General features: G+C 54.6%; 7 protein-coding genes and 1 non-coding gene across 8 annotated transcripts in view; 3 read left to right on the top strand and 5 right to left on the bottom strand.

Moving 5' to 3' along the window:
* The window catches only part of NCLIV_010780 (hypothetical protein), a gene marked incomplete at both ends in the record, with an annotated part of 6,680 nt that extends 5,643 nt beyond the window's left edge, over positions 1–1,037 (bottom strand). The window contains one exon of the mRNA XM_003880594.1: positions 1–1,037. This exon is cut by the window's left edge and continues 2,825 nt beyond it. Within this exon, the coding sequence (XP_003880643.1) occupies positions 1–1,037 (1,037 nt within the window).
* A 3,176-nt stretch (positions 1,038–4,213) lies between these two features.
* On the top strand, positions 4,214–11,662 carry NCLIV_010770 (putative glycosylphosphatidylinositol anchor attachment 1 protein; the record flags this gene model as incomplete). Its single annotated transcript, XM_003880593.1, has 9 exons — positions 4,214–4,289; positions 5,297–6,861; positions 7,515–7,681; positions 8,410–8,563; positions 8,804–8,911; positions 9,212–9,304; positions 9,946–10,392; positions 10,711–11,034; positions 11,225–11,662. 9 exons carry the CDS (start codon positions 4,214–4,216, stop codon positions 11,660–11,662), a joined length of 3,372 nt encoding a protein of 1,123 aa, XP_003880642.1.
* A 7,212-nt stretch (positions 11,663–18,874) lies between these two features.
* NCLIV_010760 (hypothetical protein) lies at positions 18,875–41,227 on the bottom strand (the record flags this gene model as incomplete). The annotated part of the gene is made up of 27 exons (XM_003880592.1): positions 18,875–19,005; positions 19,599–20,956; positions 21,227–21,408; positions 22,214–22,297; positions 22,615–23,004; positions 23,286–23,400; positions 23,725–23,863; positions 24,240–24,823; positions 25,239–25,533; positions 25,893–26,007; positions 26,723–26,844; positions 27,239–27,751; positions 28,070–28,331; positions 28,746–28,876; positions 29,490–30,185; positions 30,598–30,972; positions 31,122–31,332; positions 31,549–31,634; positions 32,099–32,190; positions 32,321–33,873; positions 34,122–34,254; positions 34,785–34,824; positions 35,205–35,405; positions 36,971–38,066; positions 38,642–38,944; positions 39,074–39,219; positions 40,054–41,227. The coding sequence occupies 27 exons, from the start codon at positions 41,225–41,227 to the stop codon at positions 18,875–18,877; spliced, it is 10,527 nt and encodes a 3,508-aa protein (XP_003880641.1).
* Positions 41,228–48,519: 7,292 nt separating this feature from the next.
* On the top strand, positions 48,520–52,728 carry NCLIV_010750 (conserved hypothetical protein; the record flags this gene model as incomplete). Its single annotated transcript, XM_003880591.1, has 1 exon — positions 48,520–52,728. The coding sequence occupies one exon, from the start codon at positions 48,520–48,522 to the stop codon at positions 52,726–52,728; it is 4,209 nt and encodes a 1,402-aa protein (XP_003880640.1).
* Positions 52,729–55,624: 2,896 nt separating this feature from the next.
* NCLIV_t050001 lies at positions 55,625–55,706 on the top strand. The gene has a single exon. It is a non-coding gene; the product is annotated as a tRNA-Ser (tRNA).
* Positions 55,707–56,915: 1,209 nt separating this feature from the next.
* Positions 56,916–58,790, bottom strand: NCLIV_010741 (hypothetical protein; the record flags this gene model as incomplete). The annotated part of the gene is made up of 3 exons (XM_003880590.1): positions 56,916–56,957; positions 57,017–57,265; positions 58,131–58,790. The coding sequence occupies 3 exons, from the start codon at positions 58,788–58,790 to the stop codon at positions 56,916–56,918; spliced, it is 951 nt and encodes a 316-aa protein (XP_003880639.1).
* A 2,839-nt stretch (positions 58,791–61,629) lies between these two features.
* NCLIV_010740 (putative kelch motif domain-containing protein) lies at positions 61,630–63,324 on the bottom strand (the record flags this gene model as incomplete). Its single annotated transcript, XM_003880589.1, has 2 exons — positions 61,630–62,518; positions 63,017–63,324. The coding sequence occupies 2 exons, from the start codon at positions 63,322–63,324 to the stop codon at positions 61,630–61,632; spliced, it is 1,197 nt and encodes a 398-aa protein (XP_003880638.1).
* A 3,701-nt stretch (positions 63,325–67,025) lies between these two features.
* Positions 67,026–68,604, bottom strand: part of NCLIV_010730 (srs domain-containing protein) — a gene marked incomplete at both ends in the record, with an annotated part of 1,684 nt that continues 105 nt past the window's right edge. Inside the window, 2 exons of the mRNA XM_003880588.1 lie at positions 67,026–67,564; positions 68,085–68,604. The exon at positions 68,085–68,604 is cut by the window's right edge and continues 105 nt beyond it. Coding sequence (XP_003880637.1) covers positions 67,026–67,564; positions 68,085–68,604 — 1,059 coding nt within the window. The remainder of the gene's footprint in view (positions 67,565–68,084) is intronic.

Here is a 68,604-nt window from a genome sequence, read left to right as displayed (position 1 = left end):
GGTTCGGCCTGCACGGCCTGTGTCGCCTGTTCTCCTTGCTCTTGGGCCGGACGCGGCATCGGCCGGCGAAGCTGTGCCCGCGAGCGGAATGACTTGCGCGGTTGCGGATTCTCTGGAGCCGTTGTGGAGTCCTGTGCGGGCGTGCTACGACTCCTGTCCGTGGGAACAGAAGTAAAGACAGAAGCGTGCGTCGCCGCCCTCACTCGCTGGAACCTCCCTTGGACCGTCTGCTGAGAAAAGGTGGAAGGAACTTGATCCACACGAGCAACCTTATTTGCTCCCTTGCGGAGCGGCACTGCTTGTGAGCTGACCTTCGCGCTTTTGTTTTGGCGTTTGTTCGACACGCTCCTTCCAAGTTCCTGACCCAAGACGCGCGAACCGCGTACCGACAAACTCCTCCCCTCTCCCTCGCCTCCCGCGCGGCTCATCGCGTTGGTATGCATCTGAATGAAACTGCCGGCCTGAGCCATCGGCGCAGCAGCTCCTCCCGCCGCGGACACCGCAGCTGCCATGTCAGCGGCAGCCATCGCTACGGCTTCTCCTGCGTTCGCAACAGGCTCCACCACGTGGTTAAATGCGTTCGCGAGAGAAACGACGTCTTTTCCAGAGCTGTTCGGAGGCTGGGCATTCAGGTCTTCGGCACGGCTGGGCTCGTCGTTGTGCGGGGAGATGGACTGGAGGAAAGTGCCTTTCGACACAGACCCCGGCAACTCTCCTGTTCCGGAAGAGGCGACAGCCTCAGACGCCGTAGTGAACCCTGCTGCGGACAGGACAGAGCCCTCGGAGGACCCAGCGAATGCTGGAAGTGAAACGAGAGAGGCAACGACGAACGCGAGCGCAAGGCAGGCAGCTCCGAAAAAGGAAGGAGCGCCAAGGGAGGAGAGAGCCTGGACTCGAAGTCTACCTAGAACACGAGACGATGACGCTCCAGAGAGGGTGCTTGCCGGCTGCGGCAGGCCTCCTGCCTCGCGACCGGCAGCTTCAGCCCCATGAGGGATGGAACAGCCGTCAGGCCGACTGGGCTGGAGCAGCGGCATGGTGGGCGAACTGAGAGAAGGGGAGAACCAACGGGAAGAAAGTAGGATGCAAGTGGGGAGAGGAAAGGGAATCAAGGGAAATGCAGCGCGACTCGCTGCTCGAAAAAGCTGGAACGCTGAAAAGACGGGGACCACAGAGAAGGGGGAAAACTGGTACCGGCTGATGGGGAGGAAAACGACGTGCTTTAAAAATGCTCTCTCCTACACCTTCAAGGGAAAATACTGGGGTCGTTTGGCCGCCCAACGACGTAAAGAAAGGCGTATACCTGTGGCATTCGCCTCACTGTGGCCGTGGCCGTTTCCAGTGGGCTGACAATCGATATCTAGGCGCCACAACCTCGAGTTCGGCGCACGGAAGGTACATGTAGGCAATGTTTCCAGAGGCAAAACCAGAGCGGAGACGGCTCAAAACCCAGCGTCAGGAGGTCCCAGCATGTCCCTCGGTTCGCAAGGAGACAGTCAGCTGGAAAGAGGCGTTTCGATGATCCCTGCCGCGGCGGCCTGAATGGGGGTTCGGCTCGCTGTGATTAGCCACGCTGTCCATTTGGGCAGGCCACGCAGCTTGCCGCGCTGCTCCGCCTCCCGGGCGTTCCACGGCGAGTCTGCGCGCCGGCGGGTTCACTCGCGTGGCTCGGAGACCGCTGGGGAACTCGAACAGTGCACAGTGTGTCATGTACTGAGCTTCGCTGAGGCGACACGGCGTCGTGTGAGAGAACGCGCGGGAAAAGGCTTGCGAGAATGGCCTGGCAAACTCTGGATAGAGTGTGTGTTCCGAAAGTCGTGCGTGCGCGGAGAGACGGGAACGGCGTGACAGGTGGTAAGGAATCCGTCGGGCAGAGCGCGGCAGTGTGAATGAGGGGGGGGAGCCGGTGTTGTTCAGCGTCGTCCCTGTGATGTAGACCGAAGGCACAGAACCGTTTTCAATCGAACCATTTTTCACTCTGTACCCGCCCCTGGGCGTTTTTGACGCTTTCTTGGGGGTGAGGCAGTGGAGAACGTCACAGGTCTCTCTGTTAGCAACGCGGGGTCTCGCCCCGACGGTGGTGCAGAGTTTCGGGCTATTTTTTTGGTAATCAGCATTTGGGTATTCAAGACGTCTCAGATAGGAATTCGAGAAAAGGGATGACATAAAGGCAAGCACACCTCTGAACTTGATTTAGGGTCTGAAATGGACGTATCTCACGTGGTGCAAAACGGTTTACGCTGGAATCGAAACACGGAACCGGCAGGTTGAGGTTCGAGGGCGTTTCATGGGGCTGCGGTTTTTCCCCTCTGAGCTAGAAGCGGATGTACGCAGTGGATGACTGGAAACGAAGACGCAAGCAATGTGAATATCACCGTGCGTTTCGGGCTGTCCTCGAATGCGGGCCAGGAAAAAGACTGTTTCTTCCTGCGTACCGCGAGAAGCGCCGGCCAGCTCACTTTTTGCCAAGCAGCAGCGACGTGAGAGAAGCGCAATAGCAAAGTGTCTCGCTTTTGGAACGCGTGAAATGGAGCCAGCTTACAGAGGGGAGGAATGCCAGAAAACGCGACAGAGGGGTACTGTAGCCGAACACCCCGGTAGAGTGTCGTCGGCATGGTGGTGGCGCCTCAAGCAGTTTCCCTCGCACCAAGTGGCCATTTAAGAATCCTACGATGGCAACGCAGGGATGTCGCTGCGCACGGATCTGGCTTTAGGGCAAGGTACCTGTCGTTTCGACTGCCGTTTCTCATTCCTCTAAATACAGAGCCTTTTTTCTCGTTCCGTGTCTCCGTAAGAACGGGAGTAATCTGACGCCAGATTCATGCGGCATCATCAGTGTCGTATGAGGCTTGGAAAGCCATTGCTAACGGTTCGGAAGATTGTATTCGCAGCCCCAACGCGACGCTGCCACTGCATACGTCCTCGCCGCGCATATTTGTGCCTGTCCGCGAAACGCAGAAAAAAAAACCCATATCACTGAACAAGTTAGGCGTTTCCTGTCACAAACAGTCGAGTTTTTCCTTGTTCGGCATGGTTCTTGTGAACAGCCATTGCTGGCTTAGGCCTTGGTTGCTGAGAGGGTAAAGTACGCGGAACGCTCATGTGAGTCTCCTAAAAACTGCTAGCAGACAGATAGAAAGAAAACTCGCGTGCGCCCTTCGTTTCATAAGGACAATCACTGAAAACTCTGGTGTGCGAGGACGTTGCCTACCCCTCACCTCTGCTCCAAACGCTATGGACCCTCTTGGATCGTACACCAAGAGAGCGTACAAGCAGAACCCTGGCTACTCAGATTGATTCTTCTTTTTTGCGTCGTTAGCTTGGCAGCCTGAGCCCCCCTCGGCTGTTTTTCTTATAGCCGCCATGGCTACAGCGGGAATCCCCGACATCTGGAGGGTCGGGCAGCACGCCAAGTCAACACAACTGCAGTTTCTGGCATTCTTTCACTGGCAGATTTTTCTTCGCGCAAAAAGAAGAGGGTGTACAACCTGGTGAACGAATTCAAGTGAGCTTCACGATAAAAACCCGTACGGCAACTGCCCCGTAGAAATGGAGTCACGTACGATTTCTGCAAAGAATGACAGGTCTCTGTAATCCTAGGTCATGTAGCCATACCGTCTATGGAGACCAGGAGGGAAAAGAGGCTGGGGGTGTACAGCATCCGGAGAGTGAGCGTTAGATTTCGGACCGGAACGTTAATTCCCAGGAAAATAAATGCAGCCATGGCGCTAACGGCCGAACATTCACAACAAGGCTTGCTTCACCTATGACCATCAGAAGCCCTCTGACCCTCAAAATCGTACCTGTGTGTGTGATGCGGCTGTTACATAATTGCTTCCGCTCGCATTTACCTACGTCTTCAAAGAAACGCAGTACCATATCTATATATATATATATATATATATATGGCAACCACACACCTACGTACCTGCGCGCAGTAATTGAAGATTTCTCTAACAAGAATTGCTCACTCTTGGCCTTTGCCTGATCCTCTCAGTCATACAGGAGCCTTTGCAAGTTAGACGCAGACACACGTACGTACCTGCGCGCACTTATTGAAATCTCTGTAACCAGAACTGCTCACTCTTGGCCTTTGCCTGAGCCTCTCAGTCATACAGGAGCCTTCGCAAGTTAGCGGTGCTCGACAGAGGCATCGCGTTTCACCTGCGGCGACTTTTCTCGTGAATTGTCGTCCGCGAGAGCGGCTTTCAGAATGGCCGGGTGGGGCCGGATGAGTGCTCAGGGCTCTGACAGAATCGTAGAGCCTACTCTTGGCATCAGGCGGCAAAGTAAGACATGGAAAGAGCCACAAATGTACTAGAATGTGGGGGTTCGTGGAAAGCGAATAAATATGGTACTATGAGGTCAGCCTGTCCGGGTGTCGGACCCGCTCTCTACAAGGAAGGCTTGAAAGAGAGAGTCGCCGTCGGCACAGCGAACGCTATCGGCAAACCCCGTGGATACCCCGGCGGACGCCCCGAGTACTGGGAAGCAATCCACAGGAAGGCGATAGCATTTCTTCGGAGAAGTCGCGGGTGTGTATTCTTGAGGAAACCAAAGGGGAGGCTGCAATTCTCCCTTCAAGATATCGATATGTGCAGGTGTATCTGCTGATCCCGCGGTCGTGGCAAAAGGGGGCGCGTGAGTGACCATGGACGTTCCGACCCTTTGCACTTTCTTTTCTCTTCCCTTCTCTCCTTCCGTCTAAATTTCGTCCACTTCTCAGTTTTCTCTCTTTCCTTCGTTTTTCTCTTCTGTGTGTGGCTGCCCTCATTGTAGTCTGCTTCCCCTGATTCAACCGCTGCGTCGATGCAGCTCCATGCAGACACCGGCTGTGGTCCTTCCGCGGGTTTATTGTCTTTTTTTTTCCGAGTCCCCCCCCCCCCCCCCTTCGAGCGCAAATCCGCTGTGTTCTCTCTCTCTGTCGCAAGATTCCAGTGGGAAGCGCTCTTGTCTCTTAGTTACCCTGGTTTCTTTCCCGGCCACAGAATCCGGCCCCATTCGGTTCGAGTCGCGCACACCTGCATGGGAGGATCTCCAAGCAAAAAAGGGGGCCGGGGAAGAAGGACTTTCGATGCCGAAAGGCCCTTACCCTTTTCTTTTTTACAGTCGACGTGAAATTCGTGGACCTCGCCTCCGTTGATCTGACGGAAGCGTCTGCGGTCTGCTGTCCGTGGTCCCAGCGCGGGTCTCCTTGTAAACGCCTCCGCTTCTCTGTGGCCTTCGTTTTCTTTCTTCTCTACTGCTGTCTGTCCCTTTTCGTTCTTTCCCTCTCTCCGTTCCCATCCCCTCTCAGCCGTTGTCCCGTTCTCCTCGCCTCTTTCGCTGGGACTGCTTTTCTGTTCTCTTCTTGCCTCGGCTTCACCTCGTTTCCGCGTCCTTTCTGCTCTCGCCGCTTCTCGCTTGGTTCCTCCGACCTCTAATCCTGCTTTGGGCCCCGCCTTTTCTTCTCGGTCGGGGTCGACTTTCTCGGAGGGTGTCTCGCCGCTCCGTTTGCTGACTCACCTGCGCTTCCGCCTCCGTGCGGCGTCGCCTTCTCGGCTCTGTCTCCGGCGCGTGCGCTCCACAATGCCGACTTCCTCTGACCGCAGCTCGCGGCTCTCCCGGATCTTGGCCTCCCCGAAACGCCAGTTTCTGCTGCTCCTCAAGAAGCGCCGGAAAGCGAGAAGTCAACCGTTTGGACAAGACGTGCGTGTGCGGGCCTCTGCGCGAGACAGGCTCGTGGGCGCTGTCCTGTGGAAGCTGCGGGCGATTGCTGCGCTCGCCTTCGGCGTCGGCCTCTACCTGCTTCTCTGCTTTGACCAGTTCAGTCGAAACCTCGTCGTTGACGAACACGGTTTCTCTCACGGCGTTCACCACTCCACATTTGTCGACGATGCTCGGATCTTCCGGATTCGAAACGCCATCCAGGAGGCGGCTCACGAAGAGGCGCAAGAGGTCGAGGCGCACGTGAAGGCTGAACTTGCGAAGCTGAGCGAGGAAGCCGAGGCTGCGGCGCCGACACAGCGGATTCTCCAGAAGCACTGTCTCGCCGCGAGAGAGGTTCAGCCGACGGCGTACCCGTTCCTTTATCTCCCAGAGACTCTCTTTGTGACTTCGTGCGAGAGAGACGAGCTCCCGATTTCGAGCGACAAAGGCGCCGAGTTACTCAACCTCCCCCCGCGCTTCCTGTGTCGACTTCTCCAGCTGCTCGCGGACGCGGGGCAGGAGGTTTACCTGCAGCCTTTTCTCCTCGAAGACGAAGAGGGCACGCAGGCCAGAGACCGTGCAGAGGCGCAGCACGAAAAGCACACGGCGAGACGCCCGCCTGCCGGCGACGCAGACTCGCAGCCGGAAGAGAAAGTCGTGTGTGGAACCTGGCACTACAACCTGATTGCGATATCCAAGAGCGACCGCGGAGACAGCCGGGACGCCCTCGGGGTCTTCACGGCGTTCGACTTCTCGCTCCTCCACCTTCCCTCCTTCCTCGCTTCTTCGTCGCAGTCGACTCTGCCTTCAGCCCCAGGAGCCGGCTCGGTGGCTGCCGTCTCCTCCGCGCTGAGCATCTTCCTCCAGCATGCGGCGCCGTGGCTAAGCCGAGACGTCTTTTTTGTCTTCTCCGACTTCCGCCTCCCCTATTCTGCAGGCTCACGCGCTTGGCTGTCGGCGTATATTCGGTCCCAGTCGTTCTTTCCTCGACGGGGGCTGCTGCGAATGGCTGTGGCGCTAGAACCGGATCGGGAGGGGACAGAACGGGAAGAGGGCTTCCGCTTTCTCTCGCCGGACATTGAAGGTACCGATGGGAGGTTGCCAAACCAGGACATTGTCAATGTGTTTATGGCCGAAGCCGCGCGGACTGGAATCACCGTTAAACTCAGAAATGTAAGCCACACCAAAAACAAAGGGCTGCGATTCGGACACCGACGCCCCTAGGCGCCAGAGCTGCGCAGAACCGCGCGAGTACACAGAGGGAGTTGTGGGAGCGTTCACATTCAAGTATCCGCAAGTATCTGCCGTATGCGCGTCTAGTTGCATGCAGCTGCATCTCTCAGGCTGTATCTGCAGCTCCACAAAAACAAGTCTCGCGATGCATATTGTTCTATGTAGCTGTAGGTTCATCCATACACAAAACTGCACACCGTATCTATCTATCTATCTATCTATCTATCTATCTATCTATATATATATATATATATATATATATCCATATATAAATTATATATATCCATATATAAATATATATATCTAGGCATGGGTGTTGTTCCTGTAGAACATGATTCGTGTCTTTCAGGGTTCTTCCGAATGGCGTAACGCGTGAGTGGCAGTAACCGTATTTTTTGTCGAGTTTCGGTTAGACGCCTGACGGTGCGCCTCGAATTGCACGTCGATCCTAAGGCATCGATATGACCTCGGCGCACTCTCTGCTGGCCAAGGCACACTCCCGACCGCCGCACCACACATGCGTGTAGACAAATATTGGCATACGTGCGTCTCCTTGCGCTTGTCTTTCTCTCCTTGCGCTTGTCTTTCTCAAGACGTGGGAGTATGTGTTCCGCATGGCGCGCAACTGGGGCGTTCACCGGCCTCATTCAGCCCTGTTGGAAGAGGCGATTCCCACATTCACCATCGTGGCGAAAAACGCCAGCGTCAGAGCTCGAGTCGGCTCCGAGGCTCCTCTCTCGCGGTGGGGCGACTTGGCAAGGTGAGCCAGGACGGCCAAGCAGGGCGAACACGCCCGCGCACTTTTGATTGTTCCTCGAAGACGTGGCCAGCGTGGCGTGCTCAACCGATCGAAGGAGACGCGTCACGAGAGCGGGCTTTGCTTTCGCGCGGCGGTCAAATCCAACATCTCCGATTGGCCGTTTGTCTGTTTGCCATCCACTTGCCCTCTCGATCTGCGCTTTCCTTGAGTCGCGCGTCGGCGTCTCTTGGTCCTCTGGCTCTGCGTCCCCTGTCGTTTCCCCCCGCCTGTGCGGTCGAGCCGTGGTCCTCTGTGTGCGGAATCGGATGTGACTGTTGTGCTTTCGTCGCTAAAGTTTCGGTTCTGGTCTCGCCTTCTGTATCGCGTCAGCGCTGCGTTCGACCGCAAAAACGCGACAAGCTTGTCTTTCCGTCGCCACTCGATCTGCTTTCCAAGGGTTGTCGAGAGAACGCAGATAGCGGGCCGTCTCCCTGTGTCGTGCGTTCTTCTCTCCTTCGGAAGGCTTCCGTTCTTGGTGTGGGGCGCTAGCGCCGAGGCGCGCAAAGGCGTTCCCCTGTCTCCGTTTCACGCTGGCCTCTTTGCCTCGGTGGCGGCGAGAGAAGCCTGAACGACATCCGGGGACCGCCGCGCTTTGTCGCTCGCTGTTCAGTCGCTCGCTGTTCGGTCCCTCGACGCAGCGATTGGCAAGGCCTGACGTCGCTCTGTTCCGTCTCTTCCTGTGTTTTCAGGGTGTTGGAGAGGGTGACACGCAGCGAAAGCAACGTCCTGCAGACTCTGCACCACTCCTTCAACTTCTACTTCTACACCAGCAGCCACGCCCACGTCTCCTCGGGTGCCTTTCTGTACCCTGTCTTCACGATGCTTGCTCTGCTGCTCATTCCCGTCAGTCGCGTTCCGAAACACTACCGGGAAAGGGGACAAGGGAGAATCGAAAAGCGACAGAAGAGGAAAAAGATGGGAAGAGGGGCGCTGGAGACAGCACAGCGTCGGAAAAACGCACGGACGTGTGGTTTCTCTGTTTCACGGAACGTGTGATCCAGCGCACGCGCGTGCCCGTTGTCGGCTAACGCCGGCTCTTCTCTTCATCTCGCGCGCCGTGTCCTGCCTTCTTCCGGCGTACAGATTCTCTCCTCTCGCGTGATGCGCGACATCCGGGGCTTCATCGCCGCCATCGCTCTCCTTCTGCTGGCGTTCGCATGCAGTCTCCCCGCCCTCATCCTTGCAACCCGGGTACACTGCAGACCCCCATCTTGTCTGTTTAGCTTCTCGGAGCATGTCTCGGTGCTTGCTTTTTCTGCGGCGCTTCTCTGTGTGCGGTGTGTGCCGCGTCATCTCCCCTCTCGCATTCAGTGTTTCTCTCGGTCTCGTGCAGATGTTTGCCCCCATCTCTGTCTCTCTTGCTGAGTCAGGCCGTCGTCGGCCTTTCTCCTCCTTTCATGTGGGTGTTTCGCACATATACCCTCTCTCGCTCGTTTCCGTCGCCCGTTCACGTTGTGCCGCCAGCACATATTTGTCGTGTTGCTCGCGCAGCCGTCTGTCAATTCGCTCCTCTTTGGAGACCCGCACGCACTCGTTCCCTCCTGTGCGACGTGGCAAAAAGACGCGTACCTCCAGTACAGTCAGGTAAGCGTCCGCTCGCCCAGCTGCTTTCTCGTTCCTTTTCTGCCGTGCCCCGCCTTTTGGGTCTGCGTTGTCAGTCGCCGAGACACGCTGTGAAGGCTTCTTTCTCGGCGCGCGTGCCAAGTTTGGACGGCCGGCGCTCCTCCGTTCGCTCAGTCCTGCGGCCGCTCTGCTCCGGTTTTTTCTTCCTCGGCGCCGCCCGTCTGTCGCAGGGCGTCGCTCAACTGAGCTGCAAACCGCAGACGGTCTTTTTTTCTCTTGGGGCTTTCCCTTCTACGTCGCATGCCTACTTGCGTGTAAAAACGCGTGCGCGGGAACCGACGCAGTCACTGGGCAGCGGAGGAGGCTGAACCCGTCGAGACCCGTCTCCGGATATTCACGAGTGCGCACCTGGTCGCACTCAGCTAAGTTTTGTAAACGTGGATTTGTGTCAGCTTGTGCTTTGTGTTCGGAGGTGAACGTTGGTCCTAAGGACGAGAGACGCAGGGAGATAACTAGAGACAGGGAAGTTGGCAAGACTTCCTAGGAATATAGAGACAAGGTCATGATGATTTTAGATTGGCGGGGACAGAAAAATGGATCCTACCACAAATTATCTGATGTACGTAGTCCAAGGTGGAGCTCTTTGTGTCCGCGCTCTGCAGAAGGCGAGCATCTGGCTGCAAGTCCTGTTCGTCTTTTATTTCCTCCTGCTCTCCTTCGTCATGTGGCTCGGTCGCCGCGTCCAAGCCCAGAGACGCGCGGCCGCCGAAGATTGTCTGGCGGCTCCGCAAGATCCCGCGATTCTCTGGGAGACGCCGAAGCGGGAGAAGACCGAAGACGAGAAGGAGAGAATCCGAGAAGCAAAGCGCCTGGCAGATGCCCTCAAGCTCGCCGAGGCGACGGAGAAGAAGGACGGGCGAGAGGTCAGCGGGTGTCAGGAGCCGGAAAGGGAGAAGGAACCCGTCGAGGAAAGGGAGAAGGAAGAGTCGGAAGAAGACGAGCAAGTCGAAGCGGCCTGGCAACCTCCGAGAGCTCCGCCGCCTTTGTGGCTTTCTGTCCGGGGCTTCTGCGTCCGTGTTTTCGCCGTCTGGATCATTGTCATGCTCACGGTGAGTCGCCCATTTCATGGTCAGCGTCGCACGCTGACGCGTTTCGTGCCCGTCCCGCCTGCGAGTTCTCCGAGAGGCGTCGTGCGTGTCGCGCGTCTGGGATCGATCCCCTGTGTTCCCGTTTGTGCGAAGTCGCTCGCCGCCGAAAGGCCGCTGTTTTCGTTGCCCGCCTCGCCGGCTGCCAGCTTTATTCGTTCGGTTTTCCTGTTCCGTTATCTAGGAGAGTCAGAAAAAAAACGGCACTCGCTCTCTGAAACCTCGTTGTCGAATGCCCACCGTGTGTGCATGCGTTTCCCCTTTCTGACGTTTGCTCTGCAGCTCTACAACTGGGGTCTCTCTGCCTTCCTCTCTTGCCTGCTGGTTCCCCTGGCCTGGCTCGTTGTGCCCGTCGGCTACCGCGCGGCGGAGCCTCCTCGGCCGTCGCTCGAAGAGTCGAAGAGAGAACAGAAAGAGGAAAAGAAAGGGGAAGGCGAGAAGGATGGCGAAGGTGCGCGGCAGGGTGAAGAGAAGTTTGCGAAGGAAATGGCGAAGTGGAAAAGAAGGTGCAGAATGGTGAAGGTGGCGACTGTGCTCAGGAAGTGCGTTGTTGCCCTCGTTCTTCTCGGTGTCCTGCTCTTCGTCGTCGACTCAGATGTCATCAAGGTACGTGTGTTTGGTCCCTGTTGAAGCCACAAATCCTCGAAAGCACGCGTTTTCCCGGGGTCGTCCTGCATCTGCCTCCCGGCGTCTTCCCCTCGCTCTCTGGTCGTCCCCTCGACGGTCTCTGCGGTGACCTCTGCGCCTTGGCCGCTGTCGCCTTCACCGATAGGTTTTGCAACTTGTTTCTCTTCAGGTTTACCGCGCCGGCGTTCAGCGAACGGCGCACGAAGTCGCGTCTTTCCTCTACGAAACCCTCTCTTCTGTCCAGGCTCAGCACCTTCCAGGGTTTTCGTTCCTTCCTTTCAACTTTCTTCAGTGGCTGCGCTCCGGCTCGGTCTTTCGTCCCCTCTCGTCGTCTCCTCCGCAGTATCCTCTCGACTCCTCTTCTCTCGCCTCCACCTGGGGGGAGGCGCACGCCTTCTCGCGTGCGTACGAAAGCCACATGCGCGCGCTGCTTCCCCTAGGGTCAGCTTGGATCTTCCCCCAGCAGCCCTCTTCGTTTTTGCTTTTCATCTACTCCATGGCCCGCGACTCGGTTTGTGTCAATACAACAGCCTTCGGCACCTTTCTCTTCGGCCTTCTGCCTTTCAGCTTTTTCCTGGTTGCCGTCTTTCTCGTCCTCCCTCCCTAGATCCTTCCCGAGGAGCGTTTGAAGCCATTTTGAGTCACGTCCCGAGCAGTCATAAAACACGTGATCTACGCCTTTCATGTGTGTGCTTGTATTCTCTGGTGCGCTTCCGTGTTTCTGTCCAGACACTGCGGCAGGCAAACACACGGCCTCTTGTATGTATCCATATGTGTATACATCGTGTGCATGTATGTATCTATAGATCCCTCTATGTATACGGATAGCTGTGTCATTATTTGCTTTTGGACGTGAGCTAAACGTCGTTCGAACAGTCAATCGATTCATCTGCCTCTCCCGCTCTATCAACATATCTCGAAGCGTAAGTCGTAAAATGCATGCATGCAGTTTCTTTCGTCCCTGGACATGGGTCGGTGTTTGTGGGCGATTTTCCCTTGTCGCCCTCGAGACATGTAGGGGTTTGTTGGGTTGCTGTGTAGGAGATGTCTCTCCCTTCTTCTGTCTACTTCCATGTGGCTCCACGTGCCTTGCGCTGGTCTTGTTCTTTTTGTAGCAAATACGAAATGTCCCATGGTTGACGCTTCTTGTTGGAGCAAGAACAGTACTGGCTCTCAGTTTTTTTGTCACACGAGACGAAAAGGAAGACTACATCGGGTTGCTGCCTCCAGAAACAACGGCGTCGACACTACGGCTTTCTGCGTGGACGCCCGACCGCCTGTCGGGTCTCAGAAAGCCAACGCATTCTTTTTCTCGCTTCTGGAGAAAGGCACATGAAACAAGCACTCCTGTCCCGTTACCAGAACAGACTGTTGCATGCACACATACATAGACGTATAAGTAATGTTTTCTTCTTAACAGAGATATATGCGTCACTCCACAGTTGAAGGTATTTCTACGAGGCTACGCTTTCAGGCGCAAACCGCGGAACAAAGAAGGCATGTCTAAATTAACAGTACATCTGTCTCTCTCTGTACGGCAGCAAATATACACAGGAACAAGGATTCCGCCGTTCATCCAAGGCTGTACATGTGTGTCGTTGAGGTGTAGAAAAACCATTTCGTATATATGTACTAAGCGGTGAAACGTTTGCGGCGCCCCTGCTGCCGACACGAGGCGTGTTTCCTCTCGAGATGTACAACGCTTTGGGAATTCACTTAAACTGCATGCTTGTCTGTAGACAGAAGGCGAATTTTCCACGAAGAGTCACGCGGCCAGGATTTCGCAGAACCGCGTGTGCGACTCGAGACCATATCGCAAGAACCGACACGAGGCCTAAGAAAAAAAGCTTGCGGCGGTCGACGAGGCTGGCAGGCGGAAGACACAAGAGCGAGAGTCGACTCCTTCGGTCCGAGCCGCCGCCGGGGCGCCTGAACCTCGCGCATCGTCAATAAGAGGAAGAACGCAGTATCTTTCTCCTTCCCCTTTTCCCCGCCCTCCCTCCATCTCCGTGGATGCTTTGTAGACGGAACTCATCGGTGCGCGTCTACTGCGCTAGGTTAGATCTGGAGTGGGGACAGAAAAGTTTATTTCACGTTCGCTTCTGTCTTTCTCGCCATGATCGTGTCTCTTTTCCGTTCTGCTTCTCCGTTATTACCTCCCACAGAGGAACTCGCGGCAGTTCAATGTCCCTCGCGGGCTCGCCAGAAAACCGTCCTTTGTTACGCGACTTATCGAGTCTGCCAATCCAGAGCGGATGCAAAGAGCATGGCGCGTTTGTCGACTGTGTCGCCAGGTTCCCTGTTTTCATTCCTGGTGTTTTTCGCTACAAAGCGACTGAGGAAAGTGCAGCGTTGCCTGCTTGATGGTCTCTGTCTCTGGCCTTGAAAAGTTCGTCGAACCGCTTTATCCACCGCATGTACTGCCGCTCGTCGACGACCGTCCACGTCTCTCCAGGCAGCGGTGCGCCGCCTTCTTCCTTCGTTCGCATGTGTCTGAATAGCCCGAAAATCTTGTCTCGCACGTTGAAAGGAAGGTGACAATCTGAGCAGAAAACCAAGAGAACAGCAAGAGGCGCAGAAACGAACGCCGTTTTTCAGACGAAAAGGCGAAATCGATTGACGGAACTGAGAAAGAGGAATGGAGTCCGGAAAGAGGCGATGGAGGGTCTCCGTTTTCTCCTGCCTTCCGCGTCATCTCCCTGGCGCAAGACGGGTTTGTGAAAATCCGCCTTTAGTACAGAGCAGACGCGTGAAGGACCACGAAGCGGGGACGTGACGAGGAGCACTGGGGTATACTTCGATTGTATATGCGTACCGCGTGTGTCAGTGAAAATATATGCATGCACGTACATGCGCATGTATTAACATACTTTGATGCAAAGATCTACAAGGTGCTCTACCTACAAACACAGATGTACCTATATGTATGTATGATACCCGCACATCTGCGTACATGTGCCTGTACAGTACTCGACTTCGTTATGCTGTTTCTGGTGGGTTACCTGTAATAAAATTCTGCAGAGTCTGTAGCGCGTCGTGGTGGGAGACAGGGGGCGTCAGGGGGTTGTGGGCATGGAGGTAGACAGCAAGGAAGTGAAGCGCACTCTGACGGAGGCTCTCGCCTGGGTAGACGAGCCGCTTCAAACCTGCCACGGTCATAGCCTCGGCAAGGAGTTCGACGGTGGAAATCTGAAAAACACACATCATCCCCCAGACAAAGGCTGTTTGCTCCTTTCCCTCCGCGCACTCCCGGCAGCTGTGGCTCGCTCCAGAGATCACTCCACGCCGAACCACGTGTGGCGTTTCGATATAGCTGTGTCTCTTTTTGGATGAAGGGCTCCAGTCCCTGCGAATCGAGGAAAGGGTTGAACGCCCACACGTATCGAAACTATGGCTAGATGGTCCTGAAACGTACAGGCAGACACCTTCAGCAAAGGGTCTTTAAACTGAGGAGTCAAGCGCTGATCTCCCTGTACGAACTTACATTCTCAACCTGGGCACTAACATCCGCTGCCTACCGAAATACATGTATATATATCTCTACATGCGTATGTTACGATGAGCAAGGTGTTCGCGTGAACGCGTATCGCATTTTTTATCGACACGAGTATGTAACATTGTAGTATTTTTGTGTGAAGGACACAACCGCGTGCGTCGTCTCTTTTCACGTGCGCTAAACTACCTCGAGAAATGTCAGCGCATCCTTCAGTTCTCCTGCTAAGCTGGTCAGCGCAGGCTGCGGAGGCGTCTTCGCCTCTCCGTCGCGCGCAATCTGCTGAAGCGTCCGTGGCCGTCCGGAGCCCTTCGTTGCCTCCGCTTCCAGTTTCTCGGAGGGCACGTTCCTCGCCAGTTCAACGTAGTTGGCGGGATACAGAAGGAAGGCGCTGAGTGCTTCTTCGGAGCTGAACTTCCAGAATTCTCCGACGTACTTGGCCACCAAGGCATGGTGACCCTCCAGGAATCGCTTCTCTTCAGCTGAGCAAACAGGTGAGCAAGCGAGAAGAAGAACAGGCAAAGTTCGTACTCCTCGAAACACAGTCGAACTCAACGAAAAGACTTGTGTTCTTGTCACACGATCTCCTCTTTGCCTCTCGATTGCAGCTTCCTGAACACCGGAGTGTCTCGTTGAATGTTGGCAGCTTCAGTCGGTTTCCTTCCTGATTCTTCCCTTGTCCCCGTTCGTACGTTTCGTTTTCACACGCTCCAGCACGACTCCCCGCCTCGCCTGCCGCCTTCTCTCCCGTTCTCTCCCCACAGTCTTCTGAGTCCCCCTTTCGCGGCTTTTTCGTGGAGCTGTTCGATCCATCATCCCTGCTCCACAATGACCCGGCCCACTGCTTCTTTGCGTCTCTCCCTCGCCTTCCTCTCGCAACCCTTGGGGCGCTTTCCAGGCGTCCCACCAAAGGCGACAACGCAGAATCCCTTGAACTGGAAAGGCAGCGGAGAAGCGAAGCTTTGGAGTTCCGCGAGCGAGAGGCGCGTGGGCAAGTGTTTCGGAACGCCGTCCCGAATGTAAGCCGAGGGAGTCTTCAGGAAGGCCTACAGACACAGCATCGAACAAGAGTGGCGTAGCCGAGATTTCGAGGGTCGGATACCAGCCGGCGGGCGAAGGGCAAAAAACAGACCAAGGCAACAGGCGGCATCGCTCGGAGTCCGGGATTTATATGGAGGAGCAGCGGAAGAGACGACGGACACGGGGAACTCGTCACAGCCGCAGACTGCCGTGTGAAGACGGCCTGAAGCCAAACAAAAGCGAGAGATGAAGGCGTGACCGACGAGGGAACCTATGGAGACCTACAACTCAGAACGCGGAGGACCGGTAGACAAAAGGAAATTGAAGAACAATGAGTTGTGAAAAGGACCACGAAAAGTGAACGCAAGGCAGAGAGGTTTCAGAACCAACGAGAAACTGGAGAAGGCAGGGCGAAGCAACCCCAAAAAATCGTTGAAGCGTTCGCAGGCCGACGCAGGAGAAGACAGCGTAAGCAGCGAAACAGAGAGGTAGAGAACAAAGACGAACGGCGTTCCGTAGCCTCACGGGTTTTGAACGAGACAAAGCATACCTCCAGATGACCCTCACAGCAACAAAAGTACACGCTGCCTTGGAACTCCGCTTGGTAGAAAGGAATTCCCCTGGCGTCATTCAGAGCGCCCTGCAGAAAGTAAAAACAAGGGGAAATCCCGAAAGCGACATTTTAACACGGAATGCTCAATACCTCCACGGGCATCCAGAAGCCGGCAACGCAGCAGAGACGAGTGGAAATCCAGCGCCAAACTCTGAGGAAACGTGCATAGGGGCTGCGGTCCAGTTGAAGCAAGCGGAAAGCGAAGAAACAGAAACGGAGACGATCAAACTCAGCCCTTGAAGGAAACAGTGAGGCCACGACGCGGCTCTTTGTATAGTTGTCCACCAGGAAAAGTATGTCTTTTAGCGCGCGGAGCTGCTGCTGATCCCCCCCTCTTTTGGATCCTGCCGTTTGGTTTCTTGTCTACCCCTCGAGTCCTCATGCGTTCGTTTTTTTTCCGGAAACCTGGAACCGGTCAAACACCCTCAACACGCCGAGGCGAGCAGCAGTTCTGGTGCCACGAGAGAGCTGCCGTTTGGGCGCATCTGTTTCTCCCCTTTCTCCCCTTTCTCTCCTTTCTCCCCTTTCTCTCCTTTCTCCCCTTTCTCCCCTTTCTCTCCTTTCTCTCCTTTCTCCCCTTTCTCTCCTTTCTCCCCTTTCTCTCCTTTCTCTCCTTTCTCTCCTTCCTCTCCTTTCTCTCCTTTCTCCCCTTTCTCTCCTTTCTCCCCTTTCTCTCCTTTCTCTCCTTTCTCCCCTTTCTCTCCTTTCTCCCCTTTCTCTCCTTTCTCTCCTTCCTCTCCTTTCTCCCCTTTCTCTCCTTTTCATCTCACTCTCCTTTCTCTCCTTTCCCTCCTTTCTCCCCTTTCTCTCCTTTCTCCCCTTTCTCTCCTTTCTCTCCTTTCTCCCCTTTCTCTCCTTTCTCCCCTTTCTCTCCTTTCTCTCCTTTCTCTCCTTTCTCCCCTTTCTCTCCTTTTCATCTCACTCTCCTTTCTCTCCTTTCTCTCCTTTCTCCCCTTTCTCTCCTTTCTCCCCTTTCTCTCCTTTCTCTCCTTTCTCCCCTTTCACTCCTTTCTCTCCTTTCTCTCCTTTCTCTCCTTTCTCCCCTTTCTCTCCTTTCTCCCCTTTCTCTCCTTTCTCCCCTTTCTCTCCTTTCTCTCCTTTCTCTCCTTTCTCCCCTTTCTCTCCTTTTCATCTCACTTTCCTTTCTCTCCTTTCTCTCCTTTCTCCCCTTTCTCTCCTTTCTCTCCTTTCTCTCCTTTCTCTCCTTTCTCCCCTTTCTCTCCTTTCTCTCCTTTCTCTCCTTTCTCTCCTTTCTCCCCTTTCTCTCCTTTCTCTCCTTTCTCCCCTTTCTCTCCTTTCTCTCCTTTCTCTCCTTTCTCTCCTTTCTCCCCTTTCTCTCCTTTTCATCTCACTCTCCTTTCTCTCCTTTCTCTCCTTTCGCCCCTTTCTCTCCTTTCTCCCCTTTCTCTCCTTTCTCTCCTTTCGCCCCTTTCTCTCCTTTCTCCCCTTTCTCTCCTTTCTCTCCTTTCTCCCCTTTCTCTCCTTTCTCTCCTTTCTCTCTTTCCTCTCCTTTCTCTCCTTTTCATATCACTCCGCCGTTCCAGCGGTGCTGAAGGAAACCTACCTCGACCGTCCAGCACACGGGGCAGTACGTTTTCAGATCATGCGTCACAAGCTGCTGGATTTTACTTTGGTTCCGTCCGGTGAAGAAACAGCGCGCCGCCATCCCCGCTGCCTTGCGGCGAAGATACTCGTGCTTTCGTCTGCAGAAACCCTGAGCGAAAAACACGCATCGACGGAGAGTCCCGGCACAGAGAGATCTCTCGTTGTCTGTGGCTGCCAGCGAAAAGCGATTCCGTGCATGTGTGGAGAACATTGGTTCTACAGAGTGTGCACTACTTGCATTCGCTTCCCACGGTAAACGCGATGGATCAAGGAACCTGCCTCCTCATATCCCTATGCCTGCCTCCTGCACAGGGCCTCTCTATACACTTATTATATCGATACAGAGAAAAGGAAATCGCGGAGCAACTGTCTCTTTGTCTCGGCACTTGAGTCTGCATAGCAATGAGCATCTGTGAACAATCTGTGGCATTGTCCGCTCTGCCAGCAGATACGTGAACGGCTCCGCTGGTGCGTCTTGCCACGTCAAAAACAGATGGCGACATGCAAGTGCGCAGGGGTCTCAGGTGAAGGAGCGACAGAGTGGTCCAGTTCGCAGAGGGAACTTTCCGCCTACTTCGATCTCTTTTCGGGCAATTTCAAACTGGCGCCACACACTGGCCTCTGACGGGATCAATCTGAAACGCACTCATTGTGACATGCATACATGCATATATATATATATATATATATATATATATATAATGCGTTGTATACGTGCACAAAGGACATATATATATATATATATATATATATGTACTGGGCAAAGAAAACTGAGAGTGGATATGAATATATGCATAGCAGTGTAGGTACCCTTTTATACGTCTGCGTGGACGTGAGATCCCACAGAGGAAAACCGGAAAACCGCCTGATCTAAACAACTGAATTTCTGCGTCTTCGAATTGAAATTATCACAAACATATATATATATATATATATATATATATATCGATGCACTGAGTGTTACACACAGATCTCCACATGTGGACTTCGTAGAGGAATATTTGTCTTAGTGCAAGGCCAACTCTGGACGGGGCGTTGCATGGACCCTCACGCGTTCGCTCGCTGCCGAGGGAAGCATGCGTTTGCCCTTACATTACATTGCTGTAGGCGCTCGAGTAGTACGCCTGAAGAGGGGCGATCGTGGATCGGTATGTGGACCACCTCTCCTTTTGCGCGGCTGCGTTGGCTTGGTAGTCGCGTTCGTCTTGAACGGGGAAACCTGAAAGCAAAATGAGAGAGGAAACATTTCTGAACTCCAGGTGCGCATGCATCAACGAACTCAATCGACTCTTTCTCTCTCTTAAGAGGATCCTTACGAGACACGAAGTGGGCATCGGCGTCCTCGCTTCCCGAGATTGCACGACTCTCGACATCTTTGTCTTCTGTTATATTTCCTGGATTTGACTGACCTCTCCTGACAGGTATATGCAGCGGTTTAGCCGGATGTTCTCGGCAAAAACCAGAATCTTTTGTTCCAGTTTTCAAGTGGCAGACTCTCACACTTTCCCGCCGCTTCCGCGCTTCCTCACTTGTCTCGAGACGCTCTGCTTTTTTCGAGGAAACGGCGCTGAGCGCGATTCAATGTCCTCGCCTAATGCACATTTTTCGCAGCTATCCCTCTTGATACTAATGTCTTTAAATGAATACATGTAGGCACATGCGTGTACACGTATATGCATGTGTGCCTTCTATTAACGGGGGAGTATCTCTGTCTATGACTTGCGTGAATTCTGTGCGCATGTATGGGGTCTTTCTCTTTGTTCCTAACTTCCTTAGGCTCGCCGCGTGGTCCCGTCGGTTGGCCGTCCCTACCGCTGCTGATATTTTCGTGGATTTTTGCGGCTCTGCGCATTGTGAGGTGTTCATCCGCTTCGAAGACAAAGATAATATCAATGGCACTTTCCTCATCTTCGTCGTCCTCCAATTCTTCATCTTCTTGAAGCGTTTGCGCATCCCGTTCCTCCCTTAGTTTGTGTCTCGCTTCCTGGGCTGCGAGACGAAGCGCCCCATCACGCCTCTCTGCTGCTTCCTTCCCTTCATCTTCTCTCTGCTCAACGCATGGAGGGTTCCCTCCCGCCACATCCGCGGCACCCTTCTTCCGGTCTCCGTGGAGAATTTCCGTGCTTGCTGATGCTGCCTCTTCTTCATTTCCTTCTCTTCCTCCTTCATCCCTTGTCACTTCCCCGTCTTCGCCGCCTTCACTTTGCCTTTCTCCTTCTTCTCGCTTGACTCCGTCATTTTCTCTCCTCTCGCCGTTGCCTTCGCTGTCTCGTTCGTCTTCTCCCTCCCCTTCTTCCGGAGCCTCCTCTTTTTCGTGCGTTTCCCCGTCTGCCTCCTCAGCTGCTCCTTGATCCAAAGCCGACGAGAGGCGAGGCGAGGGCGTGGGTTTCTTTGCGTTCAACTTTGAGAGAGAAAAGTCTTCGAGCGGCGCAGTGTGGGGCCTCGGCTGTTTCTCATGCTGCAGTTCGGTCTCTTTCGCTAGCGTTTCGTCCTGTCCACTAGATCTCGATCGTCTCCACCTTTCTGCCTCTTCTCTGGCAGCGCCTTCCCCCTTTCCTGCATGTTTCCTCGCCGCCTCCTTTTGTCTTTCTTGCTTTTCCATAACCGCCTTAAAGCTCTCGCTCGCTAGCTTCCTGAAGACCGCGGCTTTCCCGCCTCCCCTACCTGCTTCATCAGAATCCGCTGCGACGGCCTCGCCACGACCGTCCTGGTCAAATCGGCCTCGTTCGGCTTCCTCCTGTCTCCTTCCGTGGCCTGCATTTGCGCCGCCTTCCCTCGCCTCGTCCACTCCCCAATTCTCCGCCGTGCCGTGCCGCGAAGGTCCGTCGCCGGCGCCCGCTTCCTCTCTTCCTCGTGCACCCCCCAGGCTGAGAGACGAAGCAGACCGGGGGAAAGGAGAGCGAAGGGCAGAAGCTCGAAGGGAAGAAGATCGCGAGGAGGCAGAGCGCGGAGAAGTGGAGGGAGAAGGCGAGTGGAGGTGAACGTCGTCTTGTAGAGGAGACGAGGCAGGAACTTCAATTTGGTGGAGCGCCTCGAGACGCTGGAAGCGCTTGGCGTGGCCAACGTGCGCGGGGCATCCGTCCAAGACGAATCCCCGCTGGAGCGCGTCCGAATGACGAAGGCGCTGGTGAACAACTCGAATCAAGCAACAGGGCGAAACCGCCCGGCCTCTGCAAAACACAACCAAAGACAAAGAGCTGACGCATCGGCCTGACACCGGACCGCGTGGCAGCCTGTGAAGTCACGAGCCTCGACGAAAAACACGTCGTCGTTTGCGGAGCATCTGCTCATGTTCACTTCCATTGGCGGATGTCCATCTCTTTCACGAGTCCCTTTGGGCAGTTTCGATTCCTGTGTGTGGCCACTCCGGGGGGGAGAACACTCGCGCTTCGCCGTCGCCTCGAGGGGAGAGCGCACGCAACGAAAAGCCGGAGACGGACCTGCGGAGATCGTGGAGAACTTGGTCGACGAGCTGAGACGACTTCGCCTCCTCGATGCACTGCCTGAGAGCTTTCTGGGGCGTCACGTACACCGCCCCTGACCACTCGGCGATCCAACGAGCAATCTGAAGAAGCGCGACGGCGAAGGAACATTTCCAGTGAGGCACCGAAGGCTGAGGCCTCTGACGGCGTTGAGAAGACAAAAACCAGGCAAACGTCAGGTTGGTAGAATACACGTTCTTCCGACGCACTCGAGTCCTCGATTTCTTCTTTCCACGTGTGAATCGACTCGAGCATTGATCCATCTGTGTAAGTGGAGGTGAAGGGATACTCCGTGGCGCGACGCCGAGCGGCCGAGCGGCCGCGCGTCGCCCCCGCCTGGCGACGGCTTTCCTTACCCGCGATTTCCCAGAGAGCGGAGGGCCCAAAAAGCAACACCGCGGGACGCATTGCCGAGGCGCAGGGAGTGGCGAGGAAAGAAAGACGGAGGGAAAGATGCAAAACTGCTCGGCGCGTGCCTCAGTTGGTCCCGGGTAGTAAATGCGCCCGTTCAACAGGACGGGTGAGTCCCGACTCGTTGGATAGATCTGAGCGCGAGACGCCAGGGGAACCCAAAGACGACGGAGCGAAGAGACAGAAACACGATGAGGCAGAAGACACATGAACTTGAACGGGGGACGGCGAAGGGGCGAAAAGGAAGCAAGAGCCGAAAGTCGTGTCGGAACCAAAATGCGTCCCATCACACGCGTCACAGGGACGCGCGCGACAGAGGCTTGAGGCGTGAGGGCGAGTGAACGCTGGACGCGGCGAACAGGGAGACTAAGACAGCGGCGCCAGGAGGGGAGGAAGGCCCCAGGCGAACGGTACACAGAAGCGTCGAGAACGCAACCAAGCGGAGCTAGGCATCCCCGCGGCTGTCCCCCAGGGAACCGTGGACGCCTCCCCGTGAGGCGCAGAAAGGTGAGAGAAAACAACGCAAGGCCTTACCATAGCATCCACATCCGTCGGGGAAAAGGCGCCGAAGCGGGAATGCCTCGCCACCCCGGATTTGAGAAATTGGGCGCAGGTCGCCTGAAGGGACAGAGAAGCGCAGAGTGTTGTCTCTTTCTGGGAGAAAGGGGTCTGCGGCGTGTTGGGTATTTCTGCCTCCCCTTGTTCGTTTTTTTTTCGAGACAGAGATCGCGTTTCAACAGCAGACCAGTCCACTTGACGAAGGAAAAGGGAATTCCGAAGACCTGTCCCTGTCCCTGCGGGATTCGGTTGTGTCGTCTCTCGGCGCCCCTGTTGCCTCGCGCGCTGGAGCGGTGCGGCGTTAAAACCTTCTCTGGACCGACTTTCCGTTGCCTGAATCTCTTCCTGAAGCTTCCAGCCGGTCCAGCTTCGCTCACTTTGTCCAAACGCATGCACTGCGGAGAGAGAAGAAGGCTTTGGCGGTGTCGCAGAAAAGGCTGCAGAAACTCGTTAACTGCGCGCTGGACTGTCTGTTCTGTTCGATCGCTGTTGACGACAAGCACTGGGACCCGCGCAGATGCAAAGAGCTTCGCCGACTGGAGAACAATCGCGTCCTCAGTGGCTTTCCGCCGAGCAAAATCTCGGAGCGCTTTCCTTGAGGCCCGCTGAGCCGCGAGCGCTAGAGGATCGACCTTCTCTCCATCTTCTTCCTCGTCTTCCTCTTCCTTTTCTTCTTCCTCTTCCTCCTCTTCTTCCTCTTCCGCCTCTTCTTCCTCATACTCTTCGCCGAGCTCCTCTGCTTCAGCTCGTCGCCGCTCTCGCTCCTCCTGAGCGGAGGAAAGAAACGGACGCAAGCGCGAAGAAGGCAGGCAAAGTGAACAAGCTGAAGCGACCCCATGGGAGACAGGGGGTGGGGGAAAAGAGAGAGGAAGGCAGAAAGGCAGCGCAGTGGACATGAGCCGCGGCTGCGCACACTATGCCCTCGATCAGAGAACAAAGACAGTGCTGAGAAAGAGCAACCAAAGGGTAGAGACGGAAAACGCGAAGGCAGGAAGACGAGGCCAAAGGGAGGCAAGCAACGGGGCGAGTGCGTCCCTTTTTCTCTCACTCTCTTTCGCTGTCTCTCTTGACGAGCAGCCATCTTTCGCTTGGCGTCCTCAATCGCTTCTCTTTTAATTTTTGCAAGGTCCAGGACGCGCTGCGCAGCGGTCTCCTTGCTCGCTCTGAACGCCAGAAAAAGCGCACGAATGCAACCACGGCGCTGTGTTTATCAGGCGTCTGTTTCGATGCGTGTGAAGGCAAGAGGCGGCATGCACGTGCACACGAGTGAACAGAAGGAGGCGAATACGGCGCCATATACACACAGAAATGTATACGCAAATAGGCATATGCCTAGGCACAACTATACATACGTAGACATGCATGCATGTATATGTATGTATCTGCACTATTTATACATCCATAGATTTACATGCATGTGCATGCATGCTTATGAACAGGGATGTCCACCTAGGTCGTTTTCGGACGGGGCATTTTGCGACGCCTACGTGAAGATAACCACGGCGTCGGGGAGTCTCTGGGCGTCGTTTGTGAGTGACGCAAAGGACGGGGCACTGAGAGCGAGTTCTCGTTCCTTGTCTTCGTCTCCGGGCGGCTGAACGGGGGGCAAAGTGCAGAATGAACTGCCTAGGGAAAGAAACAAGCAACTCAAAAAAGCGTTTTTCCGAAAGGTTTTGAGCCTCGAAAGCTGATCCAAAGAAAGCGGATTCACGCGTGTCTCTCAGACGCGCCAAAACGGTGAACGCCAGGAAGGTACATTGAGGCGGGAGTGAAGTCGGTGTGTTGCGAGAAGCTCCACGCATGCGCATCCCTGGGAAACGCGCACGCGCGCCAGAGAAACATCCAACGCAAGCGCATACACGAATACAAATGCGTACACATGTACCTCCGTGTATGAATATTCAGGGAGAGAGAGTGGTGTATGCGTGTGCACGAACCGCCACAGGCAAGCGTCGGCCCACAGGGAAAGACAGATCCGCGGTTGCGTTTCTTTGTTTCTGACCGTCAATGAGGACAGGGCCCATGGCACTGTGAAGCACTCGGCGGACTGCGTCCACGCGTATTTGCTGGATCTTCTCTTCGGGCAAGTCGAAGCTCTCCCAGTCTTTCCAGATGTCGTGCTCCCAGCTGTATCTTCCATAGAGTCTGTCATTTGTCGTTAACTCCTCCGCGCCCCCGGCACTGTTTGGAGACGTGCGATCGTCGCAGAAAGGCACGGAAGCGTCTTTAGGAGCTAGTTCGTCCTCATCTGTGTCGTCCTCCGGCTCGGCGAGTGCCAGCGCGTCCAGCAGCCGGCCGTCTGGGCTTTCGGCTGCGTTGCTGCCGACCTCGTCTGCCTTCTGCTCGCCGCCCGCCTCGTGGCCGTCTCCGCCCTCGCTGCGCCGTCGCCGCCGCGTTTCCTCTCTCCTCTCCCTCCAGGCCTCTCTCTGTTTCGCCGCCTCTTCGCGCCTCCGGTAGCGCAGAAGACAGCGCTTCAGCGCGCGGCTAAAGTGCGAAGGAAAGTGCAACACTGGGAGCCAGGCGGAGCGGTTGAAGAGCTCCATGTGAGTGGAAACTCCCGAGCCAGTTCCGCCGAGGAAGGCAATCCTACGAAAAAAACGAGGCCGAAAGCGGGAGACAGATCCGCGCGAAGGGAGCAGGAAAAACGAACGGGACACAGGTGTGGGGACAGGGACAGCGAGACGGAAGACGGCGGCACGCTCAGGTTGCGCTTTACCAGCTTTTTGTGCGAATCGAGACGCTCTGCGCTGCAGGGCTCGTGACGTGCTTTCACGGAACGCCAAGGCGGGTGAGGCGCTCTGCAGCGAAAACGAAAGGGACAACCGAGCTGCGAGCGTCGCGGACTTCTACGCATTTTGGAAGATGGCGAGGAACGGAACCACTCTCTCGCGTGAGGACCGCCCTGGCACCCACGCCTTTTGTTATGTCTCCTAACGGCTCAGATTTCGCCGCGAGTCGGCGTTTCCAGTCTTCTCCATCTTTGGCGCTTTCTCCTCCCTACCTTGGGGGCGGAACGTGGACCTCCTTCTCGACTTTTGCGTAAAAGGTTTCTTCCTCGGCCTCGAATGCACTCTGTCCCGCGAGGTCACAAGCTTCCCGCGCACTTTCCTCGCTGTCTTCTTGGTCCAAGTACGACGACGGCATGAACTCGCGAGGATTCAGCGAAAACAGAGTCTGCGCGCGACTGTCGCAACACATGTAGATTCGCTGCTGAACAGAGACAGCGCACTCAGGCTTCCCAGGCAGCAGCCACTGTTGCCGCCGCAAGCTCACGGGACAGTAGTGACCAGTTTCCCCTGAAAACGCGGGAAGGCAAACGGCCAAGACAACAAATGTAGACATATTATACCTGTCCGTATGCCTGTCCCCAGGTGCATGTACATTGACGCAGTTGTAAAAAGATATCTACACACGTACATACACATACATACACATATACAAATACATACAAAATGTGCATGTACATATATATATATATATATATATATATATATACAGATGTGCCTATCTATCCATACATATACTATACCTTTATATATACGCATATGTAGATATAAATATATATATATATATATATATGGATATGCATGCGTAGGAGTCAGCTTGGTATCCATGACGTAGAACTCAAGCCTAACCCAGAAGCCGCTGAATGTACCGTAGAAGATGGGAGGAAGTGGCGGAAGGAAGGGGAAGGAAGGCGAGTAGGGGGCTCCTCTGCGGTCTTCAGGAGCCCGCTGAAGAGAGTTGCAGTCGTCGATTTGCGCGAGAACCTGAAGAGAGAACAGGCTCAGATGAGAGAAGATGGAAAGGTCCGGCGCAGGGGCAAGAGAGAGCACAGACCCGACGCAGGCCACGCCGGCGAGCGCAGGGAAGACCAAGCGACGGTGCCAGCTTCTGGGCGGACAGAAAGCAACGGACTGCCACTCGGCGCTCTTCAGCAACGAAAAATAAATATGCATATGTATATGCATGTGCATATATGAAATATACAGTGGGTAGATGAGAAGACATAGATTGATACAGATCGACCGATGAATATTTAGGTATAGAGGCAGAGCTATAATAGATAGATGGACAGACATTGTGTAAAAGTATATCTGGCTGCAGCCCGGAAAAGACGTCGAAACCGGGGGAAGACGGACAGAGAAAAGGAGTGAAGGAAGGGAAGCGCGCAGGAGTCAAGAGCCGAGGCTCTGAAGAGGGCAATGCTGGGAAAAGAGCAAATCTCCCACTGGCGAAGACCTTTTCACAGACGCCTGTGTTACGGTTCCGGAGCCCCCCGGCAGAGGCCGGATCAGCCGTAAAAGGCCGAACGAGGCCAGAAAAGAATCTCCGGCGGTCGGAGACACAAACCTGCGGAGACGCTGCCGCCAGCGACGCGTCTGGCAGCGAGCGGAGTGAAGAACGCGACTTTTTTCGCAACTGCTCCGCGAAGCAACCGAAAGTGCTTGGACTGTCGGAAAGCTCAAAGCAACGAAGACCTACCGCGGATAGATCGGGCAGCGGCGGAGTCGTCTCTGGGTCATCTGGAGAAGTGAAGAAGGGATCGATGGTCCGCCGGATGCGGTAGTGCTTCGCCATGTCCGAGAGATGCATGTAGATCGGAACTGGAGAGGAAACAAAGCAGTTGAGACTCTCAACGATGCGAGGTGACGCCGCGCGCGGAGGAGGTTCAGGGCAGGGAAAGCGAAGGCCGTGCCTGGTTTGAGTCTCAGACTTGCGGTTTCTCCCCTCGTTCGCGCATTGGCCTCAACGGTAGAATGCGCGCGGGGCCGCTCTGCGGCTCTGCCTCTCTCTCGGCGTTTCTGCCAACCTCTGTCTCCCGGTGCATCCCTTCCCGTCTCCAGCTGCCTCGGTCGTGTTGCCGGCTCCTCTCCTCGCGTCTTCTCTTCCGCTTTGTCGCGCCTTTCTCTGCGTGCGCTCGCTCTCGTTCGCGTTTCGTCTCCTTTCGTCCTTCTCGCCCCCGCCGTCCCTCCTCCCCATCGATTCCGCTTCGCTTACTTATCGGCACATCGAGGTCGCTTTCTGGATGGCCTTCTTCGTACTCAAGAAACAGTCTCTCTTCCGCCTGTGTGAGGAGAGCCCGGTCTGTCGCTGCCGATGTCTCTTCCGCGTGTCGCGCCCCTGTCTCCTGTCTCCCCTCTCCCTCGTTTCCGGCCTCCGGCGTCCCGTCCGCGGGAAAATCCCTCGGCAACGAGGCGTCTGTCGGCTCCCGCTTCCGCGCGGCGTCTCTGCCCTTCTCTACTCCCGCGCCCGTCCCCGGGGGGCGGGAGGAAGCGAGGGAGTCTCCCGCCAGTTCCGACGCGCAGGGCGCTGCCGAGGACGCAGCCGACCGAGTTGTCAAGGCTTCTTTTTCCGGAGACGGATCCGCCGCCTCCAAGCGGTCCCCGCAAAGTAGGGACACCTTCTTTCCTAGAGGATCGAGAAAGTCCTGAGAGAGTCGAGGCTGCGGCAAACTGCTGTTCGGACAGGCAGCAGGCCGGAGCCTCTGCACTCTCGCTATAGCATCTGCCGCTGCGCAGATCCACACGCACCCGGCAGTCGAAACCAGGCGATCGAGCGCTGCAGTTTGAGCCGCGTCTCACCTGATTCATCAGATCGTCCTCGCCTCTTCGCCCGCCGGTAAATGCGTCCACAACCACATATACAATATACAATACATGGAGATATATATCTGTTTCTTCGTGTTTTTCTTCAGTTGCGCGGCCCCTGTCGTCCACGCCTCATTCCCGTGGACGCATGTGCAGGATCTCCAGATTCACGTCCGACCGCACGCGCAGTCGAGTCTCACCGCGATTCCTCGTCCGGACATCGTGCGTGGCCTTTGCCCACCTGCGTCTGCGTCGGCCTGCAAGTCCGCCAGCATCTTGTGCGCCTCCTTTTCTTCCTCGCCGACGTCCTCTGTGAAGTGGATCCAGTGCTGGACTTGTATTCCGTACTCCGCGAGGGCTGCATCCTCGCGCTTGGTTCTCCCCAAGTGGACGATGACGAAGCCGGCAGGCGGCGGCAACAGCGCCAGGGGCGGAAGCGCGGGCTCGTGCGTATCTGGGTCCACTGGAAGATCGGCCGGAAATTCCAGGGCCTCGTCGCTCTCCTGCGCGGCGACACAGCAATGGAACGCGCCTGGATGTCAGCAGACACGCCGCAGGCAGTGCGAGGCGATCCTGGACGAGACGCGCCTTCGCTGACGGAGAAAAGAGAAAGAAACAGATCCCCAGAGTTTTTTCCCAGCTCGCCTGGACGCCCAGGCAACGGTGGCGCTTCAGAGCGTTATGTTTTGGGAGAAGGCGCCTTCCTCTCGGGCCTCGCTCTGCGGGTTTCGCCGGGACTCGCCACGACGTGGAAGCTCGAGGAGAGAGCGAACAGACCTGAGAGGTCTATTGCGAGTTTTTCGTGGCTATGTGAATGGTATCAAGGATACAGGTTTGCTGCCCCAACGCGTGGTGCCCCTCAACCCAAGGGACAGTGCAAGTCTTCTGCGGCGCCGGAAACCGAGAAAGCCACTGACCGCCTGCTTCTTCTCGAAGTCTTCAACGAACGCCCTCAGCCTCGCCTCTTCCGCCCGCCGCTCCTCCAGGATCTCCACATTTCTCGCCAAACCCAGACGGAACGCGACGACTCTCGCAATCGTCTCCTCGCCTGCACACGCCACGCGACAGCGGGAAGGCCCGCGGGGAAAACGAAAACTCGCATGGCCTCTCGAGAGAGAAAGCGCGACAGGCGGAAACGCACAAAGATCAGGCGAACACGTGACGCCAAGCGAGAATGCGAATAACGGGCACTTCCAGGTGCTGGCATTCAAATACATCCCGCATGCAGATATACACATGTATACATATATATAAATATAAATATATATACGGATATATACATATATATGTTTATACGCGTGGATAGTACAGGTTACGAGCGGTTCAGGTGTGTGAAAGGAGATGCACGCCACACACGACGTGTACGACAAAAACACGAGAGGCTCATGGTAGGAGAGCGAAACGCCCTTTTCACGTCCGCTTGCCGTGGCACCGGTGCCAAAGTGGGCGCATGCACCGGAGGAAGTTTGGTTCCACAGCGGACCTGCCGCAAACCGAGGCAGCCAGAATCTGTAAACCCTCATTTTATTCAATTACTTCTTGTAAAGTCGTGTACCCTGTTTATGCTTCTCTAGAAATGTCGTTTGGCCTCTTAGGACACTGGCACCCACTCTGTTGTGTCAGTTTTCTCGTGCAGGTTCCCTCTGCTGTTCCCTTCTCACCGAGTGGCTTTCCCTCTTTTAGGGCGGCCCTCTCTGCGTCGGTCAGTTGAAACTCTCGGGGACTGCGGGGCGTGGGTTCTTCCTCTTCAGCTTCTCCCGGGTATGCGCGGAAGGCCTCGCCGCTCGCCGAGGCCTCCAGCAGCGGATCGACTCCGTTCGTCTCCTCTTCGCGCAGGTGCCTTCCGGCGCCGTCGTTTTCCTTCGTCTCTGCGTCTTCTCTCTCTCGATCAGCTTGGCGCCGCTCTCGTTCTCGCGCTTGCTCCTCGCGGCGCCGTTCGAAGGCCTGCATGCGCCTCTCCCAGGCCTCGGCTCTTTGCTGCTCCAGCTGCAACTCCAACTGAACGTCCACGGCGACGAGGCCGAACGCGTCTGCGAGCAGCGCAGCTTGTTTCACCGCGACGGAGCGGTTCGCGCCAGAGAGCGCGACGGCGATCTTGGCCCGCAGCGCGGGAGGCCGACCCAGAAAAGTTTTTGGGTCGTCCAGGAATCGCTTCTGCTTGGCTTCGTCCGCAAAGAGAAACACGCGGCCTGCGTAGTCCACTGCCATCTCTCGGCGCCCCTCCACCGCGACGCCCTCCTCGAACAGCGTCACGGGGCACGTTTGCTTCCACGCTGACCAGATGCGCGAAAACGCCGCCGCTTCGCTCGCGGCCTCGACGCCCTCGCGGGACGAAGCGCTCCGGCGCCAAGACGAAGCTGGGAAGCGCACGCAGCAAGAGCAGACGCCGCGGGGGTACACAAGCGAGGCTGCGTGCGAAAAGCTGTCCACGCACGCAGGCATGCAGTGTGCCTCTCGGGCGGAGGGAAAGTGCGTAGGTTTTTTAAACGATGGCACACACGGAAGGGGTCAGAATCGCCCGCATACGCGGCAGACGTTCGCCGTGTCGTTTCCCTTTTGTCGCTTCCGGCTTGGGGTGCTAGCGCCTCGAGACGGCCTCGCAACTCGCCGCGGGTGCCCTTGTGTCGCCTCCCGCTTCGCCCCCCAAGCCTCTTTGCGGTGTGTCGAGCCGGTTTCTTCGTCTCCGCTGCGTGTCTCGTTTCTCCCGGTCTCTTCCTCCCCGATCTCTTGCTCGTTCGCCCTCGCCGCGGTTTTCACCTTTTTTCTCACCGTCGCTGCCTTCGCCGTCAGCGTCTCCACTGCTCGTCCGTGAGTCGCGCCGCGAGGCGCGCTGTGAAGCGAGGCTGCTTGCGTCGTCGCCTTCGTGTCCCGCCGAGGTTCTGTCCTCGTCCTCGTCCGCCGAAGCCTCGCCGTCTTGCCGCTCTTCGACGTCTTCTTCTTCCGCCTCTCTGCGTTCTCGCGCGCGCGCCTCCTCCAGGCCGAGCGTCAGCAACTCCGCAAGAGGCGTGAACGGCTCCACGCCGCGAATGGGCGTCGGAAGCGGCGCAGCATACTGGAGAGGCGGAGGCGCAGAGGCGCCCTCCGCCGGGGTCTTGTTGATGCGCGTCGCCAGAATGCGTGCCATGCCGCTGGTGGACGTCTCGCCTGAACGACGCAGAACCCCGAGCGGAATGCGACAATGTGTTTGGTGCGCGTTCGCTGGGGCGTGGTGCTCGGGTAGCAGCGCAGAGGTCAAGAGGGGACTCGACCGCAGGACTGGCCGACCCACAAGGTGTGCGTCCAATCCGTCTTACCATGGAAGAGCTTCATGGCGCGCATGCCTGCCTTCCGAATGTCCGATAAAATGTCGTTTGCTAGCTCGCGCTGCTCCCTCAGGTACTCCGCCGTCAATGCGGGAAAATACATCTTTCCGTTCTCGCCAATCCCCCCAGGCCGCGACAGAGCGCTGCGCAGAGGCGGATTGGCTGGGCACGCAAAGGCGGGCGGAAACATGCGCCGGAGAGCCTGCACAGCGGGCAGCGGAGACACAGCAGCTTGTGAGACTCGACGCACACGGACCACGCGCGGCGGAGGAAGCGGGGTTTTTCGGAGGAGAGACGGTGACGAGGGACACGGGAAAAGAGCGCCGAGATGTCAAGGCCGAAACGGACCCGCACGGGACTTTCGGCTTTCTCACAAATGGACACGAACGACGCCGCATCAAACGCCTCGGAAACGTACAGTGAGCAGATCTTCTCCGATGTCGAGGTCTTTCGAGTCCATCGGCGGCTCGTCGACGAAGGACTTGTTCACAGTCGACAGCGAGTCTGCAGCAATCCGGGAAAAGTTGACGAAACGCAAAGGAGAAAAGAGGATGGCGCTTTCGCATGGAGCAGACAATGAGACACCCGAGACGGGACGGGGTGCTGAAGGGGGCAAGGCAGCCAAGGAAGCTGAGGAACCGCGAGAAGAGGAATCGCGCGAGGCTGAGAGAGAAACTTTCTACGCAGGTGAACGCTCGCAGCTCGTAAGCGGTCACGGAAGACGAATGGAGAGAGAAGGAAGAGAGAAGAACGGAGTGAAGCGCGAGGCGGTGCCAGGTGGCTAGTCCTGTCATATACGGGTGCCGAGGCGCGTGGGCGATCGAGCAGGGTCGCGGGAGGAGGAAACAATCGCCAGTTGCGGGAAAACCAGAGAGCCAGGCAGGCTCGCTGGTGTGGCGCGAGTGCGGGAGAAGCGTCAAACATTTCCTGAGAGGAAAAGGAGAGCAAACGATGAACCTGCCTCTCACCTGTGCTTTTCCCCGGGGCCAGCGGCAGCTTCCGGAACGTCCGGACTGTCGAGTCGAGCACGCGCACAGTGCCGCCGTTTTCCGCATCGATCCTAAAGAGACACGAATAACGCGAGAGAAGCTAGGGGGAAGGAAACGACTCCATGGCTGAGCGGGAAATAAAAGCGATAACGCAAACGAGCGGGAAATGGAAGTGACGGAAAAGGACAGAGAAAAGCTCACCCAAAGGACTTCGCAATGGCGTCAATGTCTTCGGTTTCAACTTGAACGAGGACGACCTCTCTCGGATACACGTCTACCAAAGGATTCGGTACTCTCTCGCCTGTTTGCCTGGCCTTCTCCAAAGCCTCTTGCGCTTCTTGTCTTTCGTCGATTTCCACTTCGCCTTCGAACTCATCCTCGCCTTCTTCCCCTTCTTCTCTGTCTTCGTCCTTTCTCTCTCCTTCTCTGTCTTGGTCATCTCTCTCTCCTTCTCTGTCTTCCTTCGCTCTCTCTTCTTCTCTGTCTTCGTCCTTTCTCTCTCCTTCTCTGTCTTCGTCCTCTCTCTCTTCTTCTCTCTCTGCTTCTCCTCTCTCTTCTTCTCTCTCTGCTTCTCCTCTCTCTTCTTCTCTCTCTGCTTCTCCTCTCTCTTCTTCTCTCTCTGCTTCGCCTCTCTCTTCTTCCTTCTCTCTCTCTTCTTCCCCCTCTCCCTCCACATCCTCGTCTCGCTCTTCTTCTTCCGCTCTCTCTTCTTCCTTCTCGCTCTCTTCTTCCTGCCCCTCTTCAGGAGCAGACCAAGACTGTCTCTGATCGTCCACCTCTCTTTCTCGTTCGTTTTCAAGTGGCGAAGCCGAGGCCTGGCGTTCTTCCGAAAAACGTAGAACTTCAGGGTCTTTCTCTGGCAGCTCGAGTGCGCGCTCTCCGCGTTTCTCGACTTCTGTGTCCTGCGTTCTCCCGCCTGCGACTGCAGTTGGTGTGCCGTCGCTCCCGTCCTTCTCTCTCTCTTCCTTCTCTCTCTCTTTTTCTCTTGGCTTCACGGGGCCTTCACTCCGCTGGCCATCCTCAATCTGAAATTCGCGGCTCTCTGAGGAATGGTCGGGAGCGTCTTCCTCCTCTGTCGTTTTCTCTCCTTCGCTCGGCGCTTTGGTACGTGCACCCTCTTCTCGCTTCTCAGAGGAAGAGGTGGTGTCGGCGGAGTGCCTTCCTGTGTTCTCTTCCTTCCGCTCTTCCTTCTGGGAGTCTTCGCTCTTGCGTTCGCTCTCCTCTTCTCCTTGCTCCTTCGTCGACGATGCCCCGTCGCTGGCGTGTCGTCCGCCGCTAGGTGTACGGACCGCCGTTGGGTCCGGTTCCGGTCCTTTCCCTCTCTTATCTGAGTGGGTATCTTTCTCGAGTGCGGCCTCCGTCCAAGATGCTGCACCATCTTCGCCCTCCTTGTTCTCTTCCTCTCCTCTCCCTTCGTCTTCAGCCAACTGGCTGTCTTCCTCATCTGCGCCCTTCTCTTCTTCGCCTCCCGGCGCCCGTTGCCTGTCCCCAAATTCCGGCGGCTCATCTTCCTCCTCTCCCCTCGCTTCCCCTTCCCCTGGACTCTCTCGCCGCCTGGAGCTCGTCTCATCCTCGTCTCTCCCTTCCCCTCTTGCCAGCACTTTCCCGCCTTCCTCGTCGCCCTGTCCCGCAACCGATTCTCTCTCCTCTGCTTCTTGAATGCCCTCGAGAGCCTGGCGGGCTAGGAATTCACCCCAGTTAATCGACGGTTTCCCTGAGACCGCCTTCGTCGTCCTCAGAAAGCGCTCGACTGCCTGCAAGCAAGGCGAAACAGGAACGAAAAGCGTCAACGTGGCCCTCTCTTCCAGCGCCGCGTCTGCGCGACGCCAGCCTCCAAGCTGCGCGACGGAGACAAGCAATACGAGGCGCAAGCACGCATAGATAACTTTTTCCTAGAACGGGCCCCGCTAAACCCCGCTAACGAGATCGCCGTTCGCTCGGTCTCTTCACAGTTTGTTCTCGCCACTTCCTCCAGCTGGAGTCGATTCTTTCCCGACCTCACCTGCGGACTGTCGCTAGGCAGTTCGAGGACGTAGCCGGCAGCTCTCGCCCGCCTGCTGGCCATAAACTCAGACGCGAGGCGGAGCGCGTCCGAGGCGGAGACGGCTTTCCCCGCCTGGAGCTGACGAAGAAGTCTGAGCGCAGAAAGTGAAGCCGCACCGCAGAAAAAGGCGAGGGCGAGTCGTAAAAGCGTGGCGGGTAAGGCTACTTGGATAGCTCTCACCGTTGGGGCGACTGCAGGCGACCGCGCGCAAAGCCGTACACGCAAAAAAGGACTCAGGAGGCGAAGACTCGGCAGAAAAATCCGGAAAACGCGAAGCAAAAGTGAACCCTAAACCCACGAGGCTGAAGTCCGTAGACGACCGTGATGGCGAAACCCGGTGGCGCACAACTGTGAGGCGAAAAGAGACAAAAAGCAAGAGCCTTTTTTTTCGTTTCAAGGGCTTTCCCGTGACGCTTCGTCTCGCCTCCTGTATAGGTCTACTTCCACTTGAGGCAAACGGGCAAAAGACAGAGGAGCGCGAAACGCGTCGAAGCCCTCTCTCAGTGTCGAGACAAAACGGCCGGAACACCCGCCTCCGACCTTCGCGCGAGAGGCGACAGCAGCAGCTTGGACAGCCGAGCAAGATTCTGTAGCAGATACTCCGGCTGCAGCCACTCCAACCCAAGTTTCCGTGCTAGCTTGTAAGCCAGTTTGCTCTTTTCTGTCGAACACATAAACAAACCCGGACTCACTGATCCCTTTAACAATCATAATACATATACATATATGTGGATACACGAATACAGGGCCGCAATCAATCGCCTTGAGAGCCAGTTGGCTGTTTGCTTTTCACTGGACTTGATCGCCTATCTTCTCGTCGTCCTAACTCTCAGCTTTTCTCCACCGCGCAGTTAAGTTCCGGCTATCTAGACACATCGTTTTCTCCCTACATATGCCCATGTATGCATATATATAGTAGCGTGTATAGTTAAATGTATATACATATATCTATATGTATATATATGCAAATATGTATTTGTGAGCGTGCATGAATTGAGCGCGTTGAGAAGACCGTCAACAACCACTGAGCGTTTCGCTTACCCGGAATGCCTGGCCCTGTGACGAGAATTGCTTGTTTCGGTGTGATTGCGAGATTCACCATGTCCCTCTCGAGGAGTCCAGGGCCGGTATCTGTTGCGGGCTGAGCCTCGTGCACATACGTCGAGCTCGTGTCGTCTCCAGGGTACAGCGGCAGCGGCGAGGGGACGTCTTCCTTCACTCGCACCTCTTCTCTCGCGGTTCCTGCGGAGACACCCGCCCATAAGTGCATACACAGGCACGCAACAAAAACGAACGCTTCTCAACACGCGAACAAGGCGTGTTCGAGGCGAGAATCATGGGCCTTTTTCTGTGTCGACTCCAAATGATAGGAAGCGACACTGGGTCTGCCAGGGAATCGGGGAAAATGACAGAGATGAAAACAAACGATCACCAAGCCGCCGAGCCTCGCACAGTGGTGCAGCACAGATTTCGCCCTTCGCGCGGAAGGCCTCAGAGAGGAGCACAACGGGCATTGCACGAAGAGAGAAGAAATGCAGCACTGTGGCTAGGAGAGAGCACGGAGAGGAAACGTTCGCCTCCAAGACGGAGCGTCGTCGTATCGAATGACTCCGTCGATCTCGCTTCTTTCGTGCCTGCGCGGTTTTGTGCACATTCTCATGCGGTGGGTTTCGGGGTGTACTGAGAGGTCCTCCAGTCCCTGAATCCGCTCTGATCCTTCTTTGCGCCGTTTTTTCGCGTTTCCGCCTTTTCTGTTACAGGCGTCTCTGCAGCCGGGAGGCGTTTCCTCAGCAACTTACGGCCCCCGCCAGACAGAGTGGCAACGCTTCGCGGAGTTGCTAAACTCGTCACGAGTGACACGAGAGCTGAAGGGTGAGGGGACAAAGAAGCAAAAGAAGAGAACGCAATACGAAAGTAGCTGGAGAAGTTGCAGAGGGAGCGGAAGGAGTGGCAACACGCAGACGACACCGGGGAGACGGGGTTGACGCATGAAAGAAGGAGCAGGAGAAAGCAGCCCAGCGGCGCAAGCGAAGCCAGAACAGCGCGAGAGGCTAGGGACTGAAAGAAAGACGACGAGGCACGAGGCAGAGCAACAAGGGGTGGTCTCGACGCAGGAAGAGAACTCATTCGAGTCAAGGAGGGCGAGGGCGAAGAACAAGGTGAGGAGAGCAAAAACCAGAGCCGAGGAGCAACGACAAACAGACAGAGAAGAGCGGAGCAAAAGACAGGGAAACCGCAGATTCACAGGAGCGTTAGAGAAGCATTCTTGAACTTCCCTTAGTGGGACAGATGTCACGTGGGGCCGCTCTCAGTCCTCGCCGCCCTTCTTGAATCTCCTCTGTATGTTTTTCTTCCCGCATGGCCGTTCTTCTTCGTCTGTGTGTCGCTCTCTCCCATTTCCGCGCACCTCGCCATTCCGTGCCATGTGTGTTGCCCCTCCAGGTGACCTCTTCCTGTTTGGCTCTTCTAGACGTGGTCGCTTCTTCTTCGCTGCAGTGCACGGCGTTTCTTTCCTTCTTCTTTTCCCTTTTCCTTCGTCCCTTTCGCATCTCTCGTCTCGTCGTGCTGCCCCGCCTCGGCGGGGGCGTCCCCGCCCTGTCGGCCTTTCCCGCGTGCTTCTTTCATTCCAAGCTTTTCCTTACTTTTTAGCGACTCGGCCGTTCTTCGCGTCACAGATCCGGCTGTCTCCAAGTGCAGCGAGCCATGGGCAAGCCAATTGAAGATTTCGCTTTCTTTCGCTTCGCCCAGCAAAACCGGGCCACTCTGAGACCGAAATAGAATCCGTGGCGTCCGGTTGCTTCGCTCACCTTCCTCGCCTCCCGCTTTCTCGCTACCTTTCACCTCCTCGAGAGCCTCAAACAGCCCATCGTCCGCAGCGGCAATCACAAACGCATCTCCGCGCGACGCTCGATCCGACAGCGCGACCTCCCCATCGACAACGACAACTTTCGGCACTGTTCCAAGACTGACAGTGATAGACAGACCGGGACGAACGCCGTCCTTCTCTCTCCTCAGTTTGCCTCTCTCATGCGCCACGTTCAGAGGTTCCCTCATTTTCTCCGGAGACTGAAAGTACCCGCTATTCCGTAAGGGCCACTCGAAGGCTTCAGGCATCGCGTACTGCGCTCTCTCGACCGTTGCAACATTCCAGTCGCTCTCGCCACCCGCTTCTTGCCTCTCCGTGTCTCCCTTTCCTCCGTCTGTGTCTTCTCTGTCTCTATCACCGCCGCCTGTGCCTTCTGATTCGGTCTCAACTGGTTTTCTGTGTGCCTGTTCGCCATCTCTTTTCTCCGCTTCTGTGCTTCCTTTTCGCTTCTGCCCCGCCTTCCCCCAGCGTCGCTTTCTCTCGAGAATGCGTCTGTATTCTGCGCCTTCCTGCATGCGCCGCGCGAACGGCCAGCCTCCATCTCCGGCCGGCGGCCCTGAACGCCCGCGGTGATAGACGACGGCTGTATGTGGCGGTTCTCCCTGCCTTCCGTCCTGTTCTCGCTGCGCTTCTTTGTATTCCTGCTCTCCTTGTTCTCCTTCTTGTTCTCCTCCTTGTTCTCCTTCTTTTTCTCCGTCCTGCTTTCGGGCTCCATCCTCGCGAGCCTGCACTGTTTGTCGCAAGACGGCGTCAACCATGGCCTGCGCCGCAGCGCCCAGAGGCGCGATTTCGTCTTTTTCTGCCCAGACAGTTTGCACGGCGAGCGTGTCAGGCAGCGGCGAAGGCAGCGGCGGGTGCACGACATCTTCGTCGAAGGCGAGCACATCTGCGCCGGTGAGGCCTTGCTCAAGGGCTTCTCGAAGCTCCTTTTCTCCCTCCTCAGTCCACTCCGCTGTCATCCGCGGCTCGTCGGTCGGGTTTCTCACGAGAGCCACGACCTCCCGGTGCGACGAAGGCGGCGACTCCCTGGACGATGGCTACACGCACGCCGAGCCGAATCCCAGAGACAACAAAAGCGGCGCTGTGTCCTGTGGATCCGCTGGCGCTTCAGAGGGTGCAAGAGACCTCAGATGCCAAAGGGCGACCGCGGCGTTCGTGGCAGCGTGAACTTCAAGGGGCATCAGTGTCCATAGCTTCTAGCCTCGCTTCCATATGCTGGTGTCACACGCACGTCCCTGAACCTTCACAGCCTGTGCACGTTTCTACAAACTACCTGTTTCTTGGGAGTACGATGAGTTGGACGGTGTGAGGGCGGAGGACGTGGCGACGGAGACACTGTCGCGGCGGAGGACGTGGTTCGAAAAGAAAAACGGGTGTGTGGCCATTGCTCACTTCACGAACTTGCACATACGGCTGTAGAAGCGGCGGAGCCGCTTCAGAAATGCACAACTATGTAGAGAAACATAAGTGTGTTGGTACGTGTACACACGCATGTGTATATAAACTCATATTTTTGTGAGTGAACGTAATTGGGACGTTAGGCAAGTGGGCGTTTCGAGAGGCAGAGATGTCTCGGGCCAGACAGCCCCCTTGGCGGCGGGTGCGACCGTACTGCTTTTTTGGTTCGGAAGCGAACAACGATTCTGGGGACAACTCGAATCTTCTCCGCGGACTCGCGCCGGGTGATTTGTTGAACAGTGATGCGTTTGAAGAGCTTGGACAAGAATGTCGCGTAGGCTTCCCCGTCCACTACCGGCGTCCACAGATCCGCCAACTCGAAGAAGGCGTCGCGGAACAAGTTGAAAGTCAAATAGGGACTGCCTCGGCAGTCCCGTCTCCAGTCGTTGTCGATAATCGCCAGGGCGCTCTCAGCAGAAAGAGTGGGGAGAAGCACGAGGCAAATCCGCATCAACACCTGAGATAACCGAGAACACGAGCGCAGCCGACAGACAGCACAAGAGCGCTGACACGTCTCCTGCTCTGGAGGGGCCGCTCAGCCTCTCAAAGAGACGATGACGCTACTACGCTATTTTCGCTTCCCTACATTTGTGTACTCCTGTCGAGAGATGCAGTCGTTTTTGTCCTTCTGAAACACCTGCCAAACTTCCGCGAGGACACTCTGGATGGCCGGGTGCTCTTTCAGCTGGTGTCGCGCCTCGAGCTCCGCTGGAGCGTCAAACTCGGGATTGCCTACGAAGCCAAAGGGAGACAAAGCGTTTACACGCCACCGGAGAAACTCCAGCGGGTGCACAAAGAGACCCGAAAGAACCTCCGGGAACCTCGGCCGATCGGCAAATCTGTCACGTGGAAACTGCCTGCTGCAGGGGGCAGAACTGCGGATTCGGCGGTTGGCGGATGCAAGCAGAAGGACATATCGCCATCTGCGAAGTCTGTCGCCACCGGCGGCCATTCGCGAATCCTATTCATAAGCGACAAAACTATTTAGAGGCCGACGGCCTACATACATACAGACATACATACATACTTGCAGATCTACGCACACACAGGCGCGCGTTCCGGCCTGCATGCACGATGGCATACAGACACAATTCGCGTGTTTACGGACCTCCACACACGGGCGCACACCGCCAGTTAGTCTCTGCACGGTCGGTACATTTTGGCCTGAACGAGAGGGGTGCGTGGAGAGAGGTGCGCACACCAGGCAAATGTGCTCGAGTGAGAAAACAGCGCTGCGGTGCGCAGTGTGTCGGGTCCGCGCGAGTGACGCAGTGTCTCCACTGTCGCCCCAGAACGCTGTCCATCTGCAAAAGTGTGCGACTTGGAGACCAGAGAGAAAAACACGAAAGTGGCCGAAACTCCCGCAAGCCTGGCCGCAGCTGAGCGCGTTCTCCTAACGGGACGGAGGTGACGAAGGCGAATGAAGACCGGGTGGCGATGAAGGAACCCGGCGCGAACAGAACGGAGGGAGAAAACGACTTGAGCATTCAGAATCGGGGGCCTGGATTCTGCAGCTTCGTGTGTCGGTTTTCCGCAGTGTGGAAGAGTGCGCGACTTGACGTTTACCTTGTTGATGATATGGAATTGCCTGAGCTGTCAATTCCCATTCGAATTTCTCGCTGTCGGGGACTTCTGCTGGCTGATTTCTTGCATCTGTTACCCCGTGTGTTTCTTCTCCTTCTCGGTGGTTTTCTGTTTCGCTGTTGCATGCGTGTCCACTGTCTCCAGCCTTTGCACTCTCGTGTTGCCGCTGCCTTCCCTCTCCACGCATCTTGCCGCCGTGTTTCCTCTCCTCTATGTCCTGCTCGCTGGGGCTGGCCTTTCCGTTTCCTTCGCCTGCCTCGTCACTCCCTCCCGCCACTTCATCATCTCCGGTCATCCCCGCGCTCCCCTCGTCTTCCGCCTTCGTCGCCTTCAGTTTCTGCACGAGCAGGCGCTTTTCTCTTTCTCTCTGTTCGTTTTGTTGCTGGAGCTGAAGAAGCTGTTTTTTCTGCTGCAAAAGCTGAAGAGAGGTGCGACGGCTGCTGGACGTCTGAGACCCGTCAGAAGGAGATGGCTGACTGCTGAGTTCCTCTCGCTCTTCCTGTCGAGCGAGGAGAAGCCGGCTTCTTTGCTGACTTGTCACGGGTCGTCGACTTGCATTGTTGCCTCCGCTAGGGCCTTCCAGAGCGTCTTCGTCTCCAGCGGTCCTCCGGCGATCTACTGAAGATTGACCGGAAGACACCGCAGTTTCCTCTGGCCCGCCGACACTTTTCTTTTGAGGGAAAGACCCCCGTCGTGGGTGCGTCGGTTGTCCAGGCACGCCAGTCCGCGCGGCTGCGCCCTCCTCGCGGCGTGGAGAGACGGGACTCGCGCAGGAGCTAGAGCCGCGAGAACTGGACGTTTCGTCTGCGGCTTTTTTGTCGGAGAGCACAGAGGCGTGCGGAGCGCCCCCGCGCTCTGAACTGCCAGCATCCCGCCTCTTTGGCTGGAGAGTGGACGTGGAGAGGAAAGACGAAGCCGACGACCGCCGCGAAGCGTTGGAAGACCGGCGGGAATTCGCCGGGGAGCGGCCGCTCAGTTTCGTTCCACTTGATTCTCGACGAGACGGAGAGATAGCTCGGCCTTGTTCCCGAGACAAAGCGGAGGGCTGGCCCGGTGCCGAAGCACTGCCTTGGAGGCCCCCAGCTCCACTTCCAGAGCAATCTGGACTGGGTGGCCCACTGTGCGGGGAATCTTCAGCGGCAGCCGAACTGAACATTTTTTTGAGACGATTAAACTTTTGAGAAAGGGGAGAGGTCAGCGCACAAGAAAGAAGGAACGGAACAGGCAAGACACGAAGGAAAGGAAGAACCACGTGCCAATTCCTCCGGATTCATTTGCGCCCAGCGGGCGGACACCGCGCGGAGCCGAGGTGCCACGGTCACCTGAGTGTATCCCTGAGTCTATTCCGGGCATGCCTTGTCTACTCTCGGAGACAGGATTATTTATAGATACTCGGTTATATGTTTTAGACGCTAACTTCCCGAAAGCTCTTTTGATTTCCATGAACGGAGAAGAATCAACATTCGGGTATTTAAGGCTCGAATCTCTGATAATAAACCTACATTAGTAAGGGATGCTGGGAACCGAGATCGAGAAAAAAACAGCGAGGGAGCGACTGTTTCTCGCTTTTGAAAACGAATCAACGAAGAAAGTGAACATCTGATACGGGGTTTCGACGCCTTCTCTCGTGCTCAGGGCGGGCATCGCCCGATACGAACGCCGTCAACAGTTGGACACGCCGGTTACACTAGGGAGGGTGAAACAGTCAAATTGTCGAGGGCGAAGGGGAATGCGCACGAAAACCCACAAGGCAATAAAAGTAGATTCGTCTGCCTTTCATTGATCTATGCGTTGAGGTTCTGGACGAGGCTCGTGTTTGTGGTACAGAGAGAGTCGGCGGCTTTTCCTCTTGGTGTGCACGACGAACAGAACCTCCACAAGCAGACGCGGAGAACAGCTTGTGTGTGTCTGTTGGGCTTTGCAAAGACGCGGCAGCGAAAACGTTTTCGCCGTCAAACTTGATTCAATAGGTCAAAGAAAATCTTTTTCAAGACAAGGTCTTCTTTGACCTGCAGTGTCCCTCAAGCGCGATCTCGTCGCGATTTTGACAGCTTTGCCGCTTGATGCAAAGACTCAACCTGGAAGGGAACTGCCTAGTCTTGTGTTTTTACTGGGGCGTTTACGGAACTGGGGATTCTTTTTTTACCATGGGGTTCTTCGCCTCAACCCCATCAGCCTCTTTGTTTTACAGAATCCAACGAAAGTCCTTGAATCGCCCGGACCACGCTCGCTGGGAAACCGACTTTGCGCCCTCCCTCACTGCACGCTAGCACTGAAAGATGTGCAGCGGAAGCAACGCAATACAGACTTCGCGTATACTGTCTGCGTGATGTCCGTCCGAAAGACGCGCACACGCGAGTTAATGACCAAGAACGCTTTACGGATGATTTGTTTCCTACAGAGATTTAGAAAGAAACATCCCTGTCATGTGAAGATCTTGGCATTACATCATAAAGTTTACGAAGACACTACGGTTCACAGTTGCTCCGGAACGCTGATCTTTTCGGATCTCTTGGGTTCAGGAAGGCGTGTGGCATCCATTTGGCAGATGGGCTATAAAACGAAGGACGCAGCTGTGCTTCACTCTGTAATAAAACAAGTTCTCAGTGAAGGCTTCAGCCCACCAGACTGAGGGATACGCAGCTGAATGGAAGTCAGAGGCTCTTCGCTCAACTCAGTGAAGTTGTAATATGTTCTCAGCTCGTGTATGTTTCACTGTTTCACACGGCAGAATCGTTCTTTTTAACCCCGTACAGTCTGTTGGTAGGTGAACAGCGGGACGAGCGGTTTTACACCGACAGCTGTTACCTGAGGCAAGTGTCGCTCTCGCCAACAAAGGCCGCAAGACTGCCCAAAAAATCTATTAACAAGTCGGTGTTACGCTGGGCTTTGAAAATCGTCGCCCAGATCTCTTATCAAGGAAGCACCATCCTGGATCTCACCCAGTGAAATATAAATACGGCCCCAAACTGCCTAGCGAACTGCTCTGCAAAGTTTACACTGCCTCGATTCCCAATGCTATACCGGCAGGTCTGTTATCCTCGAGGGAAACCAACACTCGAGTGATCTCTACTATAGAAGCCAACAAACCCGCTTCTGTACAGGTGTGCTCGGTTGTGCAACAAATACAGGCATATCATGCCTACCATCACGGGATGAGGCAGGGGACCTCAAGACCGGATGCCACATTTGCTTGGAATCCGTAGCCATTACAAATGTCTCCTTTTAGAAGAAAGTGCCAATCAGCACTGCTAGTTTTTTTCCCTACGAATTACCACTCAGCATAAGCACATAGCTCGGAATACAGACCCGCCCGCACGCTTCACATTTCGGGCCACAAAAGCAAACGACTGTGGAGCGTATCAGAATCGCCGGTACCCCCACGAACGGCCATACGCCACTCCGTATGGGTGTCCATAGTAGCTATAGCCGTACGGGAAGCCGTAGTAGCCTGAGGTTTGCCTATCGTAATTCCATCCCCTTTTACGGCGTTCGTTTCGCGAGCTCGCCGCACCGCGAAGTGCAAGAGAATCTGGCTCTTCCGCTGTCGTCTCCGCGTCTTTCGGTACTTCTAGCACGCTCGACGGGGCCTGTATTCACACAGAACGTAGAAAAATGGAGGGCGTTTCTATTCCGTCACCGCACGATTCGTGCACTACTGGGCACGCTGAAGTGGGAAAGGCTCCAGAGTAAACTTATTCCACAATTCACTTACCTCGGAGGCCTCCTGAGAGTGAACTAGCGGGGGTGAAGCATGCTGTTTGTGGTCAGCCTGAGCTGCTCCCACGAATTGAAGTGCGATTAGGAATAGGGTCAAATGTACAACGCATATCTTCATCTCTCGTGTGTATGGGGGAATACGTGGAAGAAGAAAAAATGATTCAAAATTCTTTGCGCTGCTTGTCGAGCCACCTCCGAAGGGAACTCAGCCCAGAAAGGTGTCCTGTTCATTCCCGTGTCGTCTCAGTGATAGAAGACGACGATCTCACACACACAAACTAAGACCGGCTCTGCATGGACCCATCAACCGTTTCGGTTTTATGTGGGTACGTATACACTGGAATAGTCTCCAACACACAGTCAGGTTTGCATTCGTTTTGCCTTGGCCCCTACGGGAAGTGCGACTTTTGAATGTTCAACCGCCGCTCGCGCTGGAACCGTTACTACTGTGGCTAGCCGCCTGATGGCATCGAAAGAAGGCAGCCGCAATGCTGGCAATGTCGGACGGAAACTATTCATCAGGACTAGCGGCAAGCTCTCTTCTGACGTGTACTGTGATTGAAGTTTCTTCTGTTGAAGAAGGAAGAGGGCGGTGATTCGTCACATTGGAATGTTCTAGGCATTTCAAGGGGTAGCTGCTGCGATCAAACACTGAAAGGGAACTGGTAAAACAGCTGTTCTGAATATTCCAAGACCGCCGATGTCTTCAAAAGCCGGTGTATGAGGAATGTCGTCTTGCGGAATAGGCTACGGAGGAAACAAGTTTGTGTAGTGTCTGTTTTTGGTCATTCATGGGACTGATCATATCAGAACCAAACTCGATTCCTGATGCGCAAAGCTTAGTGACACCCAACCACGCCATATGGAAGGCACGGGCATATCTCACCATTGCTGCTCAAGAGGGATACCATTTGGCACATGACACCGAGTGTCAATCATGTGAAGCTTTTCGCCAGTTCTTTTCTAGGCATTTCGCGTGGGAGCGGTTCCGACGCTTGCACAGACCAAAAACACCCATCGCGCAACGGAGAACTGGACGACACACCCTCACAGCGTCGGTCTTCTAATGTATGAAACAAGACTGGAAATCCCGAATTGACCTACTTAGTTGCTGTCCCAGTTCGGCCTGCGTCTATTAGCCGGACGATCCGGAGCATTTTTCCCAATGCAGTTGAGTTGCCCAGGTGCATGCATCCTAGGAACGGAGACGCCTACTCACTAACATTTTTTACCACTGATATTTTGCGCGATATCTGTGGACGCAAAGCGGCAAGTCGTCGCCCCTCAGGGGAGTGAGGAACGCATAGTATGGGATGGCCGCCGCTGTGTCCGGAGTGTCATGGAACTGATGGATATAAAGCGATGCGATATCCCACCGAGTCAACAGGAAAAAAGACTAGCCGTTCCCCCTAACATGCATCGCTGTATCAGGTAGGTGCATTACCCATTAGGGCATGGAGATCGATGCTAGATGCGGCAGCCTCACCACGCATATGCTTTCTTCCCTGATCCTAACTCTTTGGGAGTCACACATTACGGCAAAAAAAAATTCGTCTATTGTCGACTTTATAGCGGATCAGAAACAGATCCGCCATCAGCAGGACACGTTACGTTCCTACCGATTACATTAGAATATCCATGCTTTCCCGTAAAGGAAAGCCCTTGACGTGTAACAGTCAATCAAGCTGCATGTCAGGACAGCCGAAGAAAAGAGAGACCGCCTGTTCATCTCGCAGTGCAGTTTCGGGACCGGTGACTGAGAAAAGTAACGACAGTGTTGTTTTATTGGCATGCCCAAGGTTTTGGGGGGGTCAGTGATTTTGAGTAATTCGGGACCTGGGACTTGTAAATTTCTGGAGACGACAAACCCTATAGTGCGTGAAAATAACAAGTAAGCAAAATGGGCAGGTTCTAGGCGGTTTCTTCTTTCTCATCTTGAGTGTACAGTTTATTTTGTGTACGTTGGCAGCCTGTTCTAAACGAAGATGGCTGTTCTTCCGCAAACGTTTGATTTTTTATCTTCGTCGACAGCCTCGAATACGCAAAAGTTTTACTTTGAGTAAATGTGCTCTCTTTGCGCCTTTCTCTCGCTTACTGCAGTTCTGGCTTCATCATCGGTTCGTGTAAAAAAGCAGACTGCAAAGCCGCGCTCCTCCATGTTGAAAAAAAGTGACCGATACTTAACTGTCGCGTAACAGGCGTCTGCGATTAAGGCGGTCAGATCACCACCCCCTCCCCGCCATGTGCCCCCCTCCCTCCCACCTTTCATCTGATCAGGCCGGCTGAGTCTGTTTGGGGCTCCTCGGGTCATTGTGGTGTGGTCACCACGCCTAGACTGTCTTTCTTTGCTGACAACTTTGCGTATAGCAATTGCTTTTAATCTAAAATTCAGTTCCATTCTTGGCTAGCTAAACCTCTTTGCACCTCCATAGGTTCTTGTGAATGCGTACAGTGGCACTCAGCAGACGAAACCCGTGCGGCGAACGCGTGTCTGTGGCATGTCGCCCTCCCGAAGTGGAGAAAGGAAACCCCCTCGAATGCGTTTTCTTCTTTCTTTTTCCTTTTCTTTCCCTCTGTTTCCACTCCCTCTCTCTGACTGCCTTCTTATGGAGCATGTAGCGTTGCTTGAAGGTGAATGTTTCCCTTTCCGAGTGTCAATTGTCTCCGTAAAGTGTGTGTAGTCTCACTCGTTTCAACACGAAGCCGACGAGGTTTCGTCCTTCTGCCAAGCATTTGCTGCATGCTCCTTAGTTCGGAAACTCGCCTGCATCCACGTTTAATTGCGATTCGCCTGTAGGTGTGTATGGGCGTTTCCTTGCTGTCGGAGGTCCAATGGTTGGGAATGCTTTCTAGACGTCCCGATCCCAAAAACAACCGCCGTGGGTAGCACGCGTTGTCTCAATTCTTCGTCGGCTGGTTTCGGGTTTTTTTTCGACCGCCAGAATCGACGACTTCGGGAAGGCGCTTTTCTGCGCGAGCTTCTTTCCAAACTTTCGACGACACCGGGCGCAGCTTCTCGCATAGCGAACCAGGTACTTCTGATGCCTAATGTCTTGGCGTCTAGAGACCAGATATCGTTTCTAACGGTATGTTTTCTCCCCATCCAGTCCGTGCCTTCTTTCCTGCCAAGCTGACCAGCTTTGAAGACCTCTACATTAGCTAGAGTTTTTCGCTGTTCACCGGCGCGCGCACATCTGTCTTCCGTGTCTGTTCGAGACGTTTATATCTACATTTTGTCGAAGCAGTGTGGGACACACATTCCCGGGGCATCGGCGAGCACAAAATGTCGGTCTTTCTCGTCCCATCCCCTTGGTCGCACACCTCCGACATCCGTTCACCCGTTCTAGCCAGTCGTCGGGTTTTCCCGCTGTGATAGCTCCATTTTGGCCGCAACTTGGCGTTCTCCGCAGCCACGCATTTTCCCTTTGTGCCGTCCCGCCTACCCTCTCACTGGCGCCGAGTTCCGGTCTCCTCCCCGTGCGCGGGTGCTCAAATAGCATGCGAAGAAGCGAGCTCAATGCACTGTCCTTTCTCTTGCTTCGCCACTCTGGGCGCAGTCTAGTATTTTCTTTCCATGCTGCCCTTTGGCCAAAAAGTTGCTAGTGTCATCTCCCGACGGTGCGGACCATGAGGCCGTCGCCCTCGTTTTTGGCGCCCAACGACGGTTCCCATCTTAGCGCGACGAGGACGGAGAGCAAGGCAGAAAAACACGCATTTAGGTCCGGTCGCAAAGCAAGGCGAAGCCATTCCGATTCGGACGCAGTCTCGCTCCTTTTTGCTTCGAGTCCCCGTCAGCTCTTTGCGATTCAGCCGTCCGGAAGCCCGCGCTCTGGTCACTTCTCACCTTTTCTTCCGTCTCTTTGCCCCCCCGTCTCCCTCGAGTGTCTGTCTAGCGCGTCCTATATGTGCGCCTCGTCCCTGTCACCTGGAGTGGCAAGAGATGGATCCGCCTCTCCGCCCCGTCCACGTCGCAACGGCCCTAGTGGCTGCTTCTTTCCCGGCCATGCGCGACATCCTCTGGCGACGCCTTCTGGGCCTTTCGCCGCCAGTCGCGCGCCGGCCTCCGTGAGTCACGGGGCATGGCGACACGGCGAGCCTAGTGTCGGTCAATGTACCTCGAAGCCAGGTGCACGCGCAGGCAAGCTCTGTCCTCGTTCGTCGTCTGGGCTCGACGAGGGGATGGCAGACGAGGGGTGTTCTGCCGCTTCTATGGAACGCGCTCGGGATCGAGAATTTGCCGCACAACACAGCGACGCAGGGGACTCAGAAGGCAAGCAAGAGAGTCACCTTTCCTCTGTCCGCAACGATGGGGCGAGTACAGACAGGCACAGGAGCCGCGGGAGAGACACCGAGGCAAAGGGAGAGGGCTCGTTGTGCGGCTGCCCGCTACTCGCCAACGCACGTACAGCGCGTACACTGGGTGCGCCCCAGTCTCGAGGCGGGCGAGACGCAGGGCGTGTCGCAGCCTCATTGGGTCCCACCGTGAGAGGGAGAGACCAGAAAGAGAAGGAAGAGACCAAGCGCTGCGAAGTGGCGAGTCGCGTAGTTTCAAATCAGAGCAGAGGCCAGCAACGGTGAGAAAAAGAATTCCGATCCACCGAACCGTTCTTTAAGTCCGTTATGCTGCGGATCTCCCACGCCGATAGCAGTTTTTCAAACACGCACAAAGAGGAATAGGCGTAGACACGCAAGTGTAGTTAGATTACATGCATGGCGGCACGCCGTCGGATGCCTCTGCTGTGGCAGGTTCTCAGTCGGGAGACTGACCCGCTGTCTCTGGCGGCATGTGCTCGAAGAAGCTGTGTTTTCTTCCTGACTGTGTTTTCGTCTTTCTCTCTATTTTTTTCGGGGTTTTCCTGTCTTTCTCTGGTCTTCAGAGATGCCTCTGTTCCGCGAGAAGCAAGAAGCAGCACTGCAGACGGGCGTGTAGACGCCCTGCCTTTCGGTCGAACGTGGAAGGTCGGGAAATCAGGAGACAAAGTCGAGGAACACTCCCCGCAGTTGTCCATTCCAGAAGAAATCAAGGGAAACTGGTCCTCGTCTGCTTCAGGGTGTGTTTCTTGCCTTCATTCTTCGTATCCACCTGATCCATACACCGCTGATGCGCCTCTTGCTCTTGCAAGTATATCTGGCCGTGCGCGTTCGTGCCTGTCTTCTCCTGCATCTCTCCAACGGTCTTCTCTCAGAGCCAGTTCGTTGTCTTTGTCGTCCATGGCCATGTCGCTGCCGTCTTCCTCTTCTCCGAGTACCCTTCCCCCGTCTCCATCTTCGCCGCCCACGGAAAGGTCGGAAGGGGATGAGACCTCGCGTCCTGTCTCCGTTCGCCCTCGATCGGTCTCGCCCCTGTTGCTCCCCGCAGCACCAGCCGGAGGCCTGTGGCGTTACCGCCGTTGCCCAAATCCAGTGTCCTGGATAAGCCGGGAGGCCAAGTCCACGCGTGGAATCCCGAGGTCGTCCGAACCTGCTACACCGCACAGAAAAGAAGGGGGCTGGCATGCATCTGTCTCGCCTTCAGGATCCTTCTCGGCCTTGAGGTCTGACAAGAGGAAGGCGAACCCGGATGACTCCCAGAGAAAAGCGGTGACAAGAGCCAAGAATGGTGTGACGCCTCAAAATCCAGTCTGTGGTGTAGGTTCCTCTTGTCCGTCTGGTGACGGCCTGAGTCCGTCTCGCTCTCCGCCGTGCTCTGCCGCGCGTTCAGCGTCGGGTTCTCTCGGCCCTTTGATCTCCGCCTCTACCTCGCTCTCGTGTCCGTCCTCGGCAGTCGACGGGGCCGCTTTCTCTTCGCGTCTGCCGGAAAGGGAGTCGAGAGATCGAGGGAATGTTCTTTCGCAGGAAAGAGGAAAAGGAGACGAATTGTGTGCATGCGGGAAGTCTTCGCCTACGGAAAGCGTGTCTGATGCGTCCGCGCCCTCGAAACAAGGCACAGACGCACACTTCTGCTATGAAACGCATTTCCCTTCTCTCCTGGAGGCAAAGAGCGAGTCACGGGCCGGAGCTTCGGTGGCTGTTCGCGGGCGAGATTGTGGGAAAGAGAAGAGGGAATGCGACCAGCTAGGTTTGCCGGCTGGGCTGGACAGCGGGTCTCCGTGTGAGTGCGCAGCGTGCGTGTCTCACCCTTTCTCGACTTGCAAGACGCACGCGGAAAGGAGCGAAAGAGAACAGGAAGACTGCCGAGGAGAGCGGGAGCACGAACCGGAGAAGAAGACTACGGACGATTCGAGCCATTATCGGAAGCAGGAAGAAGTGGCATGCGCTGTGATTTTTGAGAGGAGCCATGCGCGTGTGGGTTCCTTAACTGACTGTCTTCCGGTCCAAACTGATGCCCGAGAGAGGTTTCTCCATGAGCACGCGGAAAGGATGCTGGAGTGGAAGCCTTCTCGCGGATCGGAGCGGCGGTCGCCTTTGGAGCGGCAACCAGGAAGAGAGAAAGAGGTGCAAAGCACGTCGAGGAGATCCTCTTCGGCGCTTTCTCCGTCTCTTCAGATTTCTCGTGGCGAAACGCAGAATGCTGGCAAGCTTCGGAGTCTGTCGGACTCGCAAGAGATGAGAGAAATGACGGAGACTACCGCGCGGAAGAATGAAGAAAAGGTGAAGAACGAGGACGAGGACAGTGGCAGGGCCGCGTGGGTCCACGCGGGTAAATGTGATGTGGTCGATCGAAACGGTATTTTTCGAACGAGAGCAGATAAGAACCAAGAGGACAGAGATTGGAGACACGGATGTCACCGGAAGGCGAGCGGCCGGCAAAAGTATCAGACATTTCCCTCGCGAGGCTCTGGAAGTCACAGAGAAGAGGGGAGAGAAGGGTATTCTTTGTCTTCGAAAAGCTTCGTTCCTGGTAGACTCCGGCCACAGACAAGAGAGAAAGCGATTCCTTCCTCCACCTTGGCCTCGTGGGCGCCCATTGCACCTTGTTCCTCTCCCTCCTCTTCACCTCCATTTCCTCCCTCTTCTTGCCCTTCCGCTTGTTCTTCCTTACCCTCAACTCTGCCATCTTATTCTTTTCTTCTGCCTTTCGTCCCTCCGTCCTCGTTTCCTTCTGCACGTGTGCCGCATTCCTATCCACCTTCCGGCGAGACATCCCAGTGTCACGAGTGCGAACCAAAGGAAGGAGGTCGAGAGGTTATCGACTGCCAACTGTTTCTTTCTGCCACCTTGCCGCTGCCGTGCACGCTGCTTCCGGAAGACGTTGCGACGAGTCTGGGGCGAGCCGAGAGGAAGAAACAAACAGGGGGGGACGGAACGCCCAAGCAGGCAGCGAGTCCGGCTGTGCCCGCGTCGGTTGCGTTGCTGGATGCCCTGAAGAGTTCCTCTCCACGCGCTGAGGAAGACGAGCGAGAACAGGAAGCCGGACCAGAAGAGACGGGAGGGACACGAGAAAGAGATGGGGGTGATCTCGAAGAAAAAGAGGTAGCGTCACAAGAGAACGAGGGGATAGCACAGACGACAGAGGCAGGAGAAAAGGGGGGAGACTCGGGACCGTGCGAAGCACACGAACAGAAGGAGAGAGGAAAGGAAGGGGAGGGAACGAACATATGTGAGAGAGGGGTGCGCGAGACAGCAGAGCGCGGAGGCCCAAAAAGCAAAGCGGATCCGGCCAAAGCTGCATTCGCTTGTCCACGCCCGCAGCAGAAAGGGGACGAGGGAAATGGAGCAGTCATCATGGTTCAGGCCGTCTACGACTTGACCCAGGAGCAACTTCTCCTCCCCGCCTACCACGTCTACGACAAGTCGGGGGTTTTCCAAGGGCTCTTGCCGTATGCAGCAGTCATGAAAGCTCACAGTGGCTCGTGTCTCGACCCGATCCTTAGCGCAAAGGGACACACGGCAAAAGAACGGACTGAGGGAGAGAAACAAGACAAACGAGAAACAATGCGGGGCATGCATTCGAAGACCGAGGTTGCTGAGGCTGGCCGCTGCTCAGGGGATAACGGAGCACCGACTGAAGATCGTGGCTGCCGAGCGAGAGCAAGCTTCAACAGAAGTGGGCCGGAGTGCGGACTCAGCACAAGTGGAAGAAGGGTGAGAAGAGACGAGCAGAGCGAACGGGAGAAGGGCGAAGCTTTTCCTCAGAGAACTGTGGTGACGCCTCTTCCCGTTCTCCCTCCGCGTCAGCTTGAATCTCTCCACAGTGCAGTGGCTCGAATGTACGGAAGCGGCGCGAGCAATAAGGGTCTCCTCAGTGTCCCTCGACAGCAAGCACTGTCCCCATCTGACCGTCTCCCAGTATGTTCTCCTGTTTCTTCGCCACCCATCTGTTCTCCACGCGGTTGCCCTTCTCGAACATCTTTATCGTATTCTGCCGCCGAGGGTTCTCGCTCGCCTCTGCTGTCTTCTAGCTCCTCGCCAGATTCTGTCTCCGCAGTTTGTTCGTGTTCTTCCCCTCCGGAACCGTCAATCGCTTCCGGACCTCTCCGCATTCGTCTCCGCGTGGCGCGCGAGAGCGGCACGAGAGACTCACCGCTAGTTGAGCGTGAAAAGATTGGGATGGCTTCTCGGTGGCAGACAAGAGACTGGACAAAGAAAGGTGATCCAGAAGCAGAAAAAAGGAGACAATGTGAAGGAGCAGTGGAGGCGGATGAGGACGCGCAGCGACCTGTGGGAAGTGGCAGGATGAGAAAGAGACGGAGAAGACGAAGAGAGAGTAGGGCTGGTGAGTTCGGAGATCAAGCGGAGAAAGCTAGAGCGACGACAGAAGGACCAAGAGAGAAGGCAGAGAAGAAAGCGGAGGAAAGTAACGGCTTGCCACCTCCAAAACGAGCAGAATTGAAGGCTCTCCGGGGAGTCTTCGCCGCCCTTTGTTATATGGCCACAGCCCTGAGACATGAACCGGCGAAGGACCAGAAGTGCCAGTCTGATTCTGCTTGTCCCAGCCTTCTCGACAGCACACAGATTACAGGCACAAACGGGGGCCCTGTTGAAAACGTCGCCTAGGGATACGTCGCCCTCCAACCCTTCGCTGAACTCGTGACCATCTATGGACAGACGGATTGAAAAGGAGTGTTTCTTCAGCAGTCGCGTCTGAACCTCGTTGACTGCACATGGATGAAGCAGCTCTCCTTTCCCCCAAAAAGCCGCTGTTCGAGGAGGGAAGCATGCATATTTACGTAGTGCTCGAGCTGCAGGAAGTCGTTGCTGGCGAGTGTGCAAGGTAGAGCTGCGTACCGGATAGATGCAGTTCTTAGAATGCGACAGTGCCGGGATAGAAGCATAGTTTTCGTCACGAATACATCAACGACATATCTTCAGCAAGAAGAATGGAGCGTTGTCTGGAAGCAATTGAAACGTATGAACGATGCTTTTTTTTCGGTAAAGGAAATGCCTACCCGCAATTCGATTTTCTTCTTACCGAGTTGACTATGCAGCTTGGCGGACGGGGATACATTTCGCGTCTCCAGTGGGACTGGTTTCTTGTTTTCAGTTGAAATCTCGATCCGTACAACATCGGAGCAGAGGACAGCGGACTGTCCGACAGGGTGGCACACTTTGTACTAAATCGTGTTAGTGAGTCCGCAAACGAGGGAAAAAGAGAGGATCCATTTCGTGTGAGAATTTTGAAGGTATATTTTATCCGAGATCGTTGGCATGACTGGGAAAAGCTCTTTAGGAATGGCGGGTGCCCGAAGGTTTCTGGAGGGGAAATGGATATGTGGGAATGGAAGCTCTTGCTTAATAGTGAAGGATCGCCGGGAGCGTTACCTTTTTTTCGTAATGTCTGTGTAGCTGCCTTCAATCTTTGTTTGCGGGGCGTTCGTCGGGGCAGCCTCTGAAGCCACCACAGATGAGAGCTAACATTTGAAAGGGGATACCTGCTAGGAATCCTGCAGCAAGGATCCCTGTGTATTGTTTCACAGACAAAAATGTTGCCAGATTAAACCCATTTTCGTTCCCGTCCTTTGCAGTCTCTGAAGTGCAGTAATTTGAGTTGTTGCAAGAGCGGCACAGAACCTGGCGAAGCAAACTCTCGGTGTCTCCTCGTTGTCCTTCCCACGGCGTGTGCCTACAGGTGTAAGTGTTCCTGTCCTCTGGGGGGCGTACAGCTTCAAACTTGTCATGTGTTGAGAAACGGTGGGAAGGGTGTGTTTTGTTGATTGAGGCTTGACAGACTCGAGGTCGAAGAAACTTTACCCTTTTCAATATTTTCGAGTTGCTGAAGCAGTGCCGTATTCAAGGTTGTGCTCATCTACTAACATTCCTACGAGATCATTAAGCTTCTCCGAACCTCATGCAAAATAGGGAATTATTTGTTACGAGCCGCTACATCTCTCTGCTTTTTCCAGACGTTGGGGGGTACAAGCGGGCGTGGGAAGACTGGCAAGAGACATGGCGAAGCGCAAAAGGTATGCCCCTCTCGCCTCCGGTTTGCCCGCTTGATTAAACAAACACATTTCAATTTCATTGGGATCTGCTTGCCATGGGTCTACATAGTAGTTTCGCCTCGTGCAGCCTGTACGAGCGCGCAGGTTAGTGCGCTTTAGCATCAGCCACCGAAGGATATCAACGCATTAGGCTTTGGTCACTGAAGTATAACGACGAGCATTAGCAAGCCAGTTGCAGCAGGATTTACAACCGTCAAGCTAGTAATGAATGGAAGGAGAAATGCCCGATTCAGGGGTTTTCCGAAGAACTAACACGATTTCCGCAGCCCTAGGACCATTAGGGGACTCTTTGTGGGGGGCAATATATAACGATATGCAAAACGCGTGGTAGCATCACATCAGACACCGTCAGCCAAGGTGCCAACAATAGTATTGGAAAACTGCGGTGTGTAGTCACCGTACCGCCGCAGGTACACTTTTGTCCCCATGGTAGTGCATATCCCAAGAAGGCTTCTTTAACTCCGGGCCGACCTCGACGTTTACATATGTACTACATTATGTGTTGTGCAACTACCAACCCCTCGATGAGACTCTTTCTATTCTGCGTGAATGCAATCAGTCCAACTCTGGCGACGAGCCATGTGGTATATATGAACTACCAAATATTGTGAACTTGCAAGTAAATCGCGCATTTTGGTTCAGATCCCGCGCTACGTCCTACCATTCTTCAGGAAACGATAGATGCATCCTCAACTGCGGTGACCCTCGAAGATGGACTAGAGTCAAGAAATCCTCGATTTCTTCCTGCTCAAGTGCCTCCTCACATTTCGACGGATCCTTCCTGAAAATAGCTCTGTATCTCTGGAGATGAAAATGCTTTACTTAAAAGTCTACGTTCAGTTGAACAATGATGCATACGGCGCCACCTGCAGAAATTCCCAGTGGACGAAAGACTACTCTTTTGTTGGGAGCGCCCGAGCAAACATAAGCCATGGCTGTGTAAAAATGCTGACGTAGGCTGCATCATTCGTGCTGGAACATCGTAGTGAATGAAGTTAAATGGCTTATGCTGGTTTCCACAATCGTATGCTGTCGCTGATGCTGCTGTGGAGCACACGGCCGACCCGAGAGGCCCACGAATACCGGTTGGTGCTGGGGCCACAGTCACGCTATTGTACACTGAAGCGGCAAAGCGTGCCGCCAACTGTAGTTGCAGGGCGTTCTTGTACCCAATCTCCCTGTTGCAATTTTCACGATCCAAGAAGCGTCGCGCCAACCTCAATTTCGCGTCTTGTGCTACAGGAGATATCTTCCGCCTGACTGGCAACAGAGATGGGTGGGTTGTCTGGGACTCCATGGCTACAAAGATCGGAAAAGAGAAATTGCACCGATCCGGCTCGGTCAACGTGTACCTTTGCGCACGTTACATTTTCTGTTGCGTCCATCTGCCAACTGAGAAGTATACCATAGAAAGAGCACAAGTGTTAGAGATGGGCAGGGACCCGATGCCAGGCGGTGTGTCCGAGTGGTTAAGGAGATGGACTCGAAATCCATTAGGCTCTGCCTGCGCAGGTTCGAATCCTGCCGCCGTCGTCTTTTTCGATTTCGGCCGACAGGATGTTTTGTTGGTCTTCGTTGTTAGAGAAACTTGCGTGGTTTCTTTTTCAGGTGCAACGTTCGTCCATTCAGTTTTTTCCTGTGCTGCTTGGGGGAAAGGGGGGGCATAGATAGACAAGCTCCCAACATTAGACGAGTATCGATGATTTGACCGCACGGGCGGCGCGTCGAAAGTAATGTGCTGAGTTATCCGCATACTTTGACAACACTAATCAAACATCTCTCTCTTTCGGGAGGCAATTTCTTGCGTCTAAAGGTTTTCAGAGTTTCGCGGCTGAGCGTCGTTATTTGGCGCGTGCTCAGTATACGAACAGCCTCGTGTGCACATCGCAAGACATGAGTCGTGCAGCCAACAGCCAACAGGTGGGCACTGACTACGGCGCTTCTCCTCCCCCAAGACCGCTTGTTTGGTGTTCCCGTACTCACACTGCTGGGGTATCGGCAGTGAAACAAAAGTAGTAAGTACTGCGGTCCCGAGGCAGCAAAACAAGCATCAGGATCGATGCAGAACGTGGCAGCTAAATGAAGAAACTGGCAAGAATGCGATCACTTCTCCCGCTACCGCCCACCCAATCCTACCCCGCAGTTTACCCAGAACATGCACCTGGAATTTCGTTGGTCTCACGCTCTGCGCATCTGTTGGTGTCCCGGTACGGTCTACAGGAGCTATCAACCATCTTAAGAGAATCATGCTTATTCGTGTGCGTTTCAACTTTCCTCCCCAGTGAGAAGCTTATTTTCAGCTGGCGGATCGCTTGCTGGAAAGGGGCAGGGTCACTGCAAGTGGATCCGGTCATTTACTTGTGCATGATTCCACAAATTTTCAACAGACTAATATTTCCCCTCTCGTCACTCCGGTGATATTGTTCTCCACTCACGTTGCCGCAGGCCTTCTACTTAAGGCGGTTTTCAATGGGGAGCAACAGTGTGAAAGGTTTCCGTCACAGGGTGTGGTGGAACAGGTTTTGCTGAAATGGCAAGAGTTACGGGACAGAATCAATGTGGCACTCTGATGCCTTTGCTGCGTCTGCTTCGCACGCTGGCATCGCATTAAAATGCTGCTCTTCCTTCAAGTCACAAAGAAGTACGACATCATTGAGAGCTATAGATGCATCCCAGCCTCCGAAAATCACTAGCGTAGATCCAACCTGACTGCAGCTATGCCCGTATCGCGTTTTCGGAGCGTTACCCAACGAGGAGCAGGTTTCCCATGTCATCGTTGCAGTACTGAAACAAGACAACAACGTCGGGGAAAGGTCGTGAGCCAGAATGTCACCTTGGCCTACTTCTTCAGAACGGCAGATGTCTTGTGTGATGATGCAGGAGTGGCCGTGTGCACCAGGCCAGCCACCAAAGATCACAAGGTCATCGTTCACTGCTGCCATTGAGTGTCCGAACCGAGGAGGAGGAGGATGACCGTGCGTGCGGATGCGATACCATGTGAAAGTCATCATGTCCAAGATGGCCAGGTCAATAAGGTACCAGTCCTTGAGCTCAATCTTCTCCAGCAAGGCGTCTCCTTCGGCCGGGTAGAGCTGTGTTACCAGACCGGAAACCAAACAGAGGACTCAACATTTTCACGTAAAATGCCGTACACCGTTTGCCCGTAGTCTGTGGCAAAGCAGACGAGATCTCCATCAGTGACACAAAGCAAAAGGCAAATGGACTTCCCGAGGTTTGCCTGTCGAAACCCCACATTTCGGAGATATGTGGCAAGGTGCACACGCTTTTGGAGAGTCACGTCCCAAAGATCAGTGTGTAAATGCAGAGACACCGTGAAGAAACCGTCACCACTGTAGCAGTCCCAATTACTGGGTGTAGTCCAAGTCGGCTGCTCGATAACGCAAGGGCGGTTGGCGTGCTGAGTCTCCCATGCTCCAATGCACTGAGAGAATGTCGAATTAACTCCGTTAGTGGATATCTCTGTATCGGCTAGACGAAGCGTGCTCTGCTACTCTGAAGAACAGTGGGAGCCTCAGTTGTAACAGTGGCCAGTGTGTATCTTTATCAGCATGAATTAGCAGGTGCGGGTGGAAAGGAAGTGGACGGGGGGCAACCCGCTGGAGGTAGCAGACATCTGTTTACCCCATCGTCAGGTGAAGCGATTGTACCTGTACAGAATATATGTCTTTTAAAATCCGTGTAGGAGTGGGATAAAGTTTTGCTCGTGGTTTTGCTGACGCAGGTGTCCCAGACAAGAAACACCGGTGGAACATTCTCATTCGTGGTGGCTTTGAGCTCGTTAAAGATATTCGCGTTATCGAGTCGGCCTCTTATGTTGCATGTTCATGGCAAACGATGTACGCTCGTTACACCATTGATGGCTTTCAAGCGAAACACAAATCTACTGATGGCAATGCCGGGCTCAGGTACTTCCCTCCAAAGTGTTCCATGCCTTACTTGAACGCGATGCATGCCACCGCACACGATAAGCTGTCGTCCAACAATCAGGGTCGCATGGCCGTATCGAGGACATGGTGGAGTTCCTTTCGTTTTGGGTTGGCTCCAGCACATATCCACGAGGTTCATGCACAATAAATCATTTTTTAGCTCTTTCTCACGTGCTCCACCAAATATGTACATGGAGGTACCGTTGAGGTTGCAAGAGTGACCGAAGCGAGGCGATGGGCATCCTGGTTGACCTGTAGGGCCCTGGTACCATGCGAGCGTCTCTGTATCGAGCGCGTGGAGATCCGCAAAATATTGGCCTCGTTCGCCTTTTCCGCCGAAAATGATGATACGTCTTCCAACAAGAACTGCCGAATGGCCATATCGCGGAAGGGGAGCAGTCCCGCGGTGTCTGGGCAAGTCAAGCCACTGGCTCTTCGTCAGATGAAGTACGTAAAGATCATTGTAGTAGACGAAGCCTTCCTTCGCTCCTCCATACCTGTGACCACCAAACACGAACAGGCGCTCGTCGACTAGTGTGGCGGTGTGCCCTCCACGGGCGGGGGGAGGCGACCCTTCAATCAACGGTCTTGCCCACCGCCATCGTGTAACACCTGCAGGAAGGGAGGAAGCAGATAACGTTCGTGGAATAGTATCGATATATGTCAGCATCGCGCCACGGTGCTCCACGCAGTGAGGTTGCTTGCTCTTTACTGGAAGAAAAACGAGCTTTTCTCAGACACCTCTTTTCGCATGACAAATGAGTTCCGGTTCGGCGCCAGAGAGGAAGCACAACAGCGAGCAGGTGAGGCAGTTACTCCGTTCCTAACCTGCCAACCTCTACGCAAGAATCTGAACTCATCCCGCATGAGGTGGACGTAGATACTTTGTAAGTCGTTCATACGATACAACTGCAGAGTAGATCATCCAAGCAGGGAAACGGGGTTACGTTGGGTAAATGTCCACCGTATGCAAGAATAGATCATCCAACGGATCCGGCTTGTGCCACATATTTTTACGCTAGAAGACACAGTCACATATTTTAGTCATGTGCGGGTTGCAGAACCACATCCACTCTTCTTGGGGCTGCTTGATAGCAGCCAGCTTTCGAATGAAAAAAACTCGTCATCTCAATCACTGTCGACGACAAGCAGAAATATCTTTCAATCCAAGGCCTGCCGTGTTGGATTAGCCGAAGAATATCGCTCGCTTTAGAGACACTCTTTATCACCACGCGTTATGAGGGCATTGTGTCGCTGTGGTTTGCTTTTCTGGCTTGGGCCGAGACGGTGTCGGAGAGGGGGCCCACAGGACTGTTATTCTTGATGCATGATTGGTTGGATTGCACGGGCATGCAGCTGAGCACCAAAATTTCTATTTGCTTCGAGCTTCAAAAGCTCCACGCTGGCAAACTGCGCACCCGGGTTAATTGTGAAAAATATTTTCAAGGCTTGCTCGAACGCTGGGTTTTGAAGATAGCGGTGACGCTGCGTTTTGGCCGGTCCACTGCTACTTACAGCTACGCATGTCCCCGATTGAAAAGCACTGGAAGTTGTGGAATAGACACGCCTACGTTGCAGCACTATTTCTGTGTCGCTATAAGTACTCACGGGCAAACCTTGTCGAATGCTGTCTGCAAACGCACTTTGGAGCGTCAACTGGAATATAGCTAGTACCCCTCTTTCGTGGGCGAAAAATGACATCAGGATCACCAGGTCTTGTGACTGTTGTGAAGGAAAACGTCTGATCCGGTTAGTTTCGCCTGTTTCCATAGAATAAACTGCTACGCCAGGACATAATCTTCATGTTTTCACAGTGTTATGTTAACCAAGCGGCGTCTCACACGCAGTTTGACGTGGCCCGGACGTAGAGCCACCTCGAGGCAGCACTGACTATCCTTTTGCAAATGATGATTGACCGCCGTGACCGGATTTGGGATTATCACGCGTTCCCTGAAGAGAGTGTCGGCCATTCGCGCGCACGGATGTGGATGAACTCTACGGTCGCGGTTCAACCAACGCCATTTTACGTATAGTTATTCGGTGGAACCTCTACACACACTCCGGTGTCCGATCTCCGTATCTATTTCGGCTGCGTGTGTCCACTGCAACTACAATACCATCGCAGGAACAGGTTCGGGCCTCCCACTAAGAAAGTGTCAGTTCAGACGCACGGAAGCATCTTCACGGGATGTTTCCATAGAACGAATAAACTCGAGCAACTCGTCACACAGATGACGGGCGACGTCACAGAAGTTCGCCGACTGGTGACTATGCTCGTAAAGGGATTGCTTGTTGAATCATAGGTCTTTTCCCATACCCTGTCCCCTGTGTGCGAGTCGAACACGCTTTCTTTTGATGAAAATTCCCAGCCACTGGCGTCCGTCGGCAGCGGTGACCCTCTTTGAGTCGTGCACACGCCACAACACACGCAACTGTTAATACCATGCCACCGTCTGCAATCACTCTCTAATGTCTGGTCAGTATCAGCATCCCCACTGGATACGAATGACCAAGTACTGCGCATCGTCATTGAAAATGCAACTTTTACGTCATCACCAGCAGAAAACTATGCTAGACGATAACCGGCTACTGCTCCTGGACGGCCTTGAACATGAGGGCCCACCTCCACATACAACGGGCAGCACCAGTCCATTCCCACAATTAAAGGCTACATGGCCATCCCTTCAGGCCTGAGGTTCTCTTATCACACAAGGACGAAGCATGCCGAAAGAACAAGCAAAAACAACTCCCTCTATCGCATGCGGCCGCAAGCCCGTGAAGAGTACACAACAGCCGCAACGCGCCACCTCCATGGGTAATACAAAAAATATGTGAGTGACGGTGCTTTAGTCATGCCGCCGTACGGATCAAGCAGCGCCTCTCCTCATAGGTTGCAAGATCTGACGCAAACAAATCGGGAGTTGAGCAGCGTTAATAAATGGCCAAACATCTCCACGACGCATTCCGTGCAGGCTTTGAAACAAGTGTGGGGAACAAGCGACACCATAAAAGGCGGTGCTTGCAAGCACGTGAGTGGGACTAGCTAGGCCTCGTTGTTTCTACCTTCCCGCAGGAACCCAAACCACACGAACAGGAGGGTAGAGTAAAAACTAAACTGTACACCCTCCGTCCACAATGGGTGCTGCCAGCTTCACCCCAGGTCACGTCGAATCCAGCAATCCGCACCGCAAAGTTTGAACCAGCAGATGTGCGAATATGCTTTTGGGATAACACTGTCCCAATCTTGTGAAACCCAATATCTTCCATCAGGTCAAAGCCACATCACAATACCGGCCTCCGAACCGCGGGGTGTTTTGGCAGCCATAATCTCGGTTCGCCATTTAATTGTTGCGGTGCACATATGAGGCCTACTTCCAGCGAAGCTGTTCATGAAAACGCCGCCTTCTCACCACCATGCACAACTTCGGTTCCTCTATCCAACCCAGTTTGTCGAACACACACACACACACACCTTCCACTCGTCAGTGCTCCTGCCTTGGAGCAAGCCATTAGTACGAGTTGAGCAGATCAAGAGCAGCATCACGGTCCGATTCACCATCCTCGGGGGCTTGAGTGCTCGTTGTCGTCGCTGTGACACCACTCGTAGACTCTTCTTCAAGTCCAAGTCCGGCGCCCAGAGCTGCACCCTCCGGATCGACGCCAAGCACGCCCCCAGCGACCTTGCTGACATGTTCGCGTCGCTTCCGTTGCTGCTCTGCCTGAGCCTGATCGTGCACGACTTTCAAGTACTGAGATGCGTCCAGAGCTTCAGTAGAACTCGCCGCATTCGCCTCCCCAAGAGCTGCAGCTGACGACGGGAGAGTCATGCCTTCAAGAGGTGGAGTGGACGCAAAGGGGTGGAAGGCAATATCGGCTCGCTCTCCTTCCTCATAATTTTTCAAACAAACAGCATACTCGATCTGAAAGGCCGCGGAGCAACCAATCAGGCACCCCTTTGACAAATCATGAAGGCTGCCGACTGTTTCGCTGCTCTTCTTCACCAAGACGCGAAGCTGCTGCCGCAAGTGTTTCGCATCTTCCGGACTCTCCAGCATCTCGCTCCTTCTGAGCAGCTGCGCTTCTATGTCGTTGATGATGAACAAAACCTTCAGAAGTTTGGGAAGCGTGTACTTTCCGAAAAAGAAAAGTGCTCTCTTGTTCTTCGCAAAGCGGTCAGTCAAACTTAGGTACCGGGCGATCGAAGAGAACATCGCCTGGGTGTACTGCAGAAAAGCAGAAACAACCGCGTCGAGTCGCGACACGAGGGAAAAAACAATCGGTCCTTCCGACAGCACATAACGCTGGACCTCTTGAATCTGTTGCAGGAAGCTGTCGATATGCTTTGGCGCTGTTGACATAGTCCGCGACGGCTCCATATCCACGTACTTAGCTATGAACCTGTACAGGGCAAGTGAAAGACAACAAACGGGGTTGATCATGATGAAGACGACCAGACCTCACTAAGCAACCGGCATATCAAGCTGGTGGATCGTCTCCTCTCCTCTCTGTCGTCGCTCCTAGCTGCTTGCTGTGTGCGGAGGGTGAGGGGACAATAATACGACACAGTGCCCGTTCTGAGAAACAGCTACGCCTCGAAAAGACGACTATGCGCAACGGCAGTACACGGTTACACTTCCGGGCTATGTTGTACAGGGAACAACGACTGAGGCCCTGACAGCAGACGCTCAGGAGCTCTCTTGACAAGACTGAGGTTGCGGTTAGAGATACCATCCATAATTTCCTGCTATGCCTCCAACTCAGACGGACTTCAAATAGTTCCCCGGGGTTGCCAGGTTGCCCCGATGTTCGAAATCATGATTGCATCCAGTGACGTCTGAGCATATTGAGTGGTCTCAGCCGCAACCCAACAGTAGGACACATCTGCCGGAAGCGTACCTGGCCATGTGCGGATCTTGCAAGACGACCGAAATGGCGTTGTCGTCCGCTTCTGCATTCCTCTCCACGGCGCGTTGCTGTGAGAACGTATAGATGGGCAAATAAAGGACGTCCAGGCTACGCCTATTCAACGTGATTGTTTTCCGGAGGTTGGGTTTCACACCGATGAGTGTGGTAACGCGTTCCAAATTCTCCTGGAAGTGCGACAAGCCTAGACGCTCGAGAGCGTTGTTCTCCTTGAGATATTCTGACGCCTGCTTACTGAAATCTCCGAGAATCTGTTGAAGAGTCTCGCTGTTGGATGCCATACTCAAAAGCGAAGAGATACTAAGCCCTCCCCCCGCGCCCTGGCCCTCAGACCCTCCCGGACTGGATGACCCCACGCCACTTTCCGCCGATCCGTCGGCAGCCGAAGCAAAAGAAGAGATTTGGTTCTCGCCGTGACGCCCGAGGAAACCGATTGCAAAGCAGAAGAGAGCAAAAACAGAGAGGACATTTCTTCCACGACGGCTGCACAGACTCCCAGCCTGGCGAGAAAAGAAAGCGGCGAGATGGTGGCAAGCCATGGTGACAGTACAAATCGTGTGAGTCGACACAGTACAGGGAACGTCTACAAGAGACGAAAATGAAGAATCCCCCAGCACAACCTACCAGAAGGGCCTCGTGGCAGATAAGGGTAATAAAAAACGGCTAACAATACAGGATCGGGCCCGGCCGAGAAGCGTTACCCTCTTGGAGGGATGTGTACTTTCCTCGTACTGTGGTATCTCCAACGTGCGGCCGCCTTGCTGAAGCGTGACAGTGCGACTACACCGTGCCAGCGGGCCGCAAAACGATCAACAGGCGTGGAAACTTCTGCGGAAAGGAAGTTTCACAAGTTCAGAACATTCGTCCGCGAAGTGTGGCTCGGTTCGTCGGCTGGAACGGTTTCACTGATGGCCGCAACTTGGTATGCATCGAACAACCGGCCGACCCACCAGGTCAATCACAAGTATTAGTGACGCCGTTTGAGAAGTGAAAAAAACAGGTTAATCCAGTAACGGTAAAAAACTGCGTATGTAGCTTTGCAGGTCGCCACTAACTCTTCAAAAATTCATTCGTTTACCACCGCAACTCGTTGCTGCCGGCCGGTGGCCGACGCGGCTGAGTGGGAAAAATTGCAGAACCCGTGGCGACAAGGAGAGTCCTCTGGCACATGGGCGCTACCACCGACAGCTAAAAACAGGTCGAACACGAAAACAGATGTATGTTCTGATAACGTCTCAGAAGCCCCAAACCAAGATTTCACACGGCACCGACGAGCATACAGTGCCTTTGAGAGAGACGCGCACTGGACAGAAAATCTGCAGTACGAGAGGGCGGCCGAAATGCAAGATACAACTAAAACTCCACAGATGCGGGTGACAGCCGACTCCACCGTACTCCCAACTAGAATGCTTTCCGATTTCAGTTGGCAATCTGCTGTGATGTATCCATTTGGGAAAAAAAACCTAAGTCATCGCCGACGCAGTACTGGGCAAGAGACTGTCGTCGGTCCACGAAGCGTGCGCAGGAATGCAGACAGGGAGGTGTGCCGCAACCCCTCCACGGTACAGTACGACGTCGTCCACGCTCAGTGGCCTTTTGTTTCGTCGCGTCCAAGGGCCCTGCAGGAAGAAACTTGTGGAAAGGACGAAACGTGTTGCGCCAAGTATGCAGAACCGTTTGAGTGGCACATCCCTTTTTCAGCACTCACTAAACGTCACGGCACAGGACTCCAAATTTAGTAGGGCACACGTAGCGTGCTTTCGGGTCTGCTCGGGGCTAGCAGCTAAGCGGCGCGAATTCTTTGAATCGCCGGTAGGTTGGGTTACTGAAGAGCTTTCGGTCTTCAGATTGGTTTCCGGAACGTTTCTCCTCTCGAAGAAAACGCTAGGAAGCCCTTTTTTTCGCTGTACTTCACTCCTCCAAATCTCAATTCGATTGCGAGATGCTTTGCCAGCCGAACCACTAATTTAAGAGCAGAGAAAGGACACACACAACGACGTTGACGATGTTAAGGCAACAGCTTCGCGTTATGTCTGACCTTATCTCGCTTATGATCCAACAATCAAACTGCAAAACTTGTCTATTGTCGGAAAGAGCCCCGTTTTCGTCCGGTGTGTCCGGCTGCGGTACCCAGGCCCCCACCGGCTCGGTAGGGCCGGCCGATGGCCTGCTGTGGGCTTCTGGACGGTTTTTCAGAGGAATCAACGGCGTCTGCAATCTGTGCAATACTGTACATTCTCTCTAAGTTAATGAATTACCCTTTCGGCACAGCAACTGGTGCCACTGACAGCACAGAGAACGGAAGTCAAAAGTGTAATCGGGAACCGTTTTGACGACTGCTAATTGCGTCCATAGCAGGCATTTTATGTTATTTCTAGCCTCGACTAGATCACGTCATCCACAGTTCGTGCGAATGACGAGGGCAGATCATACAATTTTGCCCCTGTGGATCGTCGTGACCACATAAAGGCACGAATGTGTATAAGCAACATGCACAACGCTGGTGGTCCCGAAATTCCAGCAGAACTCCCGGTAATTTACTTTGCTTCTCTTCAGCACCATAGCTGAGCATCCGCTACCCAATGACTGTATGTATACATCTTTCGAAAAGCAGAGAAACTCTGAAACAATTTCTTTTCACGTGACGCTCACGGAGGATATGGTAACTTCTTTGTACCAATCTATATCAGGGGTTCGGAAGTCGTTGAAAATGATGTTGTCTGTCCCCTGTCAGCCGGAGATTTTTAAAAGGCCATCGCCTAAAGAAACAATCGAAGCGAAATACCCTGTCACAACCCGTTTCACAAATAGGGGATTTCTGAAGCACCAGCTTTCCTGTCGACGAGAAGTAGCAGCCTGATACGTAGGGAGTGGTACCTGCCTGCTCAGATGCCGTAAGCGGCAATACCAGCACCCGCATAACCGAGCTTACTCAGTGTAGCGACGAAAACCCCAGAAACACAATCACTTCACAGCTACGTCCTTTTCAACAAGCTAAACGAGTGCGTGAGTCGTGATGTTCCGATGGATGGCAGTGTATCACACATCTCGGCTTCTCTGTCAAACCATAAAGTACCTGCATGGCTACCGAAAGTCTCTTTTGCGGTTTCGCCTCGTGCTCTCGTGTAAGCCTAGTTAGTGTACCTCGATTACCATTAGAAGAATCTGTACCATCCGAGGGACCGTTCTGTGGAGCCACCACTCAATCTCCATGGCTAACTGCTAACACAAAGAAAGTATCACTGCCCCTTCAACTCCGCATGTTTCTACTGTCCTTAATGATGGTCTTATGATACTGTTCGTTCCTGCTGTACCTTCTTGCTGTGACCCAGTACGCCTCTTCCCCACTTCATCCACCTACTCTCCGCCGCTTCGCCAAGCAGTCGCCTCTTCACACTGCTAGCCTTAGATCTACATGTCTATATATTCTGCATCGCCGAGTACAGGATCAAGCAACTGGCAAAAAATCTAGTTGTTGTTTAGATCGTACTTGTGTGCCGCACTCAAGGCTTGTTTGTGTCTCACGAACATTCACCTTCCGGCCGCCGCGGGACTTCTAAAGTTCCAGAACGTTTCAGTAGAATTTGGCACTTCTTGCGAAGCAAACAACCGGAATTCACCGTCGCGTGCTCCCCCTGTGAACCAACAGTAGTTCCTTGCATGGTCCGCATGATTCGTAAATGTCACATTGTGTTGCACAAAGTATATCCCTTGAGCTGCTCTGGTTCTACCGCTCCGCACATCGGGTGTTACACCACCCACTGCCCGTGAGTGACGGTATACACAAGTAGCTCTCCGACCCCGACATCCACCGACACATCTAAAACGGCGACATAACGTAATCAATAACTGAGAAAGGGTCGAACAGGCGCGATGCACCGATGCAAGGTTTCCCGGCGGTGGCATATTTTCTGTGGTTCAAGAACCCTTTTCTCATATAAATAGTACACACCATCTGAAGAGGTGGCGATGCGGAGCATGTTCACATGGCAACGGACATTAACACGGAAATCGGCGCAAGAAGGGCAGCGGATGTGGCACAAGAAAGCACAACTCCAGCTGACGTTGTTGTCTCAGATGGCGTTTCCGTTTCACCGGTTGTCTGTTCTAGCGTTTTTCCAGCTTCTTTCCCTTTTTCTCCGAAGACAGGCAGAAGGACTTTCAACAGGCATGCGTCTGTTTCAGAGGGCTTATCCTCACTGTCGCCTGGAAAACATTTCATGCAGAGCATGCGCGGTTTTGGGAAGGAAGACGTAGCGGTGACTTGATAGGATTTGGAAACACCACTTGGTGGGGACTTAAGTTCTACTGTCTTGATGGTAGAGCCCGACCCCAAGACATCTTCCAGCTTTGCTTTGGTCATACACTGTGGACCCGTCATTACATAGCCGTCTTTGTCTGGTGAGTCGAGTTTTGAATACCCTGGTGGGCAGTGGACGAAGGCCTCTTTCGCTGTCCCATCGTCGCGAAACGCCAACGTGTTGACTGACGGAGGGGCTTCGGGGTTGCACACCCAAGAATCTGGAGGCCGCACACAACAAAGTACATTCCTTCTGGAAATTGGCAACCCGGCTGAATACCCAACCTCCAACAGCCTGATACGAGTGACTGAAAAATCTACCGCGCGTTGCGGTATTACCACTAGCGTGCACAGGCCGCAACCGTCAGCTAAGTGTGGTACATGGCACTACGATTTCCTCAACGGACAAAGAACCAAAGCCGATACGGTCCGGTACTTATGGCTCTAGGGGGGAAGTGCAAGAACGCAATACGGGGCGTATGCCCATACTACTCGTCGGCGCAGTCTCCAACGCGACCGGGCTGGCCGGTGCGGTTTGCAAATTGCATGAGAACGTGCCTCAACACCCAAAGCATGCTAACGAAGGCCGGGAGCAGTCATTAGGCCAATCTCGGCTTGTTCCACTCCAAGCATGTCGGTACGATGGAGGGGGAATACGGCTATCGTACACACAAGGACCCCCGCAGCGGGAGCCAATCACGGTGCTAAACCGAACTTGCGCGAAAAGGCAGCTTTACTTACTTGGCAAGGACGCTTTGGGGACCGTTACAATCACCTCGCACGACTTGCCCTTGTTACTTACGGTCTTCCCTTTGCAAACGAAGCACGCTTTCTTCTCGCTGTCAAGCGGCAGTCCGCCAGCGAAGAAAACCGCGTTGCCGACAAGACGGCCGTCGGGCTGAGAAGGCTGATAGAATAGGGCATTGGGAGTCAGAGTGTCAACATCGACGACAGTAGTGGTGTCACAATATCCGTCACTGTTTACCCTGAATGCCGCCGAACCCTTATCTGGTGTGAGTTCTTCGGTGGTTCCTCCGTGGCAATGGAAACCGACAATTAGATTCTCCGTGACACGCAAATCAAGCCGTCCGACACCTTCACCATCCGCAGGGTACCTGCACTCGTGCTCTTCTAAGCGCATTGGATCCACTTGTTCAACCAATGGAAGGTAGACATGTCCATGGAGATCCTCAGGGTCTAAATCAATTTTGGTACTGGCCACCTTACCCTTGTCATCAGTGTTCTTGCCGACACTACCCAC

The sequence above is a fragment of the Neospora caninum genome, chromosome IV (assembly GCF_000208865.1).
Source record: "Neospora caninum Liverpool complete genome, chromosome IV".
NCBI lineage: Eukaryota > Apicomplexa > Conoidasida > Eucoccidiorida > Sarcocystidae > Neospora > Neospora caninum.
The sequence above is the reverse complement of the archived record's forward strand: the minus strand, read 5'-3'. Positions and strand labels throughout refer to the sequence as shown.